The sequence below is a fragment of the Pongo pygmaeus genome, chromosome 20, assembly GCF_028885625.2.
Source record: "Pongo pygmaeus isolate AG05252 chromosome 20, NHGRI_mPonPyg2-v2.0_pri, whole genome shotgun sequence".
NCBI lineage: Eukaryota > Metazoa > Chordata > Mammalia > Primates > Hominidae > Pongo > Pongo pygmaeus.
Genome location: NC_072393.2, coordinates 15,327,706 through 15,398,962, shown reverse-complemented (window position 1 = coordinate 15,398,962; position 71,257 = coordinate 15,327,706). Strand labels below are relative to the sequence as shown.

The 71,257-nt window shown below is 45.1% G+C and overlaps 2 protein-coding genes across 4 annotated transcripts; one reads left to right on the top strand and one right to left on the bottom strand.

Moving 5' to 3' along the window:
- The first annotated feature begins 31,089 nt into the window (after positions 1–31,089).
- Positions 31,090–61,495, top strand: SLC1A6 (solute carrier family 1 member 6). 3 transcript variants are annotated; one of them, XM_054463039.2, is made up of 10 exons: positions 31,090–31,239; positions 38,122–38,333; positions 39,173–39,310; positions 42,569–42,773; positions 46,693–46,735; positions 48,666–49,009; positions 54,782–55,015; positions 57,164–57,358; positions 58,480–58,614; positions 61,140–61,495. In XM_054463039.2, exons 2-10 carry the CDS (start codon positions 38,129–38,131, stop codon positions 61,333–61,335), a joined length of 1,695 nt encoding a protein of 564 aa, XP_054319014.1. In that variant the 5' UTR covers positions 31,090–31,239; positions 38,122–38,128; the 3' UTR covers positions 61,336–61,495. The 3 variants fall into 3 exon arrangements, with proteins under 3 accessions (XP_054319014.1, XP_054319015.1, XP_054319016.1); XM_054463040.2 differs by lacking the exon at positions 31,090–31,239 and adding an exon at positions 31,262–31,443 and having other exon boundaries at positions 61,140–61,487; XM_054463041.2 differs by lacking the exon at positions 31,090–31,239 and adding an exon at positions 33,894–34,065 and having other exon boundaries at positions 61,140–61,487.
- A 7,930-nt stretch (positions 61,496–69,425) lies between these two features.
- LOC129020391 (olfactory receptor 7C2) lies at positions 69,426–70,388 on the bottom strand. The gene has a single exon (XM_054464649.1). The coding sequence runs from the start codon at positions 70,386–70,388 to the stop codon at positions 69,426–69,428; it is 963 nt and encodes a 320-aa protein (XP_054320624.1).
- Positions 70,389–71,257: the final 869 nt, after the last annotated feature.

The window sequence follows — 71,257 nt, the reverse complement described above, 5'->3', positions numbered from 1 at the left end:
TTCTCTCTCTCTCTTTCTTTCTTTCTTTCTTTTTTTTTTTTTTTTTGACAGAGTCTTGCACTGTCGCCTGGGCTGGAGTGCAGTGGTGCAATCTGGGCTCACTGCAATCTTCACCTCTTGGGTTCAAGAGATTCTCCTGCCTCAGTCTCCTGAGTAGCTGGGCTTACAGGCGCCCACCACCATGCCCAGCTAATTTTTTGTATTTTTTTTTTTAGTAGAGATGGGGTTTTGCCATGTTGGCCAGGCTGGTCTCGAACTCCTGACCTCGTGATTCTCCTGCCTCGGCCTCCCAAAATGCTGGCGTTACAGGCGTGAGCCACCACGCCTGGCCTAGTCTTACATTTTCTTTCGTGTCTTCATGGAACTCACCGCTATCTGAAATTATCTTATTCATTTATTGGTTTACTTTTTAACTTTTGGGCATCTCTCACTTGCCCTAGAAGAATTAAGAGCCTTTAAAAACATTTTATCTTTATGGATTTGCGGTACAAGTGCAGTTTTGCTACATGGATATATTTCGTAGTGGTGAAGACTAGGCTTTGAGTGCAACCATCACCCAAATATTTTACATTGTAGCCAATAGGTAGTACTGTATCCCTCACCCACTTCTCACCCTCCTACCTACGGGAGCCTCCAATGTCTGTTTTCCACTCTGTCCATGTGTACCCATGGTTTAGCTTCCACTTAGAAGTGAGAACATGAGTTTTTTTGACTTTCTATTTCTCAGTCATTTCACTTAGGATAATGGCCTCTAGTTCCCTCCATGTTGCTGCAGAAGACATGATTTCACTGTTTTTTATGGCTGAGTAAGTATTCCACGGCATATATATGTGATATATATCCGCTATATATATAGGCTATGTAGATAGGATATCTATGTGATATATATGTTATCTAGATAGCATATATATGATATTTATAGATATATAGATATCTATGTGATATATGCTATTTAGATAGCATATCTATGTGATAGATATGCTATATATAGGGCATATGTATTTGGTATAGATATGCTATATATATGCTGTCTAGATAGCATATCTATGTGATATATATGCTATCTAGATATGTGATAGATATGCTATTTTTAGGGCATTTGTATCTGATATATATATGCTATCTAGATAGCATATCTATGTGATCTCTCTAGATAGCATATATGTATATTATATATATATATGTTTATATATTTGAGACAAGGTCTCACTCCAATTTCCCAGGCTGAAGTGCAGTGGCATGATCTCGGCCCACTGCAACCTCTGCCTCCCAGGCTCAGCTGATTCCATCACCTTGGCCTCCTGAATAGCTGAAATTACAGGTGCCTGCCACCACGCTAATTATTTTTGTTTTTTTTAGTAGAGATGGGGTTTTTGCCATGTTACCCAGGTTGGTTTCAAACTCCTGGACTCAAGCAATTCGACTCCCTCGACCTCCCAAAATGCTGAGATTACAGGGGTGAATCACTGCACCCAGCGTGTATACCATATTTTAACATCCAATCATCTGCTAATGGGCACATAAGTTGATTCCATAACTTTGCTACAGTGAATAGTGCTGCCATAAACATGTAAGTGTGGATGTCTTTTTAATATAATGATTTCTTTTCCTTTAGGTATGTACCCAGCAGTGGGATTGCTGGATCAAAGGGCAGTTCTATTTTTAGTTCTTTGAGAAATTGCCATCTGTTTCCCTAGAGGTTGTACTAATTTGCATCCCCACCAACAGTGTATAAGCTTTCCCTTTTCTCTGCATCCTTGCCAACCTCTTTTTTTTTTTTTACTTTTAAAATAATAGATATTCTGTATATATATATATATATATATTTTTTTTTTTTTCTAAAGAGACTGAGCCCCACTTTGTGGCCCAGGCTGGAGTGCAGTGGGGGGATCATGGTTCACTGCAGCCTCCAACTCCTGATATCAAGCCATCCTTCTGCCTCAGTCTCCCAAGAAGCGGGGACTATAGGTGCACGCCACCACACTTGGCTAATTTTTAAATTTTTTGTAGAGACAGAGTCTTGCTAACATTGCCCAGGCTGGTCTCAAACTCCTGGGCTCAAGCAATCCTTCCACCTCAGCCTCCCAAAATGGTGAGATTATAAGCCTGAGCCACTGCACCCAGACTCATTGTGTGTGTGTGGTTTGTTTGTTTGTTTTTTTTTTGGGGGGCAGACTTTTGATCTTGTTGCCCAAGCTGGAGTGCAGTGGCGTGAACTCGACTCACTGCAGCCTCTGCTTCCTGGGTTCAAGCGATTCTTCTGCCTCAGCCTCCCGAGTAGCTGGGATTACAGGTGCGCATCACCACACCCGGCTAATTTTTGTATTTTTAGTAGAAATGGGGTTTCACCATGTTAGCCAGGCTGGTCTCAAACTCCTGACCTCAGGTGATCCACCCATCTTGGCCCCCCAAAGTTCTGGAACTACAGGTGTGAGCCACCATGCCCGGCCTCTCATTGTGATTTTAATTGGCATTTCTCTGATGATTGACTCTAAGAGCCTCTAGAGCAGGAAGCATGCTAGTCTTGTATCCTCAGTGTCTGTATAGTTCATGGCACATAGTGGGTCCTTAATACACATAGGATAAAGAAACGGATGGAATCAATCGCATGCTATGATCATTTTACTTGTTTTTTTTTGCGAGATGAAATTTTCATAAATACAATGAATGATTTTAAGGTGCACAATTCAGAGGCATTTAACACCTTCACAATGTGGTGCAACCACCACTTGTATCGAATTCTAAAACACTTCACCAATCCCCAAATAAAACCTCATCCCCAAGAGCACTCACTCTCATTCCCCTGTCCCCTCAGCTCCTGGTAACCACTCATCTGCTCCCTGTCTCTGTAGATTTGCCTGTTCTGGACATTTCATGTCAATGGAATCTCACACTATGTGGCCTTTTGTATCTGGCTTCTCTCACTCAGCATCATGTTTTCCAGATTTGTCCATGTTGTAGCACGGATCAGTGCTTCTGTCCTTTTCATGGCTGAATCATATTCCATTGCGTTTATATACCATAACTTTGTTTATCCATCTGACCAATGATGGACATTTGTTTTTCACTTGTGAGCTTCATGAGGGCATTGATCTCGCCTCTCCTATTTACCACTGTATTCCACCACCAAGCACCCAGCACAGATAGTGGCCCATGGCAAGCACTCAATACGTATTTATTAGAGGAATACATAAGTGGAAGAATCAATACATATTTTATTTTTATTTTATTTTATTTTTTCAGACAGGATCACACTCTGTCACCCAGGCTGGAGTGCAGTAGCATGATCATGGCTCACTGCAGCCTCAACTTCCTGGACTCAAGGGATCCTCTCATTCTCAGCCTCCCAAGTATCTAGGACTACGGGCATGTGCCACCATGCATGGCTTATTTTTTAATTTTCTTTTCTTTCTTTTTTTTTTTTTTTTTTTTTTTTTTTTGTAGAGACAGGGTCTTGCTATGTTTCTCTGGCTGGTCTTGGACTCTTGGCCTTAAGCTATTCTCCTGCCTCAGCCTACCAAGGTGCTGGGATTACAGACATGAGCCACCGTGCCTGTCCAAATATTTTCGTACTGAGTGAATGAGAGGTGCGACAGTCAAGAAAGAATGAATGACCCTGGGTTTGTAACCAAGGGATCATTCAGTAATGGGGGGTGGGGGGAATAAGATGGGCAACCAGTGACTCCCATGCCAGCCATCCTGGAGACCCGCCATTATGTTCTTTAGGGCCACTAGCAAGAAATGGGGCCAGATAACCTTTGGCGATGGAGGCTTGGGAATATGGGGTTAGCACAGTCATTTGCTGCTGGGACCAGTGGTATCTGGTTCAACAAATTTTCATGAGCATCAGGAGAATATTATGGTCTGTATTCTGGATCCAGATGAACTAGGATTCAAATTATGATTCTGCCACTTGCTGTCTACGTGATCTGGAGCAATTCACTTAACATCTCTGTGCCTGCGTTGCCCCATCTGTCAACTCAGATAATAGGATTGTGGCATGGAGACAATGAGTTAATATGAATGAAGTGCTTAGCACCGTGGCTGACACCTAGTAAGCATTATGTAAGTGTTTACTTCTGACTTTTATTAATGGAATGAACCCATGAATGAGCTATTTCAAAACCAGAAGAGGTCCAGAGAGGGTTTCACAAAGAACCTGGGAGACACCTCATGTGAGATGACCTTCTGCACACAGCCATCTACCTTTGCTTTGTTCATGAAGTACGTCCTCCTTCCCAACCAGGGGATCTCATTTGGGTAGGCTTGCTGCCTAGTGTATGAAGCACCTCTGTTGGGCAGAACTTGTACCAAGCTACCTGAGAGACGCTTAGGAAGCTTCCTCATGCCAGATCTACATGTGAGGATTTTGGCTTCCACATGGCTCTCTGGTGATATGCATTAGGGCTATGCAGGCTGTTACATTCTGGCTTTTTATTAGTTTAACACGCGGACACCAACACGCTGCTAGTATATGATACTATTATCTAAGCATTGAAATTGGTGCAGACCATTGCTTAATCGGACCAACTTCTCATTTCCATCTCCCAACCCCAGTTTCCATTCTCTATATCAACTTCCAAAAACTCACTGCTAGCTCCTGGCTTTGATGACCCATTTTGGACACTTCTCTAGCCTGATATGTATTTGAAGAACAGGTGAGTTATCTGCTTTTTTTTTTTTTTTTTTTTTTGAGAAGGAGTTTCACTCTTGTTGCCCAGGCTGGAGTGCAGTGGCGCGATCTCGGTTCACTGCAACTTCTGCCTCCCGGGTTCAAGTGATTCTCCTGCCTCAGCCTTCTGAGTAGCTGGGATTACAGATGCCCACCACCACACCCAGCTAATTTTTTGTATTTTTAGTAGAGATGGGGTTTCACTATTGTTGGCCAGGCTATTCACGAACTCCTGACCGCCACCGTGCCCTGCCTTTTTTTTTTTTTTTTTTTTGAGACATGGTCTTGCTTTGTCACCCAGGGTAGAGTACAGTGGCACCATCATGGCTCACTGCAACCTTGAACTCCTGGGCTTAAACAATCCTCCTGCCTCAGCCTCCTGGGTAGCTGGCCCTACAGGCATGTGCTACAATGCCTGGCTAATTTAAAAATGTTTTTGTAGAGACATGATCTTGCTATGTTGCCCAGGCTAGTCTCAAACTCCTGGGCTCAAACAATCCTCCCGCCTTGACCTCCCAAAGCTCTGGGGTTTCAGATGTGAGCAACTGTGCCTGGCCTGTCTAGAAGGAACCATTCATTGACAGGCTGGGATTAGCTCTCAGTTTCCAAGTGATTCACCTACATGGGTCTGAACAAAAACGATGATGTTCAAAAAATCCTACAGAAACATTATGTACATAAGCCCGAGGACTGGGAAAATTTTTCACTACTCTCCAAGCCGAAATACCTCTCTTAAACTAACAAATAAGCTATGAAAGCAAGGTATGCACCTTGTATAAAATGTATAAAATATGGGAAAACATAATGAAATGAATAAGAATCTTTTTTTTTTTTTCTGGAGACAGTCTCACTCTGTCACCTAGGCTGAAATGAAGTGGCACAATCTCGGCTCACTAAAGCCTCCAACTCCTGGTCTCAAGAGACCTTTTGCCTCAGCCTCCTGAGTAGCTGGAACTACAGGTGCATGCCATCACATCTGACTTTTTTTTTTTTTTTTGTAGAGGTGAGGTCTTGCTATGTTGCCCAGGCTGGGTCTTGAACTCCTGGCTTCAAGCCATCCTCCTACCTCACCCTCTCAAAGTGCTGGGATTATGGCCACAAGCCACCATGGCCAGCCTCATTTTTTATTTTACTATCCAGAGATACTTATTCTGAACTTGCTCTTGATTTCACTCTAACCATTTCCACATTCATTCCCCCACCATGCCTCTGTGTGTGTGTGTGTGTGTGTGTGTGTGTGTGTATGTGTGCATACATGTACACAATTATACATATTTCCCTCCTCCCAATATACTGAAGCCCAAATACTTCTAACTCAGGCCAATAGGGAGTTATATTTCTTTGTGAAATTAGCTCTCTGATTTTTATTTATTTTATTTATGCATTATTATTAATTTTTTTAGAGACAGAGTCTTGCTCTGTTGCTCAGGCTGGAGTGCAGTGGTGTGATCTTGGCTCACTGCAACCTCCTCCTCCTAGGTTCAAGCAATTCTCCTGCCTCAGCCTCCTGAGTAGCTGGGACTACAGGGGCCCACGACCACGCCCAGCTAATTTTTTGTATTTTAGTAGAGACGGGGTTTCTCCATGTTGCCCAGGTTGGTCTCGAGCTCCTGAGCTCAGGCAGTCCACCCGGCTTGGCCTCCCAAAGTGCTAGGATTACAGGCATGAACCACCACACCTGGCAGCTCTCTTGATTTTTGTAATAAAGAACACTTTATAGAAATTCCTTTTTGCAACCATCCTTGCTGGGACCACCTGTTCTATATACTGATCATGCAATGTAGGGAGCAGAATTCTGCTTTTGGGCGAAATCCAGTGAAATTGCAGAATGGATGAAGAAGGAGCACCTTCTAAAACTTCTAGCCTTTTTTCTTTTCTTTTTTTTTTTTGGCATTACATGGAGATGCCCTTCGCTGTGAAATCTTGGCAGGTAATTATCAGAGACCCCTTTTTAGGTTCCCCGATGTCTTCCCTTCTGGGACACCAGGTTCTACTTTTAGTAGGTGCCCCTCTTTCTCTTGGAGATAATCACATCAATTGGTCTCTCATTCCAGGGGGATATGACCTAGAATCTGTTTTGTCTTTGAGAAATGAGGTCGCTTTTCTGGTGGAGGTGTCAGGAGATGGTGGGAAGCCCCAGGCTGGGAGAGGAGGTGCTTCCTGGTTCTTCCCTGTCATCTCCTGCAAAGGCAGTGACCTTGCTGGTCAGTGAGTGACAAGGACCTGTGTCTATGGCTGTACCCCCGGTCAGTCCCTCAAAATGACTCAGGCAGGCCAGGCACGGTGGCTTATGTCTGTAATCCCAGCACTTTGGGAGGCCGAGGTAGGCAGATCAGTTGAGGCCAGGAGTTCGAGACCAGCCTGGCCAACATGGTGAAACCCCGTCTCTACAAAAATGCAAAAATTAGCTGGGCGTGGTGGCACATGCCTGTAATCCCAGCTACTCAAGAGGCTGAGTCATGAGAATCGCTTGAACCCGGGGGGCGGAGGTTGCAGTGAGCTGAGATTGTGCCACTGCGCTCTAGCCTGGGTGAGACAGAGACTCTATTACACAAAACAAAATAACAACAACAACAACAACAAAACCCCACAAAAACCAAAAAGACAAAAACAAAAAACACAAACCGAAAACAAACAAACAAAAATAATGGCTCAGGCATCCATCATCAATGTCTTCCTGCAATGGACAAATTCCAGTTTCTTTTCCATCCTCCTCAACTTGACCTCCTGGTAGCTTTGAAATTGTCAGCCCTCTGTGACTTGAATCCCCTCTCCTGTGCTCTTTCACATGTTTTCTTTTTCACCTCTACTCTGTGTTCTTTACTAGTTGGTTGTCCGCCATCCACCCCTCAAATATGGTGGGTTTCTTTTTCAGCTGGGTTAGGCATCTTCAGATGGCCCTGAGTGGTCCTCACCTCCTGATCCTCATGCCCTGTGTAATCCCTTGAGTGTGGGCTGGACCTGATGACTCACTTGTAACCAAAAGGCTATGGCAAACACGATAGATGCTGCTTCTGAGATTAGGTTACAAAGCGATCATGGCTTCTGTTCTGCTCTCTCTTGCTTACTCTTTCACTTGCTCACTCGAAAGAAATCCAAGCCAGGCATGGTGGCTCATGCCTATAATTCCAGCACTTTGGGAGGCTGAGGTAGGAGGATTGCTTGAAGCCAGGAGTTTGAGGCTAGCCTGGGCAACATAGCAAGACCCTGTTTCTTAAAAACAAAACAAAACAAAACAAAACAAAAAACCCAAACCAAACCAAACCAAACAAAACAAAAAACAGCTGGATGTGGTGGTGCATATCTGGAATCTGAGCTACTCAAGAGGCTGGGGTGGGAGGATCGCTTGAGCCCCGGAGATGGAGGCTGCAGTGAGCTATGATCGCACCACTGCACTCTAGCCTGGGTAACACAGCAAGATCCTGTCTCAAAACAAAATAAAACAATAATAAAATAAAAGAAGAGAAATAGCATGTGCATCAGGTTTTCATTCTCCATTCACTTCTCATTCCTCACTTTTTCCTTGGAAAATCTTTTTCACATTAGTGAATTTGGGTATTAATAGTTAGGTTAGGGCCAGGTGTGGTGGCTCACAACTGTAATCCCAGCACTTTGGGAGACTGAGGCAGGTGAATTGCTTAAGCCCAGGGGTTTGAGACCAATCTGGGCAACATGGTAAACCCTGGCTCTACAAAAAATGGAAAAATTAGCAGGGCGTTATGGTGTGTGCCTGTGGTTCCAGCTACTCTGGAGGCTGAAGAAGGAGAATCACCTGAGCCAAGGGAGGTCGAGGCTGCAATGAGCCCTGATTGTGCCACTGCACTCTAGCCTGAGTGACAGAGTGAGACCCTGTCTCAAGAAAATAAAAAGGTTAGGAAGACTGTGGCTTTACAACCAATAGGTAGGTTCAATGAAGTGAACCTCAAGTTTAGAATAGCATCCAAGTTCCTTACCAGAATCTACAGAATCCCAATTTCTTACCATCTGGCCCCATCCCACCTTTCCTTCCATCTCCCACCTCTCTGTCCAAAGATCATAAAGGATCAGTCATGATGTGCTCACCATCCGTGTTTATTCTCATAGTCTTTGCATTTGTTTTTCCCCTCTCTGAAATGTTCTTTCTCCTCTGAAATGTTCTTATTCTGCATTTTTATATGGCTTTCTCCCTTTCTTGCTTGGGGTCTCTGCTCAAATATTATCTCTTAAAGAACTCTTCTCTGACCACTCGGTTTGAGATCTCAGACCACCGGGCTATACCCCATCCCTCCTCCCCTCGTAGCTCTTGTCAGATTGTGATTCTTTTCCTTCCATCTCTAGAATGTCAGCTCCTTGGTGGACATCTCATTTGTCTTAGTTATTACTGAATCTACAGTTCCAAGCCCAGATCCTGGAACAAAGTAGACCCTTAATATTTGTTCGTTGAATGACATAATGATGGCTGCTCTGTCATGCTAAAACATACTCCATGTGTGTGGACCAACCAAGGACTTTCTTCTGCTTCTGCTATGAACATTCTTGTTCTAGCTGTTCAGCCTTCAAACATCTTTTCTGTTTGTGGGATAACCCAAATTAGGTGGGAAGAAGAACTGTTGAAAGGCCTTATCTACTGTTATGGGTTGAATTGTGCCTCTCAGAAAAAGATATGTTTGAGTCCTCTCCCGTGGTACATGTGAATGTGATGTTATTTGGAATTAGGGTCATTGCAGATGTAATTAAGGTAAGGTGGTACTGGAGTAGGGTGGATCCTACTGCTGTCCTTATGACAAGTTGGCCATGTGTATAAGAGAACAGAGATGCATGGGGAGAATGCCGTGTGAAAACATGATGATCAACAAAGGAAATGGCATCAATATGTCAAGGAGATATCTGCATTCCTCATGTTTATTGCAGCACTGTTCACAGTAGCCAAGATATGGAATGAACCTGAGTCCATCAGGTTGGATAAAGAAAATGTGGCACATATACACAACAGAATACTATTTAGCCATTAGAAAGAAGGAAATCCTGTCATTTGCAACAACCTGGATGAAGCTGGAGGACATTAGGCTAAATGAAATAACCCAGGCACAAAGACAAATACTGCATCTTCTCACTTATATGTGGAAGGTAAAAAAGACAAACTCATAGAAACAGAATAAAATGGTGGTTGCCAGAGGCTAGGATTGGGGGCAACTGGGGAGATGTTGGTCAGAAGACACAAAATTTTAGTTAGAAGGAAAGAATAAGTTCAACAGATCTATTATACATCGTGGCAACTATAGTTAATAACAGTATATTGCATAGAGATTTTCTTCAACTTATGATAAGGTTACATCCTGATAAACCCATCATAAGTTGAAAATATCATAAGTCAAAATGCATTTAATACATATAACCTACTGAACACCATAGCTTAGCCTCATCTACCTTAAACATGCGCAGAACACTTACATTAGCCTAGAGTTGGGCAAAATCATCTAACACAAAGCCTATTTTTCATTGTTCAATTCCCACATGGACACAGGAAGGGGAGCATCACACGCCAGGGCCTGTTGTGGGGTGGGGGGAGGGGGGAGGGATAGCATTAGGAGATATGCTTAATGTTAAATGACGAGTTAATGGATGCAGCACACCAACATGGCACATGTATATATATGTAACAAACCTGCACGTTGTGCACATGTACCCTGAAACAAAGTATAATAATAAAAAACAAAAAAAACCCTATTTTATAATAAAATGTTGACTGTCTCATGTAATTTATTGACTATTGTATTGAAGGTGAAAACAAGAATGATTGTGTGGCTACTCAAAGGATGGTTTCTACTTTGCACCACTGTAGAGTCGAAAAATCACAAGTTGACCCATTGTAAGTTGGAGACTGTCTGTACTTGAAAATTGCTGAAAGAGATTTGCAGTGTTCTCACCACAAAAAAAAAGATAAGTGTGTGAGATAATGCATGTAAACCAAGAAGTACCTCAGATGAGTCTCAATCAGTCTAGAAGTTTATTTTGCCAAGGTTATTGACATTCCTGTGACAAAGGAGAGGTCCTGATGACATGTGCCCAAGGTCTTTAGGCTACAGCTTGGTTTTATTCATTTTAGGCAGACAAGAGACATCAATCAATACATGTTAAGTGTACATTGGTTCGACTCAGAAAGATGGGACAACTTGAGGTGGGTAGGAGTTGGGGGGGCTTCCAGGTCATAGGTGGATTCAAAGATTTTCCAATTGGCAATTGGTTGAAAGAGTTTATATAAAGACCTGGAATCCGTAGAAGAGAGTATCTGGGTTAAAATAAGGGGTTGTGGAAACCAAGGTTCTTATTTTGCAGATGAAGCCACCAGGTAGCAGGCTTCAGAGAGAGTAGATTATAAATGTTTCTTATCAGACTTAAAAAGGTTCCAGACCCAGTTAATTCTCTCTTGGATGAGGGAGAAGACCTGGAAAGGAGAAGGGATGCTCTAGAGAGTGTAGATTTTCCCCACAAGAGACAGCTTTGCAGGGCCATTTCAAAATATGTCAAAGAAATATATTTTAGAGTAAAATACCTCAATTTCTTTCAGGACCTGCTATCTGTCATGTGATGCTATACTAAAGTAATTTGGAATTTGGTGTCTTATTTGCTACAAAAAGTCTTAAGATCTCTGGTTTTTTTTGTTGTTTATTTTTTTGTTTTGTTTGTTTTTTGAGACAGAGTCTCACTCTGTTGCCCAGGCTGGAGTACAGTGGCACGATCTTGGCTCACTGCAATCTCTGCCTGCTGGGTTCAAGTGATTCTCCTGCCTCAGCCACCTGAATAGCTGGGATTACAGGCATGTGCTACAATGACTGGCTAATTTTTGTATTTTTAGTAGAGACAGGGTTTCACCATGTTGGCCAGGCTGGTCTTGAACTCCTGACCTCAAGTGATCTGCCCACCTTGGCCTCCCAAAGTGCTGGGATTACAGGTGTGAGCCACCACACCTGGCTAAGATCTCTGTTTTAATGTTAATGCTGGCCAGCTATATCTGAATTCCAAAGGGAGGAGAGCATAATGAGGCATGTCTGATTCCGTCTTCCCATCATGGCCTGAACTAGTTTTTCAGGTTAACTTTGGAATGCCCTTGGCCAAGAGGGGTCCATTCAGATGGTTGGTAGGGCATAGAATTTTATTTTTAGTTTACATGCATATGTTAATAGCTTGATTTACTCATTCCATAATGCATACACATACACACAAACACACACACACACACACACAAACATCATATTGTACATCATAAATACATGCAATTTTTACTTGTCAATTAAAAAAAAAGACATGAAGATTGGAGTAGAGGATATACAAGCCAAGAAATGCCCAGGATTCTTGGCAATGATGAGAAACTAGAATGAGGCAAGGAAAGATTCTCCTCCAGAGCTTTGGAAGGAGCACAGCCCTACCAGCACCTTGATTTCAGACTTCTGCCTTCCAAGACTGTGTGAGAATAAATTCCTGCGGCTTTCAACCAGACAATTTACTGTGATTTGTTATGGCAGCCCTAGAAAACTAATATAATGGCTTCTGCTCCTTTAGCTGAGGGTCCCCTGCCTATTCCTGGCCTGTCTCTATGTGGCATTGCCTATCACAGGTAGGTGCACCGGGGAAGCATCTCAAATAGCAGAGCAAGAGAGAAGCAGCCACTTGCTCTCTTGGCTGTCTGAAGCTCATCTTCTAATATCCTGGTTTCCCACCTTAATCTGCCCCAATGCTGCCATTTTCTGGGGATTCTTTTAAGCTATGAACCCCAAATATCTGAGACAAGTCTCAGTCAATTTAGGAAGTTTATTTTGCCAAAGTTAAAAATGAGTGCCTGTGACGCATCCTCAGGAGGTCTTGATGACATGCGCTCAAGGTGGTCTGGGCACAGCTTGGTTTTATACATTTTAGAGAGACATGAGACATCAGTAAATATATGTAAGAAGTACATTGGTTCCATCCAGAAAGGTGGAACAACTCAAAGCAGGGAGGAGGCTTCCAGGTCATAGGTAGGTAAGAGACAAATGGTTGCATTCTTTTGAGTTTCTGATTCGCCTTTCCAAAGAAGGCAAGCATGTACGCATTTATCTCAGTGAGCAGAGGGATGACTGAGTTCTGTCTGTCCTTTGCCTGCAAGGAAATTCCTTGTGAGGGAGATATGTAGCTCTTTTATCTTAGCAGCTATCTTTTTAAGGAATAGAATCGGAGGCATGTTTGCCCTAAGTAGTTCCCAGCTTGACTTTTCCCTTTGGCTTAGTGATTTCTGGGTCCCAAGATTTATTTTCCTTTCACACCCCACCAGATTCTCTGAGGTAGGGAGCCTATTGATATCCACAAAAATCCACCTCCTGGGGTGCAGAGCAAGTTGGAGGGGTGCATCCTTTCTACCTCCTGGAGAAGGATGGAGAGTAGACTTGGGAGCCCACTAGAAAATCTTTCTTTTCTAATGGCTTGATTGATTGATTGATCAAGTGACTTGACAAATATTTATTGAGCATCTACTCTGTGTCAGGAACCAGGCTAAGAGCCAGGAGAGGGGAGCAGTAAGATGAAGTTTCTCTTCTCTCCTGGAGCTTGTCATTCAGTGGGAAGAATGAAAACTAAAATAAACCATCAAGATCATGTCAGATATAAGTAACGGCTTAAGGTACAATGAGAGGAAGAAGAAGAAGAAGAGGAAGAAGAAGAAGAAGGAGGAGGAGGATGAGGAGGACGAGGAGGAGGAGGAGGAGGAAAGAAAGAAAGAAGGGGAAGGAGAAGGAGGGGAAGGAGGAGGAGGAGGAGAACAAACTGACCAATTGGCAGGATTCTAATACATCTATTTCTAAGTGTACAGTTTGGTGGCATTAAGTACGATCACATTGTTGTGCAACCATCACCTTCATCCGTCTTCCCCAGCTGAAACTCAGTACCCATCAAACAATAACTCCCCACTCTCCTTGCAACTCTGCAGTCCATGGTAACCAATTTTCTACTTTTTGTCTTTGCTTTGGCTATTCTATGTATCTCATATAAGTTGAATCGTACAATGCTTGTCCTTTTGCATTTAGCTTCTTTCACTTAGCCCACTGTCCTCAAGGTTTATTCATGTAGCAGGTAGGCATGATTCTAATTTTGAACTAAGACAAATATCTCCACCTGGAAAGCAGTTCACCAACAATTTAGTGTTGATTATAAATAGGATTTAGGTTGAATTTTTTTCTGCCATGTTTCCTTCTATTCTTTCTGCATTTTTCAGATTTTCTGCAATGAACATGAATTACCTTGATAGTAAAAAAAAAAATCTTTAAGATCTTTAAAATGGACACCCCCTTTTCCTTCTCTCTCTTCTTCATCAATGATATAGCTGTCTAATGTTCCTTTCTGGGGTACCCTAGCTCCTGGATCTACCACTGATCTACCATCTCTCTTCTTCTGTGAGGTCAACTGAGGATGCTTCTACTACTATACTTTACTTTTTTAATGTCAAATTGTATTTTTGTTCACACTTAAGCAACTATTGATGCCAACATTGGGGATCTGGACTTTTAATATATGTTTTAATTAAAAATTTAAAAATTGACAGAAATTGTATTTGTGTATCATGTATAGCATAATGTTTTATAGTATGTATATATTGTGGAATGACTTAATCTAGTGAATTAACATATGCATTCCCTCATATAGTTATCGTTTTTGTGGTGAAGCATTTGCATCTGCTCGCTTAGCATTTTTCAAGAATAAGGTAACCATGCTGTATAATAGGTCTCTTGAACTTTTTTCTCCTATCTAACTGAAACTTGGCATCCTTTGACCAACATCTCCCCAACCACCTGAGCCTATGGTAACCACTGTTCTACTTTCTTTTCTTTTATTTTCCTTTCCTTTCTTTTTTTAATTTTTATTTATTTTATTTTATTTATTTATTTTTTTTTTGAGATGGAGTTTCACTCTTATTGCCCAGGCTGGGGTGCAGTGGTGTGATCTTGGCTCACTGCAACCTCCACCTCTAGGGTTCAAGCAATTCTCCTGCCTCAGCCTCCCAAGTAGCTGGAATTACAGGCATGCACCACCATGCCTGGCTAATTTTTGTATTATTAGTAGAGACGGGGTTTCACCATGTTGGCCAGGCTGGTCTCGAACTCCTGACTTCAGGTGATCCACCCGCCTTGGCCTCCCAAAGTGCTGGGATTACAGGTGTGAGCCACCACGCTCGGCCACTCTACTCTCTTTCTATGAGTTCAACATTTTAGGATTCCACATATGAGTGAGATCATGCAGTGTTTGTCTTTCTGTATCTGGCTTATTTCCTGTAATATCATGTTCTCCGAGTTCATCCATGTGGTTGCAAATGGCAGGATTTCCTTATTTGTTTTATGGCTGAATACTATCCCATTGTGATTATACTCTACTACCTGCCTGCTTATTTTTCTTCTTCCTCTTCTAAATACCTATCAAGAGGGAAGTCGGAACAGAAAGAAACTCAGGATGGCGCACTCAAACTTTTTAAGCAATAGAATGGCAGGGGGGTTTGCCCTAAGCAGCTCCCAGCTCGACTTTTCCCTTTGGCTTAGTGATTTTGGGGTCCCCAAATTTATTTTCCTTTCTTTATTATTATTATTATTATTATTATTATACTTTAGGTTTTATGGTACATGTGCACAATGCGCAGGTAAGTTACATATGTATACATGTGCCATGCTGGTGTGCTGTACCCACTAACTCGTCATCTAGCATTAGGTATATCTCCCAATGCTATCCCTCCCCCCTCCCCCCACCCCACAACAGTCCCCGAAGTGTGATGTTCCCCTTCCTGTGTCCATGTGTTCTCATTGTTCAATTCCCACCTGTGAGTGAGAATATGCGGTGTTTGGTTTTTTGTTCTTGCGATAGTTTACTGAGAATGATGATTTCCAATTTCATCCATGTCCCTACAAAGGACATGAACTCATCATTTTTTATGGCTGCATAGTATTCCATGGTGTATATGTGCCACCATCACTGGCCATCAGAGAAATGCAAATCAAAACCACAATGAGATACCATCTCACACCAGTTAGAATGGCAATCATTAAAAAGTCAGGAAACAACAGGTGCTGGAGAGGATGTGGAGAAATAGGAACACTTTTACACTGTTGGTGGGACTGTAAACTAGTTCAACCCTTGTGGAAGTCAGTGTGGCGATTCCTCAGGGATCTAGAATTTATTTTCCTTTCACAAAGCCAACCCCACCAGATTCTCCAAGGCAGGCAGCCCATTGATAGCCACAAAAATCCACCTTCTGGGGCACAGAGCACGTCGGAGTGTTGCATTCTCTCTAATCCCTGGAGAAAGATGGAGGGTAGACTGGGCAGTTTGAGGGGAGTTGGGTCAAGGTGTGGTAGGGGTAAAGAAACCACACAGGATTGCAGAATCCATGCAGTTACCTGGAGCAGTCAGCATCTGGGAGTTATTACCACTCCTGGGCAGATGCAGAGAGGGGAGGGAGCTGTTACTACTGGAACCTAGAGAGGGCTGCCAGCCAGGACCTTGTGCTCTGCAGTCTAGGGCCAATCTGCAGGGGGATGCTGCGAGGCACCCCAGGAAATAAATACTCTGGCCTCACCCTCTTTCATCCCTCTTGCCTCCTGTAAGGGCTTCCCGTTGCTTGAAGCCAACCAGAAGACAGAGGACAAGGTTTCTTGTTGGTTTGGTCCATGAACCTGGACACAGAACAAGGGGAGGACAGATGGAGAACATCCCTGGAGGCCATCTTGAAGGTCTCCAGCATCATTTCGTGTGGCGCCCTAAGGAGTTAAAAGAAAAATTAAAGAATGGGCTTATCTGGGGTTGAGAGAAGCAAATGTTCTGAGAAATGGGGTCAACTGCAAAAGGCCCGCTAGCACCTAGTGCTCAGCTCACAGCCTACCTGCACCCAAGCATTCTGTTACAAGTGCTCAGCTCACAGCCCACCTGCACCCAAGCATCCTGTCTGCGAGCACTCAGCTCACAGCCCATCTGCACACAAGCATCTTGTTTGCAAGCATTCAGCTCACTGCCCACCTGCACCCAGCCATCCTGTCTGCAAGCTCAAGCAGCACCACCTTATAAAACTTTCCCTCCAGCCCCTGCCTCTTTGCAGACAGGAGACAACCTTCCTTCTGCTGTCTTACCCATTGCATCCTTGCAATGCATGTCCCCCTTTCTTTAATAAATCTGCCTTTTAAAACTCACTCTTGTCTTGGTAAATTCCTTTACCTCTTGCATGCAGGCCTCAAACAGTTGTTGACCATGACATCTCTCACTAAGACAGAGTTGCCAGGGTGGCACCAGGCCTCCCCTCCCAGTACAATGCCGGGCAGAAAGCACATGTTAATAAATGTTGATGAAATAGCCAGGAATGAGAAGGAGATTGATTTTTTAAAATTATAAAATACACATAACATAAAATTGACCATTGGAAAGTTGATGGTTCAGTGACTTTAGTACATTTGCAGTGTTGTGCTACCATCAGCATTATCAAGTTTGACTACAGTTTTCACCCCCCGCAGAAGGAAACCCTCCACCCATCAGCAGTCACTCACCATTGCCCCCCGACTCCAGCCCTGGGCAACCACTAATTGGATGTCTATCTTTATGGATTTACCTGTGCTGGGTATTTTATATAAATATAAGTGCAGACTGAATTTGGGAGGGGGTATCCTGAATCCCTCAGTTCTGACTTTCCCCTTTTTACCTCCCCTGAAATTCTACTTTTAGACAATTTGCTTGCATATCAGGCCAGTCTGGTAATGAAAGACAGGCGATCAGGACGGGGAGACCTGGTCCTCCTCCCACCTCCTCTGCTCCCTCTGGGGCCCTGGGAACAGTGGGGAAGCTGTTAGCTGATAATGAGACCCCCTCTCCCTTAATGACTCTGGGGGCTGCGGGGATGCCTCAGGCTAGCTCTGCCCTAATTAATTAATAGGGAGTGTTTCCCACAGAGGAATTAGCCTCAATTCCTCAGTCTCAGACTCTTCTTGGCTCAGCTCGTGTTCAAGCTGCACCTTGCAGCTGGGGCAGTCGTCTGGGGCAGCCTGGGGTGCTCCGTCTGCACTGCCCTGCCCTCCTAATGCTAGGGCCAGAGTTGGAGCCTCTGGTCAGAGTGGACCTGGGGTGGCTGGAGGTTTGAGCCAGACAGATGTGGGCTCCAATCTAACCCCGCTCATTTTTTTTTCTTTTTTGATACAGAGTCTTGCTCTGTAGCCCAAGATGGAGTGCAGTGGCACGATCTTGGCTCACTGCAAACTCCACCTCCTGAGTTCAAGTGATTCTCCTGCCTCAGCCTCCTGAGTAGCTGGGATTACAGGTGCGCACCACCTGTCTGCCCGCCTCGGCCTCCCAAAGTGCGGGGATTACAGGCATGAGCCACTACACCCGGCCCTGACCCCGCTCTTTATTAATTCTGAGGCCACCCAGAATTAATAAAGCTTCCCCACCGTTCCCAGGGCCCCAGAGGGAGCAGAGGAGGTGGGAGGAGGACCAGGTCTCCCCGTCCTGATCCCCTGTCTTTCATTACCAGACTGGCCTGATATGCTTAACCTCTTTGAGACCCTTCTTATCTGTAAAAGGGAGCTGGCAGCCTTTACTGTTGAGAGAGCAAGAGACCCACAAGGCCACAGTGAGGTTGAGATACCAGTCCCACATACAAAATATAAGGTAGCACCAAAAAACTCAGTGACTAAGCTAAATAATATTCCAATGTCAATAACTAAAAAAAAAAAAAACAACTCATGAAATTAATGCAAACAATCTATGGTTAAATCAAATAGCAGAATGTTCAAGATAGAATCAGTAAGAGTGTTGAACTGAGCCACACAGGAGCCTGAAAAGCAGAAGGCACTGGGCTTGGTGGCTCACGCCTGTAATCCCAGCACTTTGGGAGGCTGAGGCAGGTGGATCACCTGAGGTCAGGAGTTCGAGACCAGCCTGGCCAACATGGTGAAACCCCGTCTCTACTAAAAATACAAAAATTAGCTGGACGTGGTGGAAGGCACCTGTAATCCCAGCTACTCAGGAGGCTGAGGCAGGAGAATCGCTAGAACCCGGGAGGCGGAGGTTGCAGTGAGCCAAGATCACGCCACTGCGCGACAGAGCAAGACTCCCTCTAGAAAAAAAAAAAAAAAAGAAAAAAGCAGAAGGAAAAGTAGGAACTTTGGTCCTGTCTTTATTTAACATGTTGATCTATTTGTTCATTGTGGATTTTTTTGCATTCATTTTGTTTTCTAAAAAGATTTCATTGAAATATTGTTTCTCTTTAATACTGAGGTTTTTTGGTACTCCTTTACTTTTGTTTTATTGAAGTGAAATTTGTGTAATGTAAAATTAAGTGGTTTTTTTTTTTTTTTTTGACACAGTCTCCCTCTGTCACCCAGGCTGGAGTGCAGTGGCGATATCTCGGCTCACTGCAACAACCTCCTCCCGGGTTCAAGCAATTCTCTTCCTCAGCCTCCTGAGTAGCTGGGATTACAGGTGCGCATCACCACACCCAGCTAATTTTTGTATTTTTGGTAGAGATGGGGTTTCAGCATGCTGGCCAGGCTGGTCTCGAACTCCTGACCTCTAGCGATCCATCCACCTCGGCCTCCCAAAGTGCTGGGATTACAGGTGTGAGGCACTGCACCTAGTCAAATTAACTCTTTTAAAGAGTACAATTCCCAGTGTCCTGTAACCATCACCTCTATCTAGGTCCAGAACATTTCAATCGCCCCAAAAGGAAATCTATACCCTTTAGCAGTCACTCATCATTTCTCCCACCTGCAGCCTCTGGCAACCATGAATCTGCTTTCTAAATCTAGGATAGGATTTGCCTATTCTGGACATTTCATATAAATAGAATTATATACACTTATGTGGCCTTTTGTATCCAGCTTCTCTCACTCAGCATTATGTTTTTTAAGGTGTGTTTTAAAAATATTTTTATTTTAAAACTTTATTTAAATGACAGATAAAATTGTGTGTATTTATTGTGTACAGCATGATGTTTTGAAATATACACACACACATTGTGGAATGGCTAAATCTAGCTCATCAATATGTGCATTGCCTTCCAAAGTTCATTTTTATGGTAAGAACATTTACAATCTACTCTCTTAGCATTTGTCTAGAATACAATGTATTGTTATTAACTAGAGTCACCATGTTGTACAACAGATCTCTTGAAATTATTCGTGTTTTTGTTTGTTTGTTTGTTTGTTTGTTTTGAGACAGAGTCTCACTCTTGTTGCCCAGGCTGGAGTGCAGTGGCACGATCTTGGCTCACTGCAACCTCCGCCTCCCAAGTTCAAGAGATTCTCCTGCCTCAGCTTCCTAAGTAGCTGGGATTATAGGTGTGCGCCACCACTCCTGGCTAATTTTGTATTTTTACTAGAGACAGGGTTTCACCATATTGGTCAGGCTGGTCTCGAACTCCTGACCTCAGGTGATCTGCCTGCCTCGGCTTCCCAAAGTGCTGGGATTACAGGCGTGAGCCACTGCACCCGGCCAAAATTATTCCTCTTTACCAACTGAAATTCAGTATCCTTTGACCAACATCTCCCTAATCCCCCCACTTGAGTCTCTGGTAATCATCACTGTATTCTCTGCTGTTATGAGTTCAATTGTTTTTAGATTCGACATGTAAGTGAGATTATGGTATTTGTCTTTCAGTGCCTGGCTTATTTCACCCAACTTAATGTTCTCCAGGTTCATCAAAAGGAAATCCTGTCATTTGTTCATGTTGTCATAAATGACAGGATTTTCTTTTCTTACAACTGCATGGCATAGTACATTTAAAAATCCATTTCTTGGTGGACACTTAGATTGCTTCCATATCTTACTATTGTGAATACATTGCGATGAGCATGGGGGTGCAGATATCTCTTTGAGATACTGATTTCATTTCCTTTAGATATACATATCCAGTAGTGGGACTGCAGGATCATATGGTAATTCTATTTTAACTTTTTGAGAAACCTCCACACTGTTCTTCTATTTTTTCGAGACAGAGTCTTGCTCTGTTGCCCAGGCTGCAGTGCAATGGCATGAACTTGGCTCACTGCAACCTCCACCTCCTGGGTTCAAGTGAATCTCCTGCCTCAGCCTCCCCAGTAGCTGGGATTACAGGTGCGCACCACCACGCCTGGCTGATTTTTGTATGTTTAGTACAGATGGGTTTTCATCATGTTGGCCAGGCTGGTCTCGAACTCCTAACCTCAGGTGATCCACCCCCACTCAGCCTCCCAAAGTTTTGAAATTACAGGCATGAGCCACCATGCCCGGCCTCCATACTGTTTTTGTTTTGTTTTTTATAATGGCTGTACTAATTTACATTCCCACCAACAGAGCACATGGACTGTCTATTCTCCGAATTCCCCTGACCACTTATCTTTTATCTTTAAAAAAAATTTTTGGCCGGGCACGGTGTCTCACGCCTGTAATTCCACACTTTGGGAGGCCGAGGTGGGTGGATCACCTGAGGTCGGGAGTTCAAGACCAGCCTGACCAACATGGAGAAACCCTGTCTCTACTAAAAATACAAAATTAGCCAGGCGTGGTGGTGCATGCCTGTAATTCCAGCTACTCAGAAGGCTGAGGCGGGAGAATTGCTTCAACCCAGGAGGTGGAGGTTGCAGTGAGCCGAGATCACGCCATTGCACTCTAGCCTGGGAACAAGAGTGAAACTCCTTCTTAAAAAAAATTTTTTTAAAATAGATTTTGGGGGTTCAGTGCAGTTTTGTTACGTGGATATATTGAATACTCGTAAAGCCTAGGCTTTTAGTGTAGCCATCACCCAAATAATGTGTATGGTACCTAACAGGTAGTGTCTCATCCCTCAGCCCCCGACTCTCCCACCTTTTGGAGTTGCCAGTGTCTGTATAACCATGGGTACCCATCGTTTAGCTCCCATTTGTGAGAACATTCGGTATTTGACTTTCTTCCTTCTTTTTTTAAAGACAGGATCTTGCTCTGTTGCTCAGGCTGGAGTGCAGTGGCACGATCATGGCTCACTGCAGCCTTGAGCTCCTCAGTTCAAGTGATCCTCCCACCTCTGCCTCCTGAGTAGCTGGGACTACAGGTGTGCACCACCACACCCAGGTAATTATTATTATTTTTTTTTGTAGAGACGGGAGCTTGCTATGCTGCCCAGGCTGGTCATCTCCTACTCCTGAGCTCAAGGGATCCTCCCTCCTCAGCCTCCCAAAACGTTGGGATTACAGGCGTGAGCCACCACACCAGCTAGTATTTGACTTTCTGTTTCTGAGTTGTTTCGCTTAAGATAATGGCCTCCAGCTCCATCCAAGTTGTTGCAAAAGACATGATTTCATTCTTTTTTTAATGGCTGAGTAGTATTCTATGGTGTATATTCTGACAGGTATTAGGTGATATCTCATTATGGTTTTAATTTGCATTTCCCTGATGATTAATTATATTTGGCATTTTTTCTTTCATGAACCTGTTGGCCATTTTGTACGTCTTCTTTTAAGGAATATCTATTCAAGTCCTTTGCTCATTTTCTAATTGGGTTATTTGTTTTCTGAACATAAGGTTTCACAGAGCAGGAGCACCATCATCTTGGACAAACACAGCCACTTTAAGTTCTAGCTCCTTTTCTAGCCTCATGCATTTCAGGGAGATCACTTCTCTTCTAACTACAAGAAGACAGAAAGAGCAGACCATAAAACACAAATAAGACAGCTGGGGCACAGAGGGAGGTGGGGAGAAAGTCTCTTGGGTAACTGCCAAACTTCACCCTCATGCAATGGGCCCCAGTAAAACAGTGGGCCTTAATAAACACATTCCTTTCCCTTCAGGTGCACTGAGATAGGGAAGCTAAAAGCAGACTTGGGGAATATGCCAGGAGGCTCTCCTCATCCTGGGTTCAAGAAATTCTCCTGCCTCAGCCTTTTGAGTAGCTGGGATTACGGGTGTGCACCACCACGCCCGGCTGATTTTTGTATTGTTAGTACACATCTGTGGTCTCAGCTACTTGGGAGGCTGAGGCAGTAGGATTGCTTGAGCCCAGGAATTCAAAGCTGCAGTAAACTATGATTGCCCTACTGCACTTCAGCCTGGGCAACAGAGTCAGATCCTGTCTCAAAAAAACCAAACCAAAACAAACAAAAAAACCAAAACCGAAAAGGCAGGCTCTGCTGGACTAGGCTCCCTGAGTTGCTTTGCAAATGCTTTCTAGTTGGGCATGGTTTGAGTCTGAGCTGCTGTGGAACATACTGGGGGAGACTCATGATGTCCTTGCTGGGCTTCAAACAGCACGGGCATATTCTGCTCAGAGTCTCTGCATTTGCTGTTCCCGCTACCTGGATTGCTCTTCCTCTAGTCATCCTCCCTGCTCACTTCCTTATCTGCTTTGTGTCTTTGCTCAAATATCACCTTCACACTCGGACATTCTCTAACTGCTTAATGAAGACTGTGACTCTCTCCTCCCCCTCCATATGTTCTTTTCCTGATTATCATTATTATTTTTAATTTAAAAAATATATTTTTTTCGAGACAGAGTCTTGCTCTGTCGCTCAGGCTGGAGTGCAGTGGTGCGATCTCAGCTCACTGCAACCTCTGCCTCCTGGGGTTCAAGCAATTCTTCTGCCTCAGCCTCCTGAGTAGCTGGGATTACAGGTGTGCACCACCATGCCTGGCTAATTTTTGTATTTTCAGGAGAGACGGTATTTCGCCATGTTGGTCAGGCTAGTCTCGAACTCCTGACCTCGTGATCCGCTCACCTCAGCTTCCCAAAGTGCTGGAATTACAGGCGTGAGCCACCACATCCAGCCCTGATTATTGTATTTTCCCCATAGGACTTATCATCATCTGACAATGGTTTGCAAAGTGTACCCTGCAAATCCCCAGGTGTGGCAGCCTTGAGACCATTCAGGGGGTCTGCAAGGTCAAAATGATTTTAATAATCATTCTAAGATATTATTTGCCTTTTTTCACTGTGTTAGTCTATGCACTCATGAAGCAAAAGTAAGGGCGAGTAACATCTAAGCATGAATCAACGCAGCAGCACCAAACTGTACTAGGGGTCATTATATTCTTCATTGCCACACACTCATGGTTTTAACAAAAGCCAGTTTCAGGCCAGGTACAGTGACTCATGCCTGTAATTCCAGCACCTTGGGAGGCCGAGGCAGGAGGATCACTTGAGTCCAGGAGTTTGAGACCCAGTCTCTACAAAAAAGTAAAGGAAAAATTAGCCAGACCTGGTGGCGCACACCTATAGTCCCAGCTACTCAGGAGGCCGAGGTGGAAGCATCACTTGAGCCCAGGATGTCAAGGCTACAGTGAGCTATGATCGCACCACTGCACTCCAGCCTGGGTGACAGAGGGAGACCCTGTCTGGAAAAAAAAAAACAAAAAAAAACCAAAAAACCAGTTTCATTTAGGCTTGTACTTGATAAAGCAATACAATTATTCATTTTATTAAATCCTTTTTTTTTTGAGATGGAGTTCACTCTTGCCGCCCAGGCTGGAGTGCAATGGTGCAATCTCGGCTCACTGCAAACCTCTACCTCCTGGGTTCAAGCAATTCTCCTCCCTCAGCCTCTGTAGTAGCTGAGATTACAGGCACCTACCACCATGCTGGGCTAATTTTTTTTGTATTTTTAGTAGAGACGGGGTTTCACCATGTTGGCCAGGCTGGTCTTGAACTTCTGACCTCAGGTGATCCACTCAGCTCGGCCTCCCAAAGTGCTGGGATTACAGGCATGAGCCACTGCGCCTGGCCCATTTTATTAAATCTTGACTCTTGAGTATATGTCTTTTTAATATTCTGTGTGATACAACGGGAAGTATGGATAAAAAATTTTTCTACACACAGAGGTACCATGGTAGCTGTCTCCAAGACAAAAAAAAAAAAAAAAAAATTACCGCTTGTGTGAGTGTTTGAATTGCAAGCTGAACCAGCTACTTTTTTTCATGGAATTCCATTTTTAGACAGACAAACCTCAGCTATTCTGACATGGTGTATCAGTCTGTGTGTGTGTCTGTTTTTTTTTTTTTTCTTTTTTTGAGACAGAGTGTCGCTCTGCTGCCCAGGCTGGAGTGCAGTGGTGTGAACTCGGCTCACTGCAACCTCCACCTCCTGGGTTCAAACAATTCTCCTACCTCAGCCTCCTGAGTAGCTGAGTGGTGTGCACCACCATGCCCAGCTAATTTTTGTATTGTTAGTACAGATGGATTTTTGCCATATTGGACAGGCTGGCCTCAAACTCTTGGCCTCAAATGATCCTCCCTCCTTGGCCTCCCAAAGGCTGGGATTATAGGCGTGAGCCACGGTGCCCGGCCAGACTGTTTGCATTGCTATAAAGGAATACCTGAGACTGGGTAATTTATAAAGAAAAGTGCTTTATTTTGCCTCACAGTTCTGCAGGCTCTACAGGAAGCATGGCACTGGCATCTGTTTCTGGTGAGGGCCTCAGGCAGCTTCCAGTCATGATGGAAGGTGAAGGGGAGCAGAAATGTCAAATGGTGACAGAGAGCAAGAAAGAGAGAGGGAGGAGGTGTCAGGCTCTTTTAAACAGCTAGTTTTCCCATGAACTCATAGAGCGAGAACTCACTCATTACCAGGAGAATGGCAGCAAGCCATTCATAAAAAATCCACCCCAGTGACCCAAACACCTCCCGCTAGGCCTGCCTCCAACGCTGGAGGTCACATTTCAACATGAGATTTGGAGGGGACAGAACACTCAAACCATATCAAAGGAGGTTTGACAAACATTTTTGCAAAAATGAAAGAAATATATCTGTCACTTCAAGGAAAATGATTCACAGTCATTATTGTCAATGATAAAATTTGCACTTTTTGGACAGGTGTGGTGGCTCACACCTGTAATCTCAGCACTTTGGGAGGCCGATGTGGGCCGATCATCTAAGGTCAGGAGTTCAAGACCAGCCTGGCTAACATGGTGAAACCCCGTCTCTACTAAAAATACAAAAATTAGCCAGGCATGGTGGTACGCGCCTGTAATCCCAGCTACTCAGGAGGCTGAGGCAGAAGAATCACTTGAACAAGGGAATCAGAGGTTGCAGTGAGCCCAGATTGCGCCATTGCACTCCAGCCTGGTGACAGAGCGAGACTCTATCTTAAAAAAAAAAAAAAAAAAAAAAAAAAAAATTGCACTTTTGAATGAAAATTATAATTTTTAAAAATTTGTATTCACAACTGTGACAGCTTCCCAACACTTTAAAACTTTCCATGAGATCAGTGATGATATTAACAAACAGGACTTTTTGCTACTGCATAATGAAATGTGTTAATATTTAGAAGATCTGTAACTAGTGAGCTAACATTTTTCAAATGACCAATGTATGAGGTTTCAAAATCATGCATGGTTAAAAGACGATCTTAATGGATTTTAATATTAATAGGACGCAAGAATTCACGGACAGGGTTTCCAATTCCACATTGCAATTGTTCTTGAAGAAACTAAAATATGTAGCATTTTGGTGTCGTCTCAAAGAATAGACACAGTTACCTGAAAAGCTGATTAAAATAATCTTCCCTTTTCAACTGCCTGTCTGTGTAAGGCTGAATTTTTTCATGTATTTCAACCAAAACAATATACCATTACAGATTCAATGCAGAAGCAGATACAGTTGATTTGCATTATTCATGGTAGTTATATTCTATGAAGTTGCTTTTTTTTTTTTTAATTTTTTTTTTAGTTTAGAGATGGAGCTTTGTTCTTGTTGCCCAGGCTGGAGGGCAATGGCCCGATCTTGGCTCACCACAATGGTGCGATCTCGGCTCACTGCAACCTCCGCCTCCTGGGTTCAAGCGATTCTCCTGCCTCAGCCTCCCAAGTAGCTGTGACTACAGGCAAGCGCCACCATACCTGGCTAATTTTGTATTTTTAGTAGAGGCGGGGTTTCTCCATGTTGGTCAGGCTGGTCTTGAACTCCCGACCTCAGGTGATCCGCCCGCCTCAGCCTCCCAAAGTGCTGAGATTACAGGCATGAGCCACCGCACCCAGCCCTATAAAGTTGCTTTGAACACTGAAGTAGCAAATACTAAATCACTGCTTCCAGGGGGAAGTACAAGATTTAGTTTCTGTAAGCACCTGGTCACAACATTTTTGTCAACTGATATATACTTTGTTTTATTTGTGTTTTTGTTTAAAGACACCATATTTAATATATGTTGCTGATTCATTAACATTGAGCTCATGGCCAACAGTACTAAAAGTTATGTCTGAGCATCCCTAACATACATATTGTCTCTGTAAGGCACGTCACAGCCTTACAGCCTTACAGCATTTTTTTTTTTTTTTTTTTTGGTGGTGGTGTTCTTGTTGTTGTTGTTGTTGTAGAGATAGTCTTGCTCTGTCGCCCAGGCAGAGTGCAGTGGTACGATCATAGCTCACTGCAGCATCAAACTTCCAGGCTCAAGTGATCCTCCCGCCTCAGCCTCCTGACTAGCTGGGACCACAGGCACGCCCCCCATACCTGGCTCATTTTAAAATTTTTTGTAGAGATGGGGGAGTCTCGATATGTTGCTCAGACTGGTCTCAAACTCCTGGGCTCAAGTAATCCTCCTGTCTTGGCTTCCCAAAGCACGGCTGGGATTACAAGTGTGAACCACCACACCCAGCTACCCCGCAGCCTTCTAGAGCTTAGAAACACACTAAGCACTTCAGCTTAGAAACGCTAGACAGCACTTCAGCAAAGTGCCCGGGACCATTTTAAACAGCGGAATCAACAAAAAACATGAAAATTAGAAAAGTATGGTGGTAAATAGGCCACAAATAGGATGCTTGTTCACTGTATGAGCTGAAACAAGATAATAGAACATGGTTTTATTGCACCTCAGCTACAAATGTTCATGCCGTGCAGCTCGAAATGTTAATCTCTCTGCAAATGACCCAGAATAACTTCAGAATCTCTGCAAGTATTAATTTTGGGGTCACAAATACCTGTTAGTGAGTGAGTGACTTTGCAAATACAGAATCCATGAATAATGAAAATCAACTGTATAAAAGTTCCGTTTCCTTTTTATTAAGGTAGCCATTAAAACAATTTGAAAAAGTGTAAAACAATGTCACTCTTCTCTTTTATTGTTCTTGTTTTGGAAAATACAGTTATTTTTCATAAAAATACGCTATTTTATGTTAACATGTAGTAGGTTTATTTTTGTTATGTTAAAATGAATAAATGTTGAAACACTTTTTCAGTTTTAATTTCTGATACTGTAAAGATCAATAGCTATAACCTATATAAACAAAAACTCTTCGGGATCTCCCAGGATCTTTTTAAATTAAGACACAGTTTCTGAGAACAGTTTTAGATTTACATAAAAAGTGAAAAGATAGTACAGACAGCTCCCATATACTCCCTTGACTTAGTTTCACTTGTTATTAATATCTTTCATTAGTATGGCACATTTGTATAATTACCATATTGTAATATTGATATATTATTATATTGATACATTATTAACAAAATGTTATTGTTACAGATAACTTTTTTTTGAAACAGAATCTTACCCTGTTGCCCAGGCTGGAGTGCAGTGGCACGACCTTGGCTCACTGCAAACTCTGCCTCCTGGGTTCAAGTGATTCTCTTGCCTCAGCCTCCTGAGTAGCTGGGATTACAGGCACCCACCACTATGCCTGGCTAATTTTATATTTTTAGTAGATACAGGGTTTCACCATGTTGGCCAGGCTGGTCTCGAACTCCTGACCTCTAGTGATCTGCCCACCTCGGCCTTCCAAAGGGCTGGGATTACAGGTGTGTGCCACCACACCCACGCCTGGCCGATATGGATACATTATTATTAGCGAAAGCCCATACTCTATTCAGATTTCCTAATTTTTCCTTATATCCTTTTTCTTTTCTAGGATCTCACATTACATTTGGTTGTCATATCTTCTTAGACTCCTCTTGGTTGTGACAGTTTCTCAGACACTCCTTTTTTCTCATTTTTTAATTTTAATTTTTTTTTAGAGACAGAGTCTCGCTCTGTTGCCCAGGCTGGAGTGCTGTGGCACAATCATAGTTCACCGCAGACTCAACCTCTTGGATTCAAGCGGTCCTTCTGCCTCAGCCTCCTGAGTATCTGGGACTACAGGCGCCTGCCACCAAGCCCTGCTCCAGACGTTCCTTAATTTTTAATGACTGTTTTGAAGAGGACTGTGCAGGTAGATTATCGGATGCCTCTCTATTGAAATTAGTCTGATGTTTCTCTCATGCTTAGGCTTGAGTAATGGTTTCTTTGGGATCCTCCCTGATTGTTACAGGTGTAAAGGGTTTGCAAGGCCCAATTGCCAGGGAACTACTGCTATTTTATTTACTTATTATTTTGTGTGACAGACCAAGGGCTCTGTTGTCTTCGCTGCTGAGTCTCCAGCCTCTAGCACAGCTAAGTGCACAGTAAGTATTTGTAGAGTGAATGACTGTAAGAGGCAGGAGTTCAGGGGCAGCTCTAGGTTCAAGAAGGATGCAGAATCGTCCAAGCACAGTGAGTGACTGAAGCAGCAGAGTGAGAAGGTTGCAGAGAGCGGTTGCCAATGTGGTCCAGGGGAATCTGACATCTAGGACAGAGATTCAGCCTTAGCCATACACTGGGGAGCATTCAAATATACTGATGCCTGGGTCCCACTTCCAGGTATGCTGATGTGCTTGGTATAGGGTGTGGCTTGGGCATCAGATTTCTTTTCTTTCTTTTTTTTTTTTTTTTAGACAAGGTCTTGCTCTGTTGTCCAGGCTGAAGTGCAGTGGCGCAATCATAGCTCACTGTAACCTCAAATTCCCAGGCTCAGTTGACCCTCCTGCCTCAGCCTCCTGAGTAACTGGGACTACAGGTGTGTGCCCAGCTAATTTTTTGATTTTTTTTTTTAATAGAGACAGAGTCTTGCTATGTTGCCCAGGCTGATCTTGAACTCCTGGGCTCAAGTGATCCTCTCTCCTTGGCCTCCCAATGTGCTGGGATTACATGCATGAGCCACTATGTCAGGCTGGCTTCAGAATTTTTAAAAGCTCTCCAGGTAGTTTTAAAATACAGCTAAGTTTGAGAATCACCTATCTAGGAGTTGTTGCAAAGAAGCAGAGCCAGGACGATGCATGCAAAGAATTAGAATTGGGGCATCTATTTCCTGGCTGCGTGACCTTGGACAAGTTATTGAACCTTTCTGAGCACCTGTCCCCGCCCTGAAAATAGAGGAAGTGATATCTACTTTATAGGAGTGTGTAGATTAAATATAAGTATTAATAAAAGAGCCTGCCTAGTTCAGGAGGTTGACATCAACACTTCATCAGTAACAGCAACAATAATAAAAAACATTGAACGTGCACTGAGGTTTTTTTTTGTTTTTGTTTTTGTTTGACGGAGTCTCTCTCTGTCGCCCAGGCTGGAGTGCAGTGGTGCGATCTCGGCTCACTGCAACCTCCGCCTCCTGTGTTCAAGCGATTCTCCCGCCTCAGCCTCCCGAGTAGCTGGGACTACAGGTACCCGCTATCATGCCTAGCTAATTTTTGTATTTTTGTAGAGAGGGGGTTTCACCACGTTGGCCAGGCTGGTCTCGAACTCCTGACCTCAAGTGATCCTCCCGCCTTGGCCTCCCAAAGTGCTGGGATTACAGGCGTGAGCCACCGCGCCCAGCCTGCACTGAGTTTTTATTCATACGACAGACTTGATGCTCAGATCTTTAAATGTCGTTAGCTCTCAGGAGAGGCAGAAGATGTGGGAAGCAACCAAGTCATTGCCTTTCGAGAAGAAAAGCCGAGTGCACCTTGCCTGGTGTGCTCTAAAGACAGCAAAAGAATAATATTAATTACAATAGGAACATTATTCATCTCCCATTTGCCCAGTGCTTCGCGCTGGCACGGAGCATTTCCAGCCTCACGCGCTTTAATTTTCTCAGCTTTAATTTTCTGTGGGGTCGGCCAAGTCATCTTCCTTGTTTAGCGGAGGAGGCCAGGCTCAGAGAGGGAGAGGAGTTGGCCCAAGGGCACACAGCGGCCAAGTGGCCAAGGCCGGAAGGTGCACCCGCAGGGAGAAGGGGGCAGCGGAGCCCTCTCCCTGGCTGTTGTCACTGGGACACTAGAGCCGCGCCTTCCCCAGGCCTCCGCCGAGGCTGCTGGAGCGGGTCCCGCGGTGCCAGGGCCTGTTCTCCGCGCTCCGCCAGGGATGCTGGGGCCTCCGAGGGCTCTGGAGGCGGTTTAGGGGGCGGGGGCGCGGAGGCGCGGCTCCGAGCAGGGGGCGGGGGCTGGATGCCGGAGAGGCCACTCATCCCCGCCCACCCCCAATCCCCCTCCCTTCCCAAACACGCGGTCCCCCTTCTCCCACGCGGCTGCGGAGCCTGGGCTGGGCGCGGGGGAGGCGGGGGGCATCGCGGAGGGGATCCCGCCCCCTCCCCCGGCCGCTCGGTGCCCCCACACCCACGTGAGCGCAGGGCCGGCCCGGATCCCGCCCGCAGCATAGCGCGTCCCGGCTCCGCGCCGGTGCCTCCACCGTCCGGTCCCCGAGCCGGTGCTGCACAGTCCTTGGCGGGTCCCCGCGGCCCCGGCCGGGCGCTTCGCCGGGCTCCGGCTCCTGCATCCGGGCGCAGCGCGCAGGCCGAGGCGCGGGCAGGCCGCCCCCGCCGCTCCGGACGCCGGTGAGTGGGGGCTCCGCGGCTCGGCGCGGGGACTCGGTGTGGCTGCGGCGCGGAGGTTGCGGGCAGGTGGGGGATCCGAGGCGCTGGGGTCAGGCGTGTGGGGCGCTCCCTGCGCCCACGTCCCCACCTCTCCGCCGTCCTTTGTCTCTGAGCTCCTCCTTGCCCCTTAGAGCCGTTGCCACCGCTTTTCTCCTGGTCGTTCTGGTGAGTTTCCTATCCCCTTAGTTATCCCCGGGTCTCCCTGCCCATCTCCCCACCTCCCCAACCCGTGGCCTCCGCACACAGGCACGTTTCCAGCACCAAGCCCGATGCCTTGTGCATTTATAGGGCTCGGTTGCCTTCTCTGTCAGAGGGCTTATTTCACCAACTTCAGATGTATCTGATGTGGCTGAGGCTGCAGAGGGTCTGGGCATTATTTTGTGTGTGTGTGTGTGTGTGTGTGTGTGTGTGTAAGAGACAGAGACAGAGAGAGAGAGAGAGAGAGACTGAATTTGTGAGTGGGATCGCCGTCCTGAACAGGTGTGTGGAGCTGAATGTTTAAATGTGAGGATGATTTCAAAAGTCTGAAGTTTGTGTTTTGTGCCCTAAAGAGTGTGTGTGTGTGTGTGTTTCTGTGTGTTTGTAGGAATTGTATGACTGTCACTGCCTCTGTAGGATTTAATTCATGAAGGGTAGTTGTGCAGAGCCACGAAGGTGTGTGTGGTTGTGTGTCTGAGGGTGTACATGAATGTGTGTGTGTGTGCAGAATTGTATGACTGCATGCCTGGAATTGCATTTCTGAAGGTGTGGGTGGTTGTGTGTCTGAGTGCAGAATTGTATGACTGCATGCCTGGAATTGCATTTCTGAAGGTGTGGGTGGTTGTGTGCCTGAGGGTGTACATGAATGTGGCAAGTGTGTGTGTGAGTCTGTCTGTGTGCAGAACTGTACAACTGTGTGCCTGGAATTGCATTTCTGAAGGTGTGTGGTTGTGTGCCTGAGGGTGTACATGAATGTGGGAAGTGTGTGTGTGTAGGGATTGTATGACTGCATGCATGGAGCTGCATTTCTGAAGGTGTGTGTGGGTGTGTGTGTGGTTGCATGTCTGAAGAGTTTGTGTGTGACTGTGTCTGTCTGGGGTTGTTGATATGTCAATTGCATACAAGAGGTTTTCGAGGTTATGTGTGCGTGTGTGTGTCTGAGTGTGTGTGATGTACGTGGTTTCCACGCCGTCTCTCTCTTCCCTCACTCACTCCTCTGGCTAGCATAGCATTGACATAAAATGTATAGAAAGCATTTTCAGTTTGCTCACTGTAGCTTGCTTTAGTTTTAGGGATGTAAGAGGCTCCGAGAGGCAGCCCACACATCTCATCACATCTAAATGTCTGGAGGTTGGGAGAACCAAGTGGGAAAGACCCACCCTCAGCCCTCTCACCCTGTAGAAACTGGGGACACTAGAAGGGACATTTTCTGAGCAGGAAACCCAAGAGGTAGGTCCAAAAGAAAGCCTAGACCCAGGAAAGCCTAGAAAAGAGAGAGCCCAGGGTGGGGGAGAAGAGAGAGACCCAGAGAGGCCCAAGTGGAGGTTAAGATCACATTTCAAGTCAAATATTTTTTAAAACTAGTATTATTAATTGACAATCATGTTGGTATATACTTATAAGTGATGCAGACAGGACTGAGAAAAATTGATAGTAAGACATTCTCACACTGTAGCATTTTACTCTATTTTTAATTTTGTGTGAGTTAGGTTTCTGCTTTTTATCAACCACAGTTGGCAACTATTTTATGGTCATAAGGTGCTAAGATGCTGTTTTCTTTTCTTTTAGACAGGGTTTTACGCTGTCACCCAAGTTGGAGTGCAGTGGTACCATCATAGCTCATTGCAGCCTCAAACTCCTGGGTTCAAGCGATCCTCCTGCTTTAGCCTCTTGAGTAGCTAGGACTACAGGCACAGGCCACCGTGCCTGGCTAATTTTTAATTTTTTAAAAAGAGACAGGGTCTGGCTATGTAGCCGAGGCTGGCCATGAGCTCCTGGGCTCAAGCGGTCCTCCAGCCTTCACCTCCCAACGTGTTGGGATTGCAGGCATGAGCCACTGCATCTGGCCCACAGATGCTAAGTGTTGTCTGCTCTTCTCCAGGGGTCAGCAAATTTTTTCAGCAAATGGCCCAAGAGTAAATATTTTGAGCTTTGTGGCCCGTACAATCTCTGTCCTAACAACTCAACTCAGGCATTGTAGCTTGAAAGCAGCTGTGGACAATAGGTAATGCATGAGTGTGGCTGTGTGCCAATAAAACTTTATTTACAAAAACAAGCAGTAGGCTGAATTTGACTAGCAGACCATAGTTTGTCAATACCGTACTATGTCTTGTAAGGAAAAGAAAGGAACCAGACAAAACTCTAGCCTCGGGAGTTTTCCTGACTCTTCAGATCTTAGCTGAATTATCTCCCTTGGTATCTACAGGCAACTTCCTGCTGTGGCTTAGGGACTGGAAACATAATATCCCAGAGGGATTCCCTGTGTGGTCTGTGGTTCACTCTTTGGGATTTTTTTTTTTTTTTTTTTTTTTCACAGCAAGGAGAAGCAGCATTGTGGTTTCAGGAGATGGGTCTATTTGGAGCAGGATCCTAAGTGGGGCTTGGCATTGGGAATTTGGATTAGCTCTAGAGGATGCAGGATCTGGAAAACCAGGGCAGATGTCCCATCCCTTGGATATGGTGGGGAGTTGAGGAGGGCAAGGAGGATCCCAGAAAAGCCAGTGGCAGCAAAACACAAAGGCCAGGGACCTATGTACTGGTAAAACTGAGACCTCCAAGAAACCTGCAGCTCGACCTGGTTGAATTCAGGTACTGGGGGTGTGGCTGGGGTGGGGGCGAGAAAAAATATCAGGGAGCCTTGATCCCTTAGGAAGTAGATGGGGGAGCGGCCGGGCGCTGTGGCTCATACCTGTAATCCCAGCACTTTGGGAGGCCGAGGTGGGTGGATCACCTGAGGTCAGGAGTTCGAGACCAGCCTGGCCAACAGTGAAACCCCGTCTCTACTAAAAATACAAAAATACTAAAAATAAGTAAACATGAGGTATTACACTTTGCTTCTGAATTATTGCACTTAAGAGAATGGCCTCCAGTTATATGTGTGTTGCTGTAAAAGACACTTTATTATGGCTGATTAGTATTCCATGATATACATAATGAAACATAGATAAAATACTATAATCAACAATGTAGCAAGAAAATGTGATATTGATATAAATGTGATACAGATCTATTTATCTATAATATGATAAACTTCTCTATATCACATTTTCTTTAATCGTCCATTGGTGGACACTTAGGTTGATTCCATATCTAGGCGATTGCGAATATTGCTGTGATGAAATATACCAGTGCAGATATCCTTTTGATACAATGATTTGTTTTCCTTGGGGTGGATATTCAGTAGGGAGGTTTCTGGATGGGATGGAGTTCTATTTTTAGTTCTTTGAGAAATCTCCATACTGTTGTCCTTTCCACTGGGCAGATTGAAAGGGAGCCTGTGGGAGCGGGAGCCTAAGAGTGGGTCTAGAAGGAAGAACAGAATTCTCAGTATGCCTGGAAGAAGGGCACTGCCCTTTCTTGGTTATGAGAACAGTGTAGGTTAGGAGGTATAGTACCTATAGCACACAGTGCTTTTAGGGACCCACAGAAAAGTCCTCTTCCCTTTCCTTCCCTTCCCCCTTCCCTTCCCTTCCCTTTGTCCCCTTCCCTTTCCTTCCCTTCCCTTCCCTTTGTCCCCTTCCCTTCCCTTCCCTTCCCTCTGTCCCCTTCCCTTCTCTTCCCTTCCCTTCCCTTTGTCCCCTTCCCTTCCCTTCCCTTCCCTCTGTCCCCTTCCCTTCTCTTCCCTTCCCTTCCCTTTGTCCCCTTCCCTTCCCTTCCCTTCCCTCTGTCCCCTTCCCTTCTCTTCCCTTCCCTTCCCTTTGTCCCCTTCCCTTCCCTTCCCTTCCCTCCTTTCTTTCTTTCTTTTTTTCCTTTTTTTTTTTTTGTTTTTTGTTTTTTGACAAAGTCTGGCTTTGTCACCCAGGCTGGAGTACAGTGGTGCAATCTTGGCTCACTGCAACCTCTGCCTCCCGAGTTCAAGCGATTCTCCTGCCTCAGCCTCTGGAGTAGCTGGGATTACAGGCGTGTGACACATCCAGCTAATTTTTGTATTTTTCATAGAGATGGGGTTTCACCATGTTGGCCAGGCTGGTCTCGAACTCCTGACCTCAAGTGATCCGCCCGCCTCGGCCTTCCAAAGTGCTGGGATTACAGATGTGAGCCACTGCGCCCTGGCCGTTTTCATTTTTTTTGGTTCCCTTTTATTTTGAGTTGATACAAAATACTTGTACATATTGATGGGATACAGAGTGACATTTCGATACATGTATACAATGTGTAATGATCAAATCAGGGTAATTAGCACATCCATCATCTCAAACATTGATCATTTCTTAATGTGTGAATGCTCAGAACCTTCTCTACTGGCTTTTTGGAAAATATAGAATAAATGATCATTAACCATAGTCCCTCTACGGTGCTGCAGAACACCAGAACTCATTTTTTCTATCTAGCTGTAGTTTTGTATCTGTTAACCAACTTCTCCCCATCCTCTCCTCCTGCTTACCCTTCCCAGCCTCTAATACAGTTCTACTATTTCCCTGATGTTTTCATCTCTTTCAAAATTAGACAGAAACAAGCATTTAGGTGGAAGAAAATGTTATAATGTAAAATATTAACATATTCATTTTAATTTTTAATTTTTTTAGGATGGGTGCGCTGTCTCATGCCTACAATCCCAGCACTTTTGGAGGCTGAGGTGGGAGGATCACTTGAGCCCAGGAGTTGGAGACTGCAGTGAGCTGCACTCCTGCCTGGGTGACAGAGCGACATTCTGTCTCAGGTCTTGAACTCCTGGGCTCAGGTGATCCTCCCCACTCAGCCACCCAAGTAGCTGGGATTACAGGCATGAGCCACAGCAGCTGGCTCCATTTTTAAAATTGAGGGGAAATTCACATAACACAAAAGCAACCACTTGAAAACGTACAGTTCAATAGCATCTAGTATTTTCATTATGTTGTGCAATAATTGTCACCTCTATCTCGTTCTGAAATAACATATTTTTCTTTATATGAATGCAGTTGTAAAATAGAATTTTAATGTAGACTTTTTTTTAATGAAGGAAGGGGTGCACAGAGAAAAGTTCCTCAGGCCCGTGAAAATCACAATTTCTGAACCTCCTTGTACATGTGAGGTGTTTAGTTGGTAGACGGATGGGCAAATTTTAATTTTTATATGCATTTTATTTAATGTTGATGAAAAATATAATTCACATTTCAAGTAGGGGTCTAAAGTTTCCATTTTAGATACATTTTTAATTTTAATTTTTAAAGTATTTATTTATTTTTATTTTGAGACAGAGTCTCACTCTGTCGTCCAGGCTGGAGTGCTGTGGTGCGATCTCGGTTCACTGCAACCTCCACCTCCTGGGTTCAAGTGATTCTCTTGCCTCAGCCTCCCGAGTAGCTGGGACTACAGGCACTTGCCACCACGCCTGGGTCATTTTTGTATTTTTAGTAGAGGCAGTGTTTCACTGTGTTGGCCAGGCTGGTCTCGAACTCCTGAGCTCAAGTGATCTGCCCGCTTCGGCCTCCCAAAGTGCTGGGATTATAGGCGTGAGCCACCGCGCCTGGTTCGGTACTGTTTTTTAGGTAAGTGAATAAGGACATATGGATATGGCCAAATATAAAGAGGAGATGCAAAAGTCTGCAGTTTGGGAAACATCAGTACAGTGCCTGCCACCCCAGAGGGGCTCATGAACATCACGCTGTGGCCAAGAATCATTATCATTTCATTCCCAAGGGACTCCCCGCTTTCCTGACTCCCCGCTCTCCCTGTTGCTCACCTGGGCATTCAGGCAGAACAGCTGCATTTACTGGGCACCTGCTGTTTGCCAGGCACCTGCTGATTTTGTTCTTGTGAAAAGCCTCCAGGCTGGACACAAAACTGTCTTAATTTGGGGGACTAGCCTCCGGGTGCTTTGTCTAGGGCTCCGTATGCAGCTGGCACTTCACAAAGGCTTGTTAATTTCCCTTGAGCCACTGGGGCAGCCCCCAGAGGCTTGTGATGATCTCAGTGAAATAAGAGTGGGCTGGAGTCAGGGTGTGTCAAAAAGGTCCATTATTTTTGTGGTTTCCTCCTCTTCCCAGCCATTCCCAGGAATGATTCTGGAGACTTGACCTTTTCCTGCCAAGACCTGACCTTAGAACCGGGCACATCGCAACAGACTGATCTTCCCCCTCCCCTGCCATTTTTTTTAGCTTTATTTTTATTTACTTGTTGTTCTTAGAGACAGGGCTGTGCTCTGGCACTCAGGCTTGGAATGCAGTGGTGCAATCACAGCTCACTGCAGCCTCAAACTTCTGGGCTCAAGCGATCCTCCTGCCTTGGCCTTAGAAAGTGTTGGGGTTACAGGTGTGGGCCACTGCGCCTGGCCTTTGTGCTTTTTTGGAGGGGTGGAGGTCTCACTATCTTGCTCAGGCTGGGAAGATCATAGATCACTGTAACCTTGAACTCTTGGGCTCAAGTGATCCTCCTGCCTCAGCCGGCCCAAATAGCTAGGACTACCACCCCCAGCTGTTTTTAAATTTTTAGAAACAGGTTCTCACTATGTTGCCCAGGCCAGTCTTGAACTCCTGGGCGCAAGTGATTCTCCTGCCTCCGCCTTCCAAAGTGCTGGGATTACAGGCGTGAGCCAAAACACCCAGCCACCCCCGCCTTCTGAGAGTCCTCAGGAAGCACTCATTACCCTTCGCAGCCTTCGCCATCTGCCCATGCCTGCCTTCTGTCCTGGCCCTCACCAGCCCCAGGCTTCTCTGTTTCCCGCAGATAGACCATGAGCAGCCATGGCAACAGCCTGTTCCTGCGGGAGAGCGGCCAGCGGCTGGGCCGGGTGGGCTGGCTGCAGCGGCTGCAGGAAAGCCTGCAGCAGAGAGCACTGCGCACGCGCCTGCGCCTGCAGACCATGACCCGCGAGCACGTGCTGCGCTTCCTGTGCCGAAACGCCTTCATTCTGCTGACGGTCAGCGCCGTGGTCATTGGTGAGCTCTGCCTCTTGGAGGGCGGGGACTTCAGGGAAAGGCGGGGACTTCAGGGAAATTCCTGGCCCCTACACATCTCTTTGCTGCACCCCCTCATTCTCACCTGCACACACGTCCCAGTCCTACCAGTCACCCTCAACCCCACATAAAGACACACCACACAGATGAATACACATGTGTGCACACACACAACTGTGTGTGCACACAATGTTACATGCATATCCATGTGTACACACACACTCACATATATACATATACAATGTACAAACACACTTTACTCTGCACACACACATATGCATGCATTGAACTTATAGGAGCAAACACAGAAACTTACATGCACACTTGTGCATGTATGTTGGAACTTATAAATACATTCACATATCTACATGCATTCTCTTGAGTACACGTGCACACACTTATGAGCTTAAAAACATGTACACTCCCATGTTTGAAAATAGTAACATACACACAAATCACACCTATAGATGTCCAGGAAAACACGTATGCATATTCATGTGTATATCCCCCTGTATACAGACACCTATACCTGTTCACAAGTGAACGTCTACCATCACATATCCTGGATATATACACACACATTTACACATTTACATTTACACAGACACGGACACACATTTACACAATATCAATATGGTAACCCATACATGCATATATTTCTACAATGTCTGCACGCATCAGTGCACACACAAATACACACACTCATAGGATATTTCTCTCCCTCACTCCCACCCTTGCCCTACCCTTCTTGGGATGGATGGACCCTGCCTGGGGCTGAGTGACCCAGACTTCAGTCCATGGACCCCTTCTTTTGGCCCTAGGGGTCAGCCTGGCCTTTGCCCTGCGCCCGTATCAGCTCACCTACCGCCAGATCAAGTACTTCTCTTTTCCTGGAGAGCTTCTGATGAGGATGCTGCAGATGCTGGTGTTACCTCTCATTGTCTCCAGCCTGGTCACAGGTGAGAGAGCCCAGGCCAGTGTTGGCCTCCAAGACCCATCCAGAGCCTCAGCTTGAACCCAGAGCCAAGGCCATCCCACGCATGGGACCATTTCCTTGACATGGTACCTCAAACATGGAGCCTGTGTCTGGTCCAGGGTCCTTGGCCAAACAAAGCCCAGGTCCCGATCAGTCCCAGGTTACAGACCCCGTATGACCCCATACCACTTATCTCAGTAGGCTTCCTGTCCTTTTCCTTGGAGGTAAAATGCCAGCCTGCAAGGGGCTTAGTATCACAAAGAAGCGAGACAAAGTCTTGGAGGGGCAACCAGGGAGGGTGGCTGGGATAGGGTGTGGATGTGCAGGGAGTAGGGTGTCGATTAAGGTGTGGAGGGTGAGTGAGATGGAGGTGACAGCTTAGTGGGTAGAGGGTGGGATGGGAGTATGGTTGGCTTATACAGGGGTCCACAAACTTGCTTTAGAGGGCTGGATAGTAAACATTTTCAGCTTCAAGGGCCATATGGTCTCTTTTGCAACTAGGGTTGACCCTTGAACAATTTGGGTGTTAGGGGCACCAACCCCCACACAGTCAAAAATCCACATATAACTGTTTTTTGTTGTTGTTGTTGTTGTTTTTAACGGAATCTTGCTCTGTTACCAGGCTGGAGTGCAGTGGTACCATCTCGGCTCACTGCAATCTCCGCCTCCCAGGTTCAAGCAATTCCCCCACTTCAGCCTCCCGAGTAGCTGGGACTACAGGCACGCACCAACACGCCCAGCTAATTTTTTGTGTTTTAGTAGAGTTGGGGTTTCACCATATTGGCCAGGATGGTATCGATCTCCTGACCTCATGATCTGTGTGCCTCGGCCTCCCAAAGTGCTGGGATTGCAGGCGTGAGCCACCACGCCCGGCTCACATGTAACTTTTGACTCCCGAAAAGCTTAACTACTAATAGCCTGCTATTGACTGGAAGCCTTACAGAAAGCATAAACAGTTGACTAACTCATATTTTGTATGCTGTGTATATTATATACTATTATATACTATATTCTTTTTTTTTTTTTTTTTTTTTTTTTGAGACAGAGTGTCGCTCCGTTGCCCAGGCTGGAGTGCAGTGGTACAATCTCCACTCACTGCAAGCACCGCCTCCTGGGTTCACGCTATTTTCCTGCCTCAGCCTCCTGAGTAGCTGGGACTACAGGCGCCCGTCACCACGCCCGGCTAATTTTTTGTATTTTTAGTAGAGACGGGGTTTCACCGTGTTAGCCAGGATGGTCTCGATCTCCTGACCTCGTGATCCGCCCACCTCGGCCTCCCAAAGTGCTGGGATTACAGGCGTGAGCCACCCCGCCCGGCCATTATACTATATTCTTAAAGTACAGTAAGCTAGAGAATAGAATGTTATTAAGAAAATCAGGCCAGGTGAGGTGGCTTATGCCTGTAATCACAGTGCTTTGGGAGGTTGAGGCAGGAGGATTGCTTGAGCCCAGGAGTTCAAGATCAGCCTGGGCAACACAGTGAGACTCCATCTCTATATAAAATGAAAAAAATCAGCAGGATATGGTGTTACATGCCCATAGTCCTAGCTACTCGAGAGGCTGAAGCAGGAGGATCACTTGAACCCAGGAGGCTGCAGTGAGCTGTGATGGCACCACTGCACTCTAGCCTGAGCAACAGGGTGAGACCCTGTCTATTAAAAAAATGATAAGGAAGAAAAATTTTATTTGCTATTAATTGAGTGGAAGTGGATCATCATAAAGATCTTCATCCCCTTTGTCTTCATGCTGAGTAGGCTGAGGAGGAAGAAGAGCAGGGCTCGTCTTGCTGTCTCAGGGGTGGCAGAGGCGGAAGAAAATCCATGCATAAGTGTACTCGAACAGTTGAAACCCATGCTGTTCAAGGGTCAATTGTACTCGATTCTGCCATTGCAGCACAGAAGCAGCCATAGACAATATAAGAACAAATGGGCATGGTAGTGTTCCAATAAAACTTTATTTACAAAAGCAGGCAGAGGGCCGGATTAGGCATGAGTAGCAGTTTGCCAATCCCTGGATTTGGGGATGGGGAAGAAGAAAAAGGCATGAAGAAATGGCTTCTTAGGTTGGGTTTCCTAGAAGCAGAGCCTGACTGAGATGGGGATATCTACACAGGTGATTTATTGTGGGATAGCTCTCAAGAGAAACTCACAAGGAAGTGAAGGAAGTGGGACAGGGCTGGGAAACCAGTGAAGCAAAGATGTGGGTTTCAAAAGAAGGCTGGCCTCTCAGCCTGATCCCATGGGGAGCTCTGGATTGTGAGCAGAACCACAGAATTGAATCCCTCCCCAGCTCTACTGCCACCTGAATCAAAGGAGTTGGCCATTGTGAATCCCTGCACAGTCATTCTTTGGCTATAGGTCTCCTCTGGGGTTTTTGTGGGCAAGGCAGCTCCCATTTTGCTGAGGGCAATTCTCAGGAGAAGGGGGCAGCCTGAGTTATTGTAGTCAGTGCTCTCGGGGCTGAAGGATCAGCAGATTGGCTTGGGAAAGGGTGTAGGAGTGGAGCACCAAGAATATGTGCTACAAAGGGTGTGCTGTGAAGTGGGTTGGAGGAAGTTGTGATTTTGGGATGAATAGTGGGATGACAAGTGGAATGAAAGTTAGGTTATGGGCCAGGCGCGGTGGCTCACGCCTGTAATCCCAGCACTTCGGAAGGCTGAGGCGAGTGGATCGCCTGAGGTCAGGAGTTCGAGACCAGCCTGGCCAACATGGTGAAACCCTGTCTCTACTAAAAATACAAAAATTCGCTGGGTGTGGTGGCAGGTGCCTGTAATCCCAGCTACTCGGAAGGCTGAGGCAGGAGAATTGCTTGAACTGGGGAGACGGAGCTTGTAGTGAGCTGAGATTGCACCATTGCACTCCAGTCTGGGCGAAGGAGAGTCCATCTCAAAAAAAAAAATAGTTAGGTTATGGTGCAAAACAAGAGAAAACAAGACTCAATAGAGGATGGGGTAAAAGTGTGGAAAAGGTGGCTTGGAGTAGAGGGAAGGCAGTAGGATAGTGGAGTACTGCTTGGGATAAGGGTTGGGGTGGAGTGTGAGGGTGTGTATTTGGAAAATAGAATAGAAGTAGAAAGATGGTGGTGCGGGTGAATGGGTAATGGGTGGGTTTTGGGGTGGGCTGTAGGAAAAGGGATGCTTGGTGGCTGTTGAGTTGGTGATATGGGGAGGGTGGAACGGATGCTAGGAGAGCTGGCGTTGGGTATGCATGGAGCTGCGGGGGCCACATCATCTGTCCTTCAGGTATGGCATCCCTGGACAACAAGGCCACGGGGCGGATGGGGATGCGGGCAGCTGTGTACTACATGGTGACCACCATCATCGCGGTCTTCATCGGCATCCTCATGGTCACCATCATCCATCCCGGGAAGGGCTCCAAGGAGGGGCTGCACCGGGAGGGCCGGATCGAGACCATCCCCACAGCTGATGCCTTCATGGATCTGATCAGGTGTGCCAACTTAAAAAAACACAATATACACATTTGGAAAAGGAGACTTTATTTATTGTAAAAGGTTATAGCCTGCAAAGAGGTCATCCCACAGGCTGGGAAGCATGCGTCCGGTCAAGATCAGAGACAGGCACTTCTAAGGAGGAGGGGTTGGAGTAGGAGCTTTATGCTGAATGGGTTGGCTAAACATCCATACTCAACAGGTTACAGGAGGAGCTATGAATATTCATGTAGATGGCCCTGATGCATGCATATTGAACATGGATACTTAACATTTACTTAACATTTAAATGTATCACATTTAGGCTTTATACATCAAAAGGTCTTTTCAGGACACGAAGTTACCCAAATGCACAGCCTCTGTCAATGAGCCAGAACCAGCCCATGGTCAGTGGTGTTATCAGGAGAAAGTTACTGAAATCAGTCTCTTGTCCAATCAAAGCTGTAGTTATGGCTGGTGGAACAGGGGCCCCATTAGTCCTTGTCTGTGAGCTGATGAGTTGTAATTGTTTTAATATTGCTTATGTTAAGACTAGTGTTTGTTTAACTCCTAGAGAAAAAGAAGAACCTTTTGACAGCTAGAACACAATTTATTCTTTGAGCGTAGGGTCCATGACTTAACCCCTGCCTGGCATGGCCTTAGATCCTCCTTATAATTTGGTGTCTTATTGCTGCAAAGAGCCTGTTCTATCAGTCTTATGATTTCTGTTTTAATTAACTTAACACATTAATTTAACATTAATGTGGGTTAGTTGTTGTGTCTAGATTATAAAAGGGAGAGGGTGTAAGGAGGCATGTCTGACCTCCTGTCCCATCATGGCCAGGAACTCAGTTTTAAAGTTGTTCTGGGGTCCACTTGGCCATAAGAGAGTCTGTTCAGCTGTTGGTGGTGGTGGTGGCTTAGGTGTTACTTTTAGTTTACAGGTGACTGGACTCATTTTGATATGATTTCTGACTCTACTTGCAACAACTCATACTGAAGGAGAGACAAAGGGGACAGGCTCCCACAGCCTGGACATAGCAGCACCCACAGTATCCATTTTTGGTACCCAATTTCTGCCCTGGAGCCTTGTATATATTCTCCAACAGCAGCTGCTGCTGGAATATGATCTTAGGATATGACCCTCAAAGTGGGGTCAGAACAGCTTGTATTTGCCTAAGCGTCATTGGAGGGTGAATGATTCTCTTAGAGCAGCATGATTTTTTAATTTATATTTTATTTTATTTTTTACTTTAAGTTCTGGGATACATATGCTGAACGTGCAGGTTTCTTACATAAGCATACATGCGCCATGGTAGTTTGCTGCACCTATCAATCCGTCATCTAGGTTTTAAGCCCCTCATGCATTAGGTATTTGTCCTAATGCTCTCCCTCCCTTTGCCCCCACACCCCCCGAAAGGCTCCGCTGTGTGATGTTCCCCTCCGTGTGTCCGTGTATTCTCATTGTTCAACTCCCACTTATGAGTGAGAACATGCAGTGTTTAGTTTTCTGTTCCTATGTTGGTTTGCTGAGAATGATGGCTTCCAGCTTCATCCACGTCCCTGCAAAGGACATGAACTCATTCTTTTTTATGGCTGCATAGTATTCCATGGCATATATGTGCCATATTTTCTTTATCCAGTCTATCACTGATGGGCATTTGGGTCAGTTCCAAGTCTTTGCTATTGTAAATAGAAGCAGCACGAGTTTTAAAAAAATTAACTAAATTCTTGATTTTTTATTTTTATTATTTAAAACAATATTTTTGCTATTAATAGTTGCCTTTACTCTTTTAATTGTTTTTATTTTTATTTTTGCACTCCATCACCCAGGCTGGAGTGCAGTGGCATGAGCTTGGCTCACTGCAACGTCCGCCTCCAGGGTTCTGTTGTGCCTCAGCCTCCAGAGTAGCTGGAATTACAGGTGTGCACCACCACACCGGACTAATTTTTGTATTTTTAGTGGAGACAGGGTTTCACCATGTTGGCCAGGCTGGTCTTGAACTGCTGACCTCAAGTAATCTACCTGCCTCAGCCTCTTAAACTGCTGAGATTACAGACGTGAGCCACTGTGCCCGGCCTATGAAAAATTTTTTAATTTTTAATTTCAATAGCTTTTGGGGAGCAAGTGTTTCTTTGTTACGTGGATGAATTATATAGTGGAGAATTCTGAGATTTTAGTGCATCTGTCCTGCTAGTAGTGTACGTTGTACCTAATGTGCAGCTTTTAATTTCTAACTACTCTCCCCACCTCCCACTTCTGAGTTTCTAAAAGTCCATTATATCACTCTGTGTGTTTTTGCATACTCATAGCTTAGTTCCCACTTATAAGTGAGAAATACTGTATTTGGTTTTCCATTCCTGAATTACTTCACTTAGAATAATGGCCTCCAGCTCCAACCATGCCAAAGACATTATTTCTTTTTTTTTTTTTTTTTCTGAGACAGAGTCTCACTCTGTCACCCAGGCTGGAGTGCAGTGGCATGATCTCAGTTCACTGCAACCTCTGCCTTTCGGGTTCAAGCGATTCTCCTGTCTCAGCCTCTTGAGTAGCTGGGATTAGAGGTGCCTGCCACCATGCCCAGCTAATTTTTGTATTTTTAGTAGAGACGGCGTTTCATCATGTTGGCCAGGTTGGTCTCAAATTCCTGGCCTCAAGTGATCCACTCATCTCAGCCTTCCAAAGTGCTGGGATTACAGTTGTAAGCCACTGCACCCAGCCTATTTCACCCTTTTTCATGACTGAGTAGTATTCCATGGTGTACATATATCATGTGTTCTTTATGCACTCATCAGTTGATGGGCACTTAGGTTGGTTCCATTTCTTTGCAACTGTGAATTGTACTGTGATAAACATATGTGTGCAGGTGTCTTTTTGATATAGTGACTTCTTTTCCTTTGAGTAGATACCCAGTAGTGGGATTGCTAGGTGGAATGGTAGATCTACTTTTAGTTCTTTAAGAAATCTCTCAGCCAGGCGCAGTGGCTCACACCTGTAATCCCAGCACTTTGGGAGGTTGAGGCAGGCAGATCATGAGGTCAGGAGATTGAGACCATCCTGCCTAACATGGTGAAACCCCATCTCTACTAAAAATACAAAAAATTAGCCAGGCGTGGTGGCGGGCACCTTTAATCCCAGCTACTTGGGAGGCTGAGGCAGGAGAATTGCTTGAACCCGGGAGGTGGAGGTTGCAGTGAGCCGAGATCGCACCACTGCACTCCAGCCTGGGCGACAGAGCAAGACTCAAAAAAAAAAAAAAAGAAATCTCCATACTGTTTTCCATAGAGGTTGTACTAATTTACATCCCCACCAGCAGTGTATAAGTGTCCCCTTTCCCCCACATCAATGCCAACATCTATAGTTTTTTGACTCTTTAATGATGGCTGTTCTAGCTAGGGTAAGGTGGTTATCTCATTGTGGTTTTAATTAAAGCAGCAAGATTTTTGCCACACAGAATCAAGGCTAGCCATGGTTCTACGTTAATCATGGGCCTAGGCGAAACCTAAAGTTAAAAGGGTTTAGGAGTTTTCTGTGGTTTTTTGAGGCATCACTGACACGTGTGTTTGAATTAAAGTCCTTGAGGTGATGTAGGGCTCTGGCCACATGCTCAGACAGACTTGGATTTGAGGGCCATCTGCACCTCTTAGCAGTTCTGTGGCTCTGAGTAGCTTAAATCAATTCTCTGGGCTTTGGTTTCTTTCTATGTGAAAGGGGGCATTAAATAGTACTCATGTCTAGGGTTATTGTAGTGTTTAAATCAGATGATAGTAAGATATTTGCTCAGTGCCCAGCCTAGAGGAAGCATTCATATGTTGGCTGCACTATTATTGTTCTTGGTATTAGTATTACTGTTATTTCTTGGTGTTAGTATTACTGTTATCACCCTAGATGCCCTTCCATGGTCTAACCACTTTCCTTCTTCTCATGTTTTTCTGCAGAAATATGTTTCCACCAAACCTCGTGGAGGCCTGCTTCAAACAGGTCAGGGGGAAGTACACAGTTTGATCAAGGAAATTCGGAGGGTGGTGGGAGCTTGGGGCTGAAGGGATGGTCCAAGGGCAAGAGATGGGAGGAAGGGCCTGACAGAGCAACGGGCAGGGGTTCTTGAGGAGTCTAGGAGAAAGGATGTATTTTCCATAGTGATCTGGGAGGGTTAGGGAGAAGCACTTAGGTCCGAGAATGGTGGCTCAGGCTTGTAATCCCAGCACTTAGGGAGGCCAAGGCGGGAGGATCACTTGAGGCCAAAAGTTCAAGACCAGCCTGGGCAACAGAATGAGACTCTCTGTCTTTCAAAAAAAAAAAAAATAGATTAAAAAAAAATTAGCTGGACACGCCTGTCTCAGCTACTTGGGAGGCTGAGGTGGGAGGATTGCTTGAACCCAGGAGATCAAGGCTTCAGTGGTCACACCACTGCACTCCAATGTGGGTGACAGAGCAAGACCCCATCTCAAAAAAAGAAAAAAAAAAAAAAGAGGACTTAGGCCAAGGACTTCCTGAGCACAGGGCTAAGGAGGCATCAAGGCTGGTGTAGAGATTCCAGAAACTTTGACCATAGATGGTTGAGGGGAGAGGCCCTCAACTCTGGTTAAGCATTGCCCAGGGAGCTTGTGAAAAATTCAGAATCTATACTACTTCCAACACATTGGTGGTTCCCTTCCTCATTCATTTATTCAGTCACTTATTCTTCAAAAAATTTTTTAAAATTTATTTATGTTTAAATTCACACAAAGATATGTATTTATGAGGTATGACGATGTTTTGAAATATGTCTGCATTGTGGAGTGGCTCAGTCAAGCTTATTAACATATCAGTTACCTTATATACTTAACATTTTTTGAGATAAAAACACTTAAAATCTACTCTTTTGGTGATTTTCAAATACACAATACATTGTCATTAGCTATAGTCACCATGTTGTATAATAGAGCTATTGAACTTATTCCTCTTGTCTAGCTGAAATTTTGTGTCCTTTTACCAACATCTCCCCAATTTCCCTGCTCCCCAGTCCCTGGTAAGCACTATTCTATTTTCTGCTTCTATGAGTCCAACTCTTTTAAATTTCACATATAAGTGAGAGCATGCAATATTTGTCTTTTTGTGCCTGGCTTATTTCACGTAGCACAGTGTTTTTCAGGTTCAACCCTGTTGTCACAAATGACAGGATCCCCTCCTTTTTCAAGGCTGAATAGTATTTCATTGTATATGTATACCAGATGTTCTGTATCTATTTATTCATTGATGGATACTTAGGTTGATTTCATATCTTGGCTATTGTGAATAGTACCGCAATAAACATGGGAGAGCAGATATCTCTTTGAGATACTGATTTCATTTCCTTTGGATATATACAGTAGTGGGATTGCTGGTCCTATGGTAGTTCAATTTTTTTTTTGTTTTTTGAGATGGAGTCTCACTGTGTCGCCAGGCTGGAGTGCAGTGGCACCATCTCAGCTCACTGCAACCTCTGCCTCCCAGGTTCAAGCGATTCTCCTGCCTCAGCCTCCCAAGTGGCTGGGACTACAGGCACACACCACCACACCCAGCTAATTTTTGTGTTTTTAGTAGAGACAGGGTTTCACCGTGTTGGCCAGGATGGTCTCAAACTCCTGACCTCATGATCAGCCTGCCTCGACCTTCCAAAGTGTTGGGATTACAGGCGTGAGCCATGCCCGGCTGGTAGTTCTATTTTTAATTTTTTGAGGAAGCTCCATATGATTTTTCATAATGGGTTTACTGATTCATTCACTTATTCTTCCATGCACTATTCAAATCATTCATTCACTCATTCAGATCTGCTGGATAAGATCTTCCAGGGTGTGGGAGCTGGGAATCCGTGGTCTCAAGGAATTTCTCTAGGCGATTCTGATGCATCCGCTGAATTGAATCTGGGCGCAATCTCTCTCTATTTCAGTTCAAGACGCAGTACAGCACGAGGGTGGTAACCAGGACCATGGTGAGGACAGAGAACGGGTCTGAGCCGGGTGCCTCCATGCCTCCTCCATTCTCAGTGGAGAACGGAACCAGCTTCCTGGAAAATGTCACTCGGGCCTTGGGTACCCTGCAGGAGGTGCTGAGCTTTGAGGAGACTGTACCCGTGCCTGGCTCCGCCAATGGCATCAACGCCCTGGGCCTCGTGGTCTTCTCTGTGGCCTTTGGGCTGGTCATTGGTGGCATGAAACACAAGGGCAGAGTCCTCAGGGACTTCTTCGACAGCCTCAATGAGGCTATTATGAGGCTGGTGGGCATCATTATCTGGTGAGTCCTGGTCTGTGCCCACGGGAAGGTGGAGCCAGAGCTGGGAAGTCAGGCTGTGGGGAAGCTGCTGAAGGGCTTGCTGGGGACTTTTGGTCATTCATTTATTCTTCAATGCATTGATTTACTCATTTCCTCATTCATGTATTCATTCATCTATGCATTGGTTAAATCACTGGCCAACTCACTAACTCATTCATTCATTCACACTTTTCTGCAATGATTTGTTCACTTGTTCACTCCCTTGCTTATCTGTTCATTCACAGATAATCACTCTCTTTGTGATTTGCAAGTACACAATACATTGTTTTTAACTATACCTACCATGTTGTCCAATATATCTCTTGAACTTATTTCTCCTGTTTAACTGAAATTTTGTATCCTTGGTCAACATCTCCCCAATCTCCCCTTCCCTGCGAGTCCCTGGTAACCACCATTTTACTCCCTGCTTTTACTCCCTTGCTTATCTGTTCATTCATTCATGTCCTTCTGCAATGATTCATTCATTTCTTTGTTCATCTGTTCATTCACTCATTCTTCTATGCATTGATGCAATCACTCATTCAGTGATTTATTCATCTATACTCATGCTGTTAATTCACTTACCCACTCACCAACTCATTCATTCATGTCTTTCTGGAATGATTTCATCACTAGTTCACTTCCTTGTTCATCTGTTCATTCATTCATTCTTCTATGCATTGGTTAGTTCGTGGAATATCTCACTCTTCATTCATGTCCTCCTGCAATGATTCATTCATTTCTTTGTTCATCTGTTCATCCCCTCATTGCTCTATGCATTGATGAAATCACTCATTCAGTGATTTATTCATCTATACTCATGCTTCAATGCATTGATTTACTCATTTCCTCATTCATTTATTCATTCATCTATGCATTGGTTAAATCACTGGCCAACTCACTAACTCATTCATTCATTCACACTTTTCTGCAATGATTTGTTCACTTGTTCACTCCCTTGCTTATCTGTTCATTCACTCATTCTTCAATACATTGACCAAGCCATTCACTGACATTTATTGAGCTACATTTATTCTTTCATGCATTGGTTTCTGGATTTATTTGGTCACTCATTTATTTATTTTGCAAAATTAATGTATTTCTAATTGACAAATAAAAACTGTATATATTTTCATGTGCAATATAATGTTTTGAAATATCTCTACATTGTGGGATGGTTCAGTTGAGCTAACTAACATAAACGTTACCTCACATGTTTATTTTTTTGTGGTGAGAACACTTAAGATCTAGGCAGGGTGTGGTGGCTCATGCCTATAATCTCAGCACTTTGGGAGGCCAAGGTGGGAGAATCACTTGAGCCCAGAAATTTGAGACCAGCCTGGGCAACATGGCAAGACCACAAAAAATACAAAAAAATTAGCTGGGTGTGGTGGCATGCACCTGTAGTCCCAGCTACTTGGGAGGCTGAGGCAGGAGGACAGATTGAGCCTGGGATGTAGAGGCTGCAGTGAGTTGTGATTGCCTGAGTGACAGAATGAGACTCAGTCTCAAAAAAAAAAAAAAAAAGAAAAGAAAAAAGGGAGAGACCACTTAAAATCTACTCTCTTTGTGATTTGCAAGTACACAATACATTGTTTTTAACTATACCTACCATGTTGTCCAATATATCTCTTGAACTTATTTCTCCTGTTTAACTGAAATTTTGTATCCTTGATCAACATCTCCCCAATCTCCCTTCCCTGTGAGTCCCTGGTAACCACCATTTTACTCCCTGCTTCTGTGAGTTTGATTGTTTAGATTCCACAGATAAGTGAGATCGTGTGGTATTTGTCTTTCTGCGTCTTGGTTATTTCAATTAGCATAATGTCCTCCAGGTTCATCTGTGTTGTCACAAGTGACAGGGATTTATTCATCTCCTATGCATTGGTTAGTTACTATTCATTCATTCATACCTTTCTGCAATGATTTATTCACCCATTCGCTTCCTCATTTATCTCTTCATTCACCAATTTATTCACTTATTCATTCTCATTCTTCTATTGGTTCATTCATTTTCTTATTCATCTATTCATTCTTCCATGCATCAGTTAACTCACTCATTTATGTATTCATTCCCTCATAAATTTATTTAGAAACTCATCCATGCATTAGTTAAATCATTGATGGACTCATCTGTTTATTTACTCAGTTAAGTCATTTATTCATTCTAATTCATTCTTTGACCCACTCATTCATCTATGCATTTGTTATTCTTTCATTCATTTATTCAAGTATTCTCTTCATTCACTTATTTGTTCATGTATTTGTTCACTCAGCTACTAACTTGTTTCATTTGCTTATTTCCTTACTTATTCATCAAGTTGTTAATCCCTTCCTTCCTTCCTTCCATCCTTCCTTCTCTAGATTCCTTTATTACTTCAGAAATATCTTTATTCAGTCAGCAGGCATTTTCCCAGGCAGACTTTGTCTTGACTTCTGGAGTACAGAGATACAGTGCACTCATACCTTGTCCTCAAGGAGCTCACAAAATCTTAGGGGAGACAGACACATTGTAGATCAGTATAACACAAGGTGGTAGGTTCTGTAGTAAAGGAACATTTAAAAAGTGTTGGGAACATGGAGAAGTAAGCAGTGAGTAGAGGGGTACGCAGTGAATGCTTCCTGAAGAGGGAGTCATGAAGAAGGTCACCTGTTAACTGCGTCTTGACAGGTGAGTAGGACTTCAACTGGACAGTGAGAGGGGAGACGTATTTCAGGCATAGAGAAGAGAACATGCAAAGCTTGAAGGTACCTAAGTCGTTTGGAGAATGGTGGGGCGTTCAGGAAGGTGAGAGCATGGGGTAAGTTGGGAGTGGTGGTGGAAGATATTAACAAGGCTGTCAGATCCCAAATGGGAGAATACTTTGTACATCATCCCAAACAATTGGAAAGTTGTATAGTGTTATATGTAAAATGTTTATTTAGAAACAGAATGCTTGTTCCCCAGTGCCATAAAGAAATAGCACTCGAACATAAATTTAATTATCTCAGCAAGGCAATTTTTACTTCTGCAGAAAGGGTGTTCATCACAGATGGAACAATGACAAGAGCACACCTGAACAAAGGAGGGAAGAAGCAATTTTTATCCCTTATGCAGTTTGTCCCTGCTACTGTGTCCTGTCTCCATTGGCTGGAGCCAGACCTTACAATCTAAACTAAAACCCGACTGGCTAATAATTTAAAACTTTTCTAAATAGGTAAAAGCAATGGAAAACAGAGGAAAAGAGGAAGTTGCTTACAAGAGGACTTAGAAAAGTAATAACATTCCCAAATAAGGAAGGGGTATAGGCTGCAAGTTGGGACATGCCTGTGAGCACGTCCAGCACAGATATCTTGGTTAAAGTACAAGGATGTAGAATGTACTATGTGCTTGTGAGCGTGTCTAACACCTACATAGGATAGGGCTTAACAAAGAGTTATTAGCATAAAGTAAGGAGGCTTGAAGGAAGTTAGTCTTTAAAAGAAACTATTTTTAACACTTAAGATTTATTCTTTAACAAGAAGGGAAACTTTGAAGACGAACTTCTACTTTCTTCATATAAGGAACTTGAGGCCAAGTTGAGGGCCTGGAAAAGCATCTGAAAGGAATGGGAGTGGGGAGCTTATTAAGGATAAACAGAGTTAACAAGGAATACTGAAGGCTCAGCTGAATTGGGAACAATGAATTTATAGCGGTGTCATTGGCATGATTGGGTGAAATGTCCAGATGTGCCAGGTGGCTGAGTGTAGGGGGTAAGAAATCATGCACAATGAATCTTGGGCTGAGGAATTTTGCAGGGGATGAGGTGGAAGGATGGAGGTGAGGAAGTTGAGAGAGGGATTACTCAGAGTAAGCATAGAGGTGGATCTAGTCATGTTGACTTGGAGAAGACTCAACTACTCCCCAGGGCTAACTCTGAGCCCAGTTTGGAGAACACAGATGTGACTGGAGAAGTCCCTTGCATCCTCATTTTTGACTCAAGCTATTGTACCACCTTCCCAAGAGGTCCCCACCTCCTCCAACACATCCACGATGAATGTGAGCCAAAGTAGATACCAATTTTTTTTTTTTTTTGAGATGGGGTCTGGCTCTGTCACCCAAGCTGGAATGCAGTGATGCGATCTCAGCTCACTGCAACTTCTGCCTCCTGGGTTCAAGTGATTCTTCTGCCTCAGCCTCCCGAGTAGCTGGGACTAAGGTGTGCACTACCACACCCAACTAATTTTTGTATTTTTAATAGAGATGGGGTTTCACCATGTTGGCCAGGCTGGTCTCGAACTCTTGAACTCAAGTGATCTGCCCTCCTCGGCCTCCCAAAGTGCTGGGATTATAGGCATGAGCCACCACGCCTGGCCATAGACTTCAATTTCTAAAGAAAGAGGAGTAGCCATTGAAGCCTAGAAATGAGATGATGGTGCCAATGGCAGAAACTCACACGATTGACCAGTGGGCTGGATTATGGGGGGAAACAGGTGAACCCCTGATGAACTTGCTTCTTTCATCTTCTTTATTCTCCTTTTTACTCAATACTCCAGCTACATTGGTCTTCTCTCTGGTCCTCCAGCACTCCTAGTGCATGCCCATCTCAGAGTCTTTGCATTGTGCCTGCAATGATTTCTTCCAGATACACAGGGTACCTTCTCATCATGCAAGTCTCAGCTTAAATGTCACCTCTTCAGAAAAGCCCTCTCTGACCATCTGCTCAGAAGCAGTCCCATCCAGTGACTCTCCTTTGCTGTTATCACCACTTGAAGTTTGCAATTAGTGCATTTCTATGTGTACCTCCTGCTCTCCCCATTAGAATGTGTCTTAGTTCATGTCAGCTGCTGTAACAAAAATACCATAGACATCGTGGCTTAAAGAACAAAAATGTATTTCGCACAGCTCTGGAGGGTGGGAAGTCTAAGTTCAAGGCACCCACAGATTCCATGTCTGGTGAGGGCTGTCTTCGGGTTCATGGAAGGCGTCTTCTTGCTGTGTCTTCGAATGACAGAAGGATGGAGGGAGCCCTCTGGTGTGTCTTTTATATGGGCACTAATTCCATTCATGATGGCTCCACCCTCATGACCTAATCACCTCCCAATACTATTCCATTGGGGGTTAGGATCTCAACATATGAATTTGGTTGGAGGGAGGAGGGGACATAAACATTTAGTCCATAACAGAATGTAAGTGCCATGAGGACAGGAGCCATGTGCCTGGTACTCAGTAGGTACTCAGTCAATATCTGTGGAATGAATGAATACATCGGTGATTTTGATAGGACAAGTGGTTTGAGAGGGAAATGCTTAGGCTGGTGAATGAGTGATAACAGGCACTGATAGGGAAGAGAATAGGGGCATACACGTTTCAAATGTGGAACAAAGTTGGGGTCAGAAGATAAGGGAAGCTTAGAAGGCCAGAGACAGGGAATGTCTTGGCAATGTCTAAGGAAGGAAACTGAAGGTAGTGATTATTTGGGGCAGGATTGAGAGGGCTTGAATGGGGAGTAGATACAGGAGAGACCTGAAAGGTTGTATAACCCGGAGTTGTAGGAACTTTTCTACCATGGTGGGGAGATGTGGAAGAGCAGGAGGAGGAGGAGATGGGCTTCATTCATGGGGCCCGGTGGCATTCATTAGTGTACGGGGAAGACTGGGATGGAGTAGGGTGCTGTATCGTGGGTACTGTGTGGCTCCAGGGCCCTATATGGGCAAAGCCTTGGGGATGCCACCTTCAGACCTGCAAGGGAGGTCAGGAGGGAGCCCTGACAGGTATGTGGCTCCCTCACACAGGTATGCACCTGTGGGCATCCTGTTCCTGATTGCTGGGAAGATTCTGGAGATGGAAGACATGGCCGTCCTGGGGGGTCAGCTGGGCATGTACACCCTGACCGTCATCGTGGGCCTGTTCCTCCATGCCGGCATTGTCCTTCCCCTCATCTACTTCCTCGTCACTCACCGGAACCCCTTCCCCTTCATTGGGGGCATGCTACAAGCCCTCATCACCGCTATGGGCACGTCTTCCAGGTATGGCCTTGCTCCCCACCCCAGCACCATTCCTGGTTGCACTTCTTGTCCTTCATGTCCTCTCCTACGGCATCTGCCCTCTCTGTTCCTTAAACACCTCTTCTGAGTCATCCAATCATGTCCAGGGCTCATAATGTCAACACCTGGGGGCCAGTCATTGTCCTGGGCTGGCTCTCCTGGTCTCCTTTTCTCCTTTCCTGTTTTTTAACTTTCTGTGGAGGAGAACCAGGTGCCAATTTTGAGGTTAAGAGGGAAGATTCCAGCATGCCCCATGAGCTCAGTCGTTTCCTAGCTCAGAGTGTGTCATCTCCACTTTTGAGATGGTGTCTGGGAGATATCTTGGCTGCTGCTTCTTCCTTCTCCTCCTCCTTCTTCTTCCCCTTCATCCTCTTCCTCCTTTTTCTTCTTCCTCCTCTTCCTCCTCCTCTTCTTCTTTTGTAGCTTTAGGGGATTAATTAAGAGCATCATCCCAATTCAAAAACAAATTTGAAAAGTAGCACAACAGCCAAAAAGATGGAAGAATTTTTTTTCTTTTTTTTTGAGACAGAGTCTCACTCTGTCACCCAGGCTGGAGTGCAGTGGTGTGATCTTGGCTCACTGCAAGCTCTGCCTCTTAGGTTCAAGTGATTCTCCTGCCTCAGCCTCCCAAGTAGCTGGGATTACAGGTGTGCACCACCACACCTGGCTAATTTTTGTATTTTTAGTAGAGATGGGGTTTTGCCATGTTGGCCAGGCTGGTCTCGAACACCTGGCCTCATGTGATCCACCCACCTTGGCCTCTCAAAGTGCTGGGATTACATGTGTAAGCCACCACGCCTGGCCAAAAATATCTTTTTTTTCTTTTTCTTTTTCGTTTGACATGAGGCCTCACTCTATCACCCAGGTAGAGTGCAGTGGTGTGATCTCCACTCACTGCAACCTCCACCTCCCAGGCTCAAGTGATCCTCCCACCTCAGCCTCCCAAGTAGCTGGAATCACAGGTGCGTGATTCCAGTCCTCCCGGCTAATTTTTTAGCCCTCCCGGCTAAGTTTTTTTTTTTTTTTTTTGGTAGAGACGGGGTTTTGCCACGTTGGCCAGGCTTGTCTTGAACTCCTGAGCTCAAGTGATCTGCCCGTCTCGCTCTCCCAAAGTGCTGTGATTACAGGCACGAACCACTGCACCTGGTCAAAAATATAATTTTTAAAATTGCCCATAACGCTGGTCAGGGAATGTACCTCTTGGCCTATGGCTATGTGACACTGATGTCACTGTATCCTAGAATTAAACTCACATAGTCACCGCTGAGTTGGACACCCAGAGACTCACTTATGAGTCCAGGATTCCAACCGTATGATGTAAAGCTGACCACAGAACACACGCCTTGTGGACAGACTTGCCCCAAATGAGATGCCCACTTCTTTGACTAAACTCACCAACCAATTAGGTCACTTTTCTCTGATAAGACATGGCGGGTAGATGGATAGAGAAAGTTAGCACAGCTGAGGTCAATGCTGGTGCAAACAGGGGAATCTGGAATAGGGGCCTTCCCTGAAGTCAGCAGACCTTTGGTCCTGTCCTTTCTGGAAATGGATAGGTAGAACAAACTAGTGCCATAAACTAGTGTGTAGTCATTGGCCTTAGCTATTGGCTTTAAGTGGGTCAAGAGATCTTCAGCTTGGGAGACTCTCATTGCTGTTTTCTTCCTGTATCATGAAGAGTTGCTCCTTTCCTTTGTACAGTTATCAGCCTCTGAAATGTTATACTCTTGTCTTCTGCCTCTTGCGGAGCCCCCAACTGGCCTGCTCAATGTTCTCAAGGGGAGCGCTCCTTGGGCTCATTTCTGCCCAGGCCACGCTCAGCCCATGCCCTGCTCTGAGCCCCGCCCTTCCGGGCCACACCCAGCCCATGCCCTGCTCTGAGCCTCGCCCTTCCGGGCCACGCCCTATTCTCAGCTCTTCCTTACCTGGCCACGTCCTGCTCTGAGCCCCGCCTCACCTACTCCTCCCCTGTTCTCAGCCCCGCCCATGTGACCCAGCCCTACCCATTCTCAGCAGTGCCCCACTAGGTCACGCCCCATTCTCTGCCCTGCCCCTCTAGGCCACACCCTGTTCCCAGCCCCGCCCCCACCAGGCCACGCCCCGTCCTCAGCTCTGGGCTCTTTCCCCCAGCTCGGCAACGCTGCCCATCACCTTCCGCTGCCTGGAGGAGGGCCTGGGTGTGGACCGCCGCATCACCAGGTTCGTCCTGCCTGTGGGCGCCACGGTCAACATGGATGGCACTGCCCTCTACGAGGCCCTGGCTGCCATCTTCATTGCTCAAGTTAACAACTACGAGCTCAACCTGGGTCAGATCACAACCATCAGGTGAGAGGGCTTGAGTAGGACCTGCCAGCAGGTGAGACTTAAGCGGTCATCAGCTTGGCTGGGAGGGTTGGGGAGGGAGGAGGGGGCCACAGCTGGAGCTCAGAGGAGCCCACGGATGTTCGAAGGGGGATGTGGGAAGAGCCCAATGCCAGATGAGGTAGGTGAAAGGTAAAGTTGCCACCTGAGGCTGTCAGGAGCTGCCAAGACGTTCCTGTCAGTTTCCCTCTCACGTGGGAGATCCATTTGTCCGGTGTTTTCCAAAGCATGGCTGGTGCATCCTGATAACCCGAGGTTCTTGTATATAGATTCTTATATTTGTAGGCTCTATACATTTATTTATTCCTGTATTTATAGGTCCCATCATCCAGTGGTTCCAACTTAGTCATTATAAAAATAACAGTGAACATTGTCATCTCCTTCAGGTCTTCGGCGTTACTTTTTCAGGGAAGCCCTGTTTAAAATGGCATATCGGGTCTTGCTAAGGAGGCACTGTTTCCCCATGTAGTACCATCTCCATATAGTATGAATTTTAGTTACTCATTTTGTTTATTGCCTGCTTCCCATACTAGAATGTAAGCTCTGTCGGGCGTGGTGGCTCACACCTGTAATTCCGGCACTTTGGGAGGCCGAGGTGGGTGGATCACTTGAGGTCAGGGGTTCGAGACCAGCCTGGCCAACATGGTGAAACCCCATCTCTACTAAAAATTAACCAGGCGTTGTGGCATGTGCCTGTGGTCCCAGCTACTCAGGAGGTTAAGGTGGGATTGAGTAGTGAGTTGCAGTGAGCTGAGATAACACCACTGCACTTCAGCCTTGGAGAGAGAGAGGAGGCGAGGCTGGGCGACGTGAGGCGAGGAGGGGAGGGGCGGGGCGAGGAGGGGAGGGGCGGGGCGAGGAGGGGAGGGGCGGGGCGAGGAGGGGAGGGGTGGCGGGGGCGGGTGAGGAGCGAGGCGAGGCGAGGCGAGGCATCAAGCAGTATTTTTCTCTCTGTGTCTGGCTTGGGTATTTAATTTAAAATGCCTTGGGGAGCCGGTGTCTTCCCTTCTCTCTGTCCTTTTCCTCTCTCTTCCTCATCGCCTTCTTCCCTCCACCTGCTCCCCATGTTTTCCCTCCCCCTGCAGCATCACGGCCACAGCAGCCAGTGTTGGGGCTGCTGGCATCCCCCAGGCGGGTCTGGTCACCATGGTGATTGTGCTCACGTCGGTCGGCTTGCCCACGGAAGATATCACGCTCATCATCGCCGTGGACTGGTTCCTGTGAGTGTTCTCCAGGCTGGACCTTGGTGCTCCCACTTCTGCACACACTGCTTTCCCCTGCAACGTCCTCAACCTGTGGACTTTCATTCCAGCAAAGATGCAGTGGTCCAGAATTTTTAAGTGAAAAGGAGGCGTTGGAGAGGCCTCCAATCCATGGCCTCTGGACCCCAAATCCCACAGTTATCTTTGGGAAGTAGGGTTGGAGACAAGCAATGGGGGCTTTACCTATCAGTCGGAAAAACTCCTCTTTTACCTGTTTTATGTAGAAGTCACCAAAAGGTGATCCAGGCCGGGTGCGGTGTCTTTACTAAAAATACAAACAAACAAACAAACAAACAAAAAACAAAATTAGCTGGGCGTGGTGGCACGTGCCTGTAATCCCAGCTGCTCAGGAGGCTGAGGCAGGAGAATCGCTTGAACCTGGGAGGTTGAGGTAGCAGTGAGATGAGATTGCCTCCCGGGTTCACACCATTCTTCTGCCTCAGCCTCCCAAGTAGCTGGGATTACAGGTGCCCGCCACCATGCCTGGCTAATTTTTTGTTTTTTTGTATTTTAAGTAGAGACGGGGTTTCACCATGTTAGCCAGGATGGTCTCGATCTGCTGACCTCATGATCCACCTGCCTCGGCCTCGCAAAGTGCTGGGATTTGTTATTTATTTATTTTTTTATTTTTTGAGATTACATTTTGCTGTGTTGCCTGGGCTGGCCTTGAACTCCTTAGCTTAAGCAATCCTCTTGCTTCAGCCTCCCAAGTAGTTGGGACTACAGGTGTGAGCTGCTACTCCCAGCTGCAAATATATATTTTAATCTCAATTTTTAAAAACAGGAGGTTTACAGGTAGGACACAGTGACATGTGCCTGTAATCCCAGCACTTTGGGAGGCCAAAGCAGGTGGATTGCTTGAGTTCAGGAGTTCAAGACCAGCCTGGGCAACATGGCAAATCCCGCCTCTACAAAAAATACAAAAATTAGCTGGGTGTGGTGGCGCACCTGTAGTCTCAGCTGCTTGGGAGGCTGAGGTGGGAGGAACTCTTGAACCTGGGAGGTTGAGGCTGCAGTGAGCCAAGGTCACATGACTGCACTCCAGCCTGTGTGACAGAGCAACACTCTGTTTCAAAAACACAAAAACAGGCCGGGTGTGGTGGCTCATGCCTGTAATCCCAGCACTTTGGGAGGCCGAGGTGGGCAGATCACCTGAGGTCAGGAGTTCAAGACCAGCCTGGCCAACATGGTGAAACCCCATCTCTACTAAAAATACCAAAAATTAGCCGGGCCTAGTGGTGGGCGCCTATAATCTCAGCTACTCAGGAGGCTGAGACAGGAGAATCACTTGAACCTGGGAGGTGGAGGTTGCAGTGAGCCGAGATCGCACCACTGCACTCCAGCCTGGGCAACAGGAGTGAAACACCATCTCAAAAAACAAAAACAAAAACAAAAACCAGCAACAACAACAAAACCAGGAGGTTTACATTAAAGGAAGCCTGGACTTTCATTCCCACATGGGAGCTGTCAGCTGAGCCTGAGTTCCAATTTTATAATCTTCAGCCTGCCCTAGTCTACACCTGTATTGACTCAGGCCTGCCCTGGTTTACCATTCCGGATTCTATGTGCTTTGCAGTTCATAACCCTTAATTATCTGTATCAGATGTTCATTTTTTTCTTTTCTTTTTTTTTGAGACAGGGTCTCGCTCTGTCACCCAAGCTGGAGTGCAGTGGCTCAATCTCAGCTCACTGCAACCTCTGCCTCCCAGGTTCAAGTGATTCTCCTGCCTCAGCCTCACGAGTAGCTGGGATTACAGGCACATGCCGCCATGCCCGGCTAATTTTTTTTTTATTTTTATTTTTAGTAGAGACAGGGTTTCACTATGTTGGTCAGGCTGGTCTCCAACTCCTGACCTTGTGATCTGCCCACCTTGTGCTGGGATTACAAGCATGAGCCACCACGCCCAGCCTCATTTTCTTTTTTTTGAGAGACAGGGTCTTGTTCTGTCATCTAGGCTGGAGTGGAGTGGCATGATCATAGCTCACTGCAGCCTTGACGTTCTGGGCTCAAGTGACCCTCCCATCTCAGCCTCCCAAGTAGCTTGGACTACAGGCACATGCTACCATCCCAGGCCATGTTTTAAAGTTATTCTATTTAGAGATGGGGTCTTGCTGTGTTGCCCAGGCTGGTCTTGGACTCCTGGTCTCAAGCAATTCTTCTGCCTATCAGCCTTCCAAAGTGCTGGGATCATATCTTTTTTAATGATATGATCTTTTTTCTTTAAACCACACCTGGCCTCATTTTTAAAAAAATATCACATCTAAGATCAAACATGAACATCTCAGAGCTGGTCCATCCTGTTTGTTAGTAGGAGAAACAGGACAGAGAGGGGGAAGAACCTGCTTGGGGACATGTGGTCATGGATCGTACTGGAATGGGAGCCCTCTGACTCCCTGGCACAGGGACCCCACTCTGCTGCACCCTCTTTCTGTGAAGCTTTTCAAGCCCCCATTAATGGCAGCTTCTTTTTCCCCTGTACCAGTGACCGGCTTCGCACAATGACCAACGTACTGGGGGACTCAATTGGAGCAGCCGTCATCGAGCACTTGTCTCAGCGGGAGCTGGAGCTTCAGGAAGCTGAGCTCACCCTCCCCAGCCTGGGGAAACCCTACAAGTCCCTCATGGCACAGGAGAAGGGGGCATCCCGGGGACGGGGAGGCAACGAGAGTGCTATGTGAGGGGCCTCCAGCTCTGCCCCCCAGAGAGGAGGGAAGGGGGCTGGGGAGGGGAGCCCTGGGGACACATCTGTCACCCAACTGACCATGGGCTGAACACACGTTCTGCTTGACTCATTTAGGGGGGAGGGAAAAGTGAAATAAAGGAGCAGGAATGAAAGGTATATAAGGTCTCTGTTTCTCTCTGAGCACATGCTGAGGGCTTGAAGGACGGCGTGAGCAAGGGAGGGGAAGAAACATTTCTCCTAGGTTTGGGGAGAAGGGAAGCTTCAGCTTTAACAAGAAGAGTGGTCAACTCATGTTTCTTACATTCTCAAAGAGTGGCGGAAGAAGAAGGTAAAGAAAAACCATTATTTCTCCTGATAAAACGGTATCCATGGTCTCTGTGTCAGGGGTCCCCCAAGACCACCTTTAGGTTCAGCAATTCACTAGAAAGGCCCATAGAGTTCAGGGCCGGGCGTGGTGGCTCCCGCCTGTAATCCCAGCACTTTGGAAGGCTGAGGCAGGCAGATCATGAGGTCAGGAGATCGAGACCAGCCTGGCCAACATGGTGAAACCCAGTCTCTACTAGAATACAAAAAATTAGCCCGGCGTGGTGGCAGGCGCCTGTAGTCCCAGCTACTCAGGAGGCTGAGGCAGGAGAATCACTTGAACCCGGGAGGCGGAGGCTGCAGTGAGCTGAGATTGGCGCCACTGCACTCCAGCCTGGCAACAGAGCGAGACTCCGTTTCAAGAGAAAAAAAAAAAAAAGAAAGACTCATAGAATTCAAGACAGACGTGGTGATTCACACCTACAATCCCAGCACTTTCAGAGGCCAAGGCAGGAGGATTGCTTGAGTCCAGGAGTTTGAAACTAGCCGGGGCAAAATGGCAAAACCCATCTCTACTAAAAATACAAAAACTAGCCAAGTGCGGTAGTGGGCACCTGTAGTCCCAGCTATTCGGGAGGTTGAAGTGGGTTGAGCCTCGCAGGCAGAGGTTACAGTGAGCCGAGATAGCACCCCCGCACTCCAGCCTGGGCAACAGAGGGAGACCCTGTCTCAAAAAAAAAAATTTTTTTAATTAAATTAAACGACTCGTAGAACTCAGAAAAGCTATCATACTCACAGTTATGGTTTATTACAGTGAAGGGTACAGATTAAAATCAGAAAAAGCAAAAGGTGCATGGGACAGAGTCCAGGAGAGACCAAATGTGAGTTTTCAGTTCAGTAGAAATGCCCCTCGCAGGGCCGTTTTCAGTTCAGTAGAAAGCTATTATATGTCCCAGTAATGACAGATATATATATATGTGTATATATATATGTATATATGTGTATATATGTATATATGTGTGTATATATGTATATATGTGTATATATGTATATATGTGTATATATGTATATATGTATATATGTGTGTATATGTATATATGTATATATGTATATATATGTGTATATATGTATATATGTGTATATATATGTGTATATATGTATATATGTGTATATATGTATATATGTGTATATATGTGTATATATGTGTATATATGTATATATATGTGTATATATGTATATATGTGTATATATGTATATATATGTGTGTATATATGTGTGTGTATATATATATGTGTGTGTATATATATATATATACATTTTTTTTTTTTCCAGACAGAGTCTCTTTCTGTCACCCAGGCTGGAGTACAGCGGCACTTCACCTCCTAGGTTCAAGCGATTCTCCTGCCTCAGTCTCCTGAGTAGCTGAGATTACAGGTGCCCACCACCATGCCCGGCTAATTTTTGTATTTGTAGTAGAGACGGGGGTTTTGCCATGTTGGTCAGGCTGGTCTCACACTCTTGACCTCAAGTGATCCGCAGGCTCTGGCCTCCCAAATTGCTGGGATTACAGGCGGATCACCTGAGGTCAGGAGTTTGAGACCAGCCTGGCCAACATGGTGAAACCCTGTCTCTACTAAAAATACAAAAATTAGCTGGGTGTGGTGGTGGCTGCCTGTAATCCCAGCTACTCAGGAGGCTGAGACAGGAAGAATCGCTTGAACCCAGGAGGTGGAGGTTGCAGTGGGCCGAGATTGTGCCACTGCACTCCTGCCTGAGCTACAGAGCCAGACCCCATCTCAAAAAAAAAAAAGATAAATAAATAAAACCAAACATAACAACAACAACAATAAAAAAACGACTTTTGGACTGTTTTGTAATAATGGGTAGCTTAAAACAAATACATTGTACAGCTGTACAGAAATGTTTTTTCTTTATATTCTTATTCTATATGTTTTTTTTTTCTGTTTAAAAAATTTGTAACATACGCATTAACCTAGGCCTCCACAGGGTCAGGATCATCAGTATTACTGTCTTCTACCTCCACATCTTGTCCCACTGGAAGGTCTTCAGGGGCAGTACCACACACGGAGGTGCCATCTCCTGTATTAACAATGCCTTCTTTTAGAATATCTTCTGAAGGACATGCTTGAGGCCATTTTATGGTTAACTTTTTCTTTTAATAAGTAGAAGGAGTAACCTTTAAAATAGTGATAAAAAAGTATAATATAGTAAGTACACACATCAGTAACATAGTCATTTATTTTCATTGTCAAGTATTCTGCACTATACATAATTGTATGTGCTTGCCTTTTATATAGCAGGTGGAACAGTAGATTTGTTGACACAAACGTGTGAGTAATGTGTTGCATTCTGAAGTACAGTGACTATGAAGTCATTAGGCTGTAGAAAGTTTTCAGCTCCGGGCCGGGTGCAGTGGCTCACGCCTGTAATCCCAGCACTTTGGGAGGCCAAGGCAGGTGGATCACTAGCTCAAGAGTTGGAGAGCAGGCTGGCCAACATGGTGAAACCTCGTCTCTACTCAGAATACAAAAATTAGCCAAGCATGGTGGTGGGCGCCTGTAATCCCAGCTACTCAGGAGGCTGAGGAAAGAGAATTGCTTGAACCCAGGAGGCGGAGGTTGCAGTGAGCTGGGATTACGCCACTGCACTCCAGCCTGGGCGACAGAGCAAGACTCCATCTCGAAAAAAGAAAAAAAAAAAAAAAAAAAAGAAAAGAAAATTTTCAGCTCCATTATAATCTTATGGGTTTACCATAATATATGTGGTCTGTCGTAGGCCAAAACATTATGTGGGGCATGACTGTATACCAATGCTGCTGGATAATAAAAAACAAATTCAGTAAAATAAGAAGCTACTATATTATAGAAGTGACATTAAAATCAATGAGGGGGCCGGCCGTGGTGGCTCTCGCCTGTAATCCCAGCACTTTTTGGGAGGCTGAGGCGGGTGGATCACCCGAGGTCAGGAGTTAGAGACCAGACTGGCCAACATGGTGAAACCCCATCTTTACTAAAAATACAACAATTAGCTGAGTGTGGTGGCGGGAGCCTGTAATCCCAGCTACTTGGGAGGCTGAGGCAGGAGAATCACTTGAACCCGGGAGGCAGAAGTTGCAGTGAGCTGAGATTGCACCATTGCACTCTAGCCTGGGTGACAAGAGTGAAACTCCATCTCAAAAAAAAAAAGAAAAAAAAAGAAAAAGAAAAAAAATAAATTTTTTGATTGAGGGAAAGAAGGACGTTAAAAATGGTACTTGGATAATTGGTTATTAATTGGGGAGCAAAATCAACTTAAATTCCTATCTTAACATCAACCACCATAATAGAATGAAGTTGGAGGAAAAATGTCAAATAGCAGCAGAATTCTAGAAAAAAAGATAGATTAACCCTCTGAGCAGAAATCCAGATGGAAGAAAGAGAAAAGAAGAGAACTGAGAAGATAACTGATGGACTCAAACATATTGAACAGCTGCAGGTAAAACAATAACGATAATAAAAGATGAATGGAAAGCTGTGGAAATATTTAATAAATGCATACATAAAAGAGATGTCTTTTATACACTCTCATGTTTGTTTCAGCACTACTCACAATAGCTAAGATTTGGAATCAAACTAAGTGTTCATCAACAGATGAATGGATAAAGAAAATGTGTTACATATACACAATGGAGCACTATTCAGTCGTAAAAATTAATGAGAGAGCCTATCATTTACAACAACATGGGTGAAACTGGAGGACATTATATTAAATGAAATAAGCTAGGCAGCCAGGCGTGGTGGCTCACGCCTATAATCCCAGCACTTTGGGAGGCTGAGGTGGGCAGATCACCTGAGGTCAGGAGTTCAAGACCAGCCTGGCCAACATGATGAAACCTGGTCTCTACGAAAAATAAAAAAATTAGCCGGACGTGGTGGTGGCTGCCTGTAATCCCAGCTACTCGGGAGGCTGAGGCAGGAAGAATGGCTTGAACCCGGGAGGTGGAGGTTGCAGTGAGCCGAGATCGCACCATTGCACTCCAGCCTGGGTGTCAAGAGCAAAAATTTGTCTCCAAAACAAAAACAAAAACAAAACAACAACAACAAAAGAAATAAGCCAGGCAAGGAAAAACACATTACATGTTCTCACTTGTATGTGGGAGCTGAAAAAACTGAACTCGTGGAAACAGAGTAGAATGATGGTTACCAGAAGCTAGGAAAGGTAGTAAGGAGGGAGGACAAAGAAGGGATAGTTAATGGGTACAAAAATACAGTTAGAAGGAATAAAATCTAGTATTTGGTAGCACAACAGGGTGACTATAGTTAAAAATAATTTATTGTATATTTCAAAATAACTAAAAAAGTGGAATTGGAATGTTTATAACACAAAGAAATGATAAATACTTGAAGCAATAGATACCCCAATTACATTGATTTGATCACTATATATTGTATGTGTAAAAATTTCATATGTGGCCAGGCGCGGTGGCTCACGCCTGTAATCCCAGCACTTTGGGAGGCCGAGGCGGGCGGATCACGAGGTCAGGAGATCGAGACCATCCTGACTAACACAGTGAAATCCCGTCTCTACTAAAAATACAAAAAATTAGCAGGGCGTGGTGGCGGGCGCCTGTAGTCCCAGCTACTCAGGAGGCTGAGGCAGGAGAATGGCATGAATCCGGGAGGCAGAGCTTGCAGTGAGCCGAGATTGCACCACTGCACTCCAGCCTGGGCGACAGAGCGAGACTCTGTCTCAAAAAAAAAAAAAAATTTCGTGTGTACCCCATAAATATGTACAACTATTGTGTATCCATAATGATTAAGAATAAAAATTTAAAAACTACTTTAAGTGAACTAGAATTTTAAAAAGTCTAAGATTATAAATGATCAAAGGAGGTAAACTCAAAATTTAGTAAAAAATGCAAGTAAATCACTACACAATGTATACATATATCAAATCATTATACACCTTGAATAAGTACAATGTTTATTCCTCAATTATACCTCAGTAAAGCTGGAAAAAAGAGTTACTATAAAAACATCGAACACAAAAAGATCGAGCACAAAAATGTGCTCATTTTCATGAACGATAAAAGGAAGTCAAATTAAAATATCAAAGGAAACAATAAATCTTACTCATGGGTTTCATTTATTTCTGAGGCTGCAGCCCCCAGACGCAGAATATTTCTTGTTTGGGGAGCATAATTCCAGAAGTAAGAATTTATGTCAGAGAATTCCTGGTTCCTTTGAGGTTTAACTATTATTATTAGAAGGTTTGACTAGAGGTAACTGTCATGGGTGAGTGGCGACTGTCTGGGGCTGGTGGTGTGGAGGATAAGAAGAATTTACCAACACAGTTGTAGGTAAAGAAAGGCAGATTTATTGGAGAAAGTATGAAAATACATTGCAAGGAAGTAATGGGCAGGCCAGCAATAGAGGCGCTGACTGCAAAGGACAAAAGCTTGCTGGGGATTTTATAAGATAGTGCTTGTACTGTGTGCTGAAGAGGGCTTTGTACAGTACTGATAACGCCAAGGTTGCAGTGAGCTAACTTGCAATTTTTGTATCAGCCGAGGGTCTGGTGATAGCTGAGTGCAGGAAGATTGTGAGTTTTTTGCACAGGAGGGCTTTGTGTCCTGGACCATGAAGAAAAGCAGACTTGTAGCTTATCTGGTTCTTCATTTTGCTTTCCCTTGGTCTCGCCAGCCTGACTCCTTTTCCCTAATTAGGACTCCACAGTAACATAACATAATGCCTAAGAGAGCTGTCTGATTCATACAGCCCTGCGTTTGAACGTTGTCACTACATTCATTACCTTGAGCTAGTTACCTGCTTACCATAAGCTCTTACTTTCTTATTTGTAAATATGAGAAATAATACTAATCACATAAAAGAGTTATTGGAAAAATTAAACGAGGTAATGTATATAAAGCTCTTAAACTGTGCTGGTATGTAAAGTGTTATTAATATCAACATCAATAACCTTGAATTTTGTTTCTAGCTCAACAACTTAATTAATTGATGATGATTATTATTATTCAGAAACAGAGTCTCACTCTGTCACCCAGGCTGGAGTACAGTGGCATAATCACGGCTCACTGCAGCCTCAACCTCCTGGGTTCAAGCCATCCTCCCGCCTCAGCTTCCTGAGTAGCTGAAACTACAGGCATGTAGCATCCTGCCTGGCCAAAAGCTCTAATCAGATTAATCAATTTGTATTTTTCTCGTCCAGATCTTATTTTATATTTAACCATCCACCCATCTATTTTTCTACTCCATTTGACAAACATCATGTAGACATGAACTCCTTACCAATAACTGTGCTAGGCATTGTGATTGCAAAAATGGGTGAGACATTGCTCTGAAATTCGAGGAACCCATATTGTGAAAGAGTAGAAAAGTTAAGTAAAGTTGGCGTGACTGAAAGGAAAGTGAATCAGATAAAAAAAAGGAGGAAACTCTTTGAGTTATTTTTATTCACGTAACCTCAAAAAACATCTCTGTAAATGAGTTTCCAGGGCAACAAGTCCAAAATAGGGACATATCTCATCGCTTCTGAAGGTATATATTTAACATGTAAGATTTGATATATATATTTTTAACTCAAATCAGGCCAGGCATGGTGGCTCATGCCTGTAATCCCAGCACTTTGGGAGGCTGAGGCAGGCAGATCGCTTGAGGTCAGAAGTTCCAGACCAGCCTAGCCAACATGGTGAAACCCTGTCTCTATAAAAATACAAAAATTAGCCGGACGTGGTGGTGCATGCCTGTAGCTCCAGCTACTCAGGAGGCTGAGGCAGGGGAATTGCTTCAACCCGGGAGGTGGAGGTTGCAGTGAGCCGAGATGGCACCACTGCACTCCAGCCAGGGCAACAGAGGGAAACTGTCTCAAAAACAAAAACAAAAAACGAAACAAAAAACAAAAACAACAAACAAAATCCAAATCATTACTAAAGATGACAGAGAAAACACCAGGTTGTATTCATACAAACTTAAGATTACTGGTTAGAAAGTCAAAAAGGGTGATCCTATATAACTTTATTAGCAGTAGCAAGGGCAAGAAACATTCCAAAGGAAGATGCAAGGGAAGAGATGCTTTAATATGTATGAAAGAAGGCAGGGTGCGGTGGCCCATTGCCTGTAATCCCAGCACTTTGGGAGGCCAAGGCGGACAGATTACCTGAGGTCAGGAGTTCCAGACAAGCCTGACTAACATGGCGAAATGCCATCTCTACTAAAAACACAAAAACTAGCCGGGTGTGGTGGCGGGTGCCTGTAATCCCAGCTACTTGGGAGGCTAAGGCAGAAAAACCACTTGAACCCGGGAGGTGGCAGTTGCAGTGAGCCGAGATCGCACCACTGCACTGCAGCCTGGGTGACAGAGTGAGACTCCTTCTTGAAAAAATAAAATAAAATAAAATAAAAGTGGCTGGGCATGGTGGCTCATGCCTGTAATCCCAGCACTTTGGGAGGCCGAGGCAGGTGGATCATGAGGTCAGGAGTTCGAGACCAGCCTGACTAACATGGTGACACCCCGTCTCTACTAAAAATACAAAAAATTGGCCGGGCATTGTGGCGCGTGCCTGTAATCCCAGCTGCTAAGGAGGCTGAGGCATGAGAATTGCTTGAACCTGGGAGGCAGAGGTTGCAGTGAGCTGAGATCACGCCATTGCACTCCAGCCTGGGCAACAGAGCAAGACTCCGTCTCAGAAAAATGCATAAAAACAGAAGTCGAAATATTGGCTGAAAGAGGCCAGTCTGGCCTCAGTATTGTGTTCACTGCAATTCATGAGAGCTTGGCAATGGTCCCCTCTTTGAGAGACGTTGCCCTGAGGAGGAGTCTCCCCAGTGACCCCTTCATGTCCCTGTTCCTCAGGCTGTAGATGAAGGGGTTCAGCATGGGGGTGACCATGGTGTACATCACTGACGCTGCCAGACTTGTCCTAGAAGATGGTGTAGCTGCAGAACTGAGATAGACCCCAAGGCCAGTGCCATAGAACAAGCTGACCACTGAGAGGTGGGAACCACAGGTGGAAAAGGCTTTGTGCTGGCCTCTGGCAGATGATACTCTTAGGATGGAGGAGAAAATCTGAGAATAAGAGAATAGGATTCCACAGAGAGGAAAAACACCCAGGACAATGGTCACAAAATATATCACGATGTTATTGATGAAGGTGTCAGAACAGGCCAGCTTCAGGACTTCAGAAGGATCACAAAAAAAGTGCGGAATTTCCATATTTGTGCAGAAGGACAGCCTCAAAATGGTCAAGGTCTCAAGCATGGAACCCATGACACTGATGCACCAGGACCCCAGAACCAGCAGTCCACAGAGCCAGGGGTTCATGATGACCGTGTAGCGCAGGGGGTGACAGATGGCCACAAAGCGATCATAGGCCATCACTGTCAGGAGCAAATTGTCCAGGCATCCAAATGCAATGAAAAAAAATATCTGGGTGAGGCAGCCTGCAAAAGTGATCATTTTGCTTTGTGTTTGGATATTCACCAGCATCTTTGGGACAGTCGTGGACGTGAAACAGATGTCAGCAAAGGACAGGTTGGAGAGGAAGAAGTACATGGGGGTGTGGAGGTGGGAGTCTGAGCTGATGGTCAGGATGATGAGCAGGTTTCCGGTGTTGGTAACCAGGTACATGGAGAGGAACAGCCCACGGAGGAGAAGCTGCACGTCAGAGTCCTCTGCGAATCCCAGGAGGAGAAAGTTTCCAACTGCTGTTTGGTTTCCTCTTTCCATAGGGCTGCTGGGTTTGCTGAGAAGGAGGAAAAAAAAAAAAAACAGCCACACAAAATTTACTCCAAATAAGCATTCCTCAGAATGACTGCAATATCCTTTATTCAAACCCAGGGAACTCAAGAAATCATGCATTTTGGCTAATTATTGGATTTCTTTGCTGACAAGTTACAGTTACCATCGCTACCTGGAGAAGTCATCTCTACATCATTGGTCCTTCAACTGTGGTTCCTGGAACAGCCCCATCAGCATCACCTGGGAACTCATTAGACATGTGCCTTATCATGCCCACCTGACCAACTGAATTCGATACTCTGGGTATGGAGCCAGCATTCTGGTGTTTGTTTTTGTTTGATATGGAGTCTCGCTCTTTTGCCCAGGCTAGAGTGCAGTGGCACAATCTCGGCTCACTGCAACCTCCACCTCCTGGGTTCAGGTGATTCTCCTGCCTCAGCCTCCAGAGTAGCTGGGGTTACAGGCATGTACCACCACGCCCAGCTAATTTTTGTAGTTTTGGTAGAGACGGGGTTTTACCATGTTGGTCAGGCTGGTCTCGAACTCCTGACCTTGTGATCCTCCCGTGTCGGCCACCCTGGGATTACAGACATGAGCCACCGCGCCTGGCCTTTTAATTTTAATTTTAATTTTTTTGAGAGAGAGTCTCACCCTGTTGCCCAGGCTGGAGTGCAATGGTGCAATCTCAGCTCACTGCAACCTCTGGCTCCCAGGTTCAAGCAATTCTCATGCCTCAGCCTCCTGAGTAGCTGGCGCTACAGGTGCATACCACCACGCTGAGGTAATTTTTTTTTTTTTTTTTTTTTTTTTTTTTGTATTTTTAGGAGAAACAGGGTTTCTCCATGTTGGCCAGACTG

Excerpts from the sequence above, each read along its gene's own strand:
- SLC1A6 (XM_054463039.2), top strand. The coding sequence starts at position 38,129 with ATGAGCAGCCATGGCAACAGCCTGTTCCTGCGGGAGAGCGGCCAGCGG. Across the intron at positions 39,311-42,568 it reads TGTCTCCAGCCTGGTCACAG|GTATGGCATCCCTGGACAAC; the intron begins GTGAGAGAGCCC and ends TCTGTCCTTCAG. Across the intron at positions 55,016-57,163 it reads GCTATGGGCACGTCTTCCAG|CTCGGCAACGCTGCCCATCA; the intron begins GTATGGCCTTGC and ends TCTTTCCCCCAG.
- LOC129020391 (XM_054464649.1), bottom strand. The coding sequence starts at position 70,388 with ATGGAAAGAGGAAACCAAACAGCAGTTGGAAACTTTCTCCTCCTGGGA.